Source organism: Gossypium raimondii, chromosome 11 (genome assembly GCF_025698545.1).
Source record: "Gossypium raimondii isolate GPD5lz chromosome 11, ASM2569854v1, whole genome shotgun sequence".
Taxonomy (NCBI): Eukaryota; Viridiplantae; Streptophyta; class Magnoliopsida; order Malvales; family Malvaceae; genus Gossypium; species Gossypium raimondii.
Genome location: NC_068575.1, coordinates 46986205 through 47057903, shown reverse-complemented (window position 1 = coordinate 47057903; position 71699 = coordinate 46986205). Strand labels below are relative to the sequence as shown.

General features: G+C 33.8%; 8 protein-coding genes across 16 annotated transcripts in view; 4 read left to right on the top strand and 4 right to left on the bottom strand.

The window, feature by feature from the left end:
• LOC105803543 (disease resistance protein RPV1) overlaps positions 1-6053 on the bottom strand; it is a 7820-nt gene extending 1767 nt beyond the window's left edge. The window contains exons 1-6 of one of the 6 annotated variants that reach the window (XM_052624579.1): positions 5445-6053; positions 4117-5221; positions 3690-3995; positions 1383-3553; positions 1189-1247; positions 818-990 (exon numbers count right to left, since the gene is read on the bottom strand). In XM_052624579.1, the coding sequence (XP_052480539.1) occupies positions 1421-3553; positions 3690-3995; positions 4117-5221; positions 5445-5917 (4017 nt within the window). In that variant the 5' untranslated portion in view covers positions 5918-6053 and the 3' untranslated portion in view covers positions 818-990; positions 1189-1247; positions 1383-1420. Of the gene's footprint in view, positions 1-817; positions 1248-1382; positions 3554-3689; positions 3996-4116; positions 5222-5444 lie in introns of all 6 variants that reach the window. The other 5 variants (XM_052624578.1, XM_052624581.1, XM_052624582.1 and 2 more) reach the window with 5 other exon arrangements.
• An 8401-nt stretch (positions 6054-14454) lies between these two features.
• Positions 14455-25016, top strand: LOC105803542 (DNA-directed RNA polymerase 2B, chloroplastic/mitochondrial). Its single transcript, XM_012635774.2, has 19 exons — positions 14455-15636; positions 16645-16860; positions 16953-17086; positions 17187-17253; positions 17536-17594; positions 18288-18405; positions 18561-18674; positions 18858-18989; positions 19076-19492; positions 20062-20112; positions 20200-20270; positions 20904-20988; positions 21186-21338; positions 21456-21530; positions 21647-21736; positions 22450-22497; positions 23314-23428; positions 23516-23619; positions 24383-25016. Exons 1-19 carry the CDS (start codon positions 14710-14712, stop codon positions 24491-24493), a joined length of 3087 nt encoding a protein of 1028 aa, XP_012491228.1. The 5' UTR covers positions 14455-14709; the 3' UTR covers positions 24494-25016.
• Positions 25017-25322: 306 nt separating this feature from the next.
• On the bottom strand, positions 25323-28494 carry LOC105803545 (amino acid transporter AVT6A). Of its 2 annotated transcripts, none has more exons than XM_012635786.2 (6): positions 28039-28494; positions 27427-27954; positions 27119-27271; positions 26736-26939; positions 26167-26632; positions 25323-25779 (listed from the first exon to the last, which is right to left on the bottom strand). In XM_012635786.2, the coding sequence occupies exons 2-6, from the start codon at positions 27851-27853 to the stop codon at positions 25635-25637; spliced, it is 1395 nt and encodes a 464-aa protein (XP_012491240.1). In that variant the 5' UTR covers positions 27854-27954; positions 28039-28494; the 3' UTR covers positions 25323-25634. The 2 variants fall into 2 exon arrangements, with proteins under 2 accessions (XP_012491240.1, XP_012491238.1); XM_012635784.2 differs by having other exon boundaries at positions 27427-27950.
• Positions 28495-38030: 9536 nt separating this feature from the next.
• LOC105803552 (polcalcin Ole e 3) lies at positions 38031-38557 on the bottom strand. The gene has a single exon (XM_012635796.2). It carries the CDS (start codon positions 38498-38500, stop codon positions 38252-38254), a length of 249 nt encoding a protein of 82 aa, XP_012491250.1. The 5' UTR covers positions 38501-38557; the 3' UTR covers positions 38031-38251.
• A 10241-nt stretch (positions 38558-48798) lies between these two features.
• On the top strand, positions 48799-49429 carry LOC105803550 (probable calcium-binding protein CML23). The gene has a single exon (XM_012635793.2). The coding sequence runs from the start codon at positions 48803-48805 to the stop codon at positions 49259-49261; it is 459 nt and encodes a 152-aa protein (XP_012491247.1). The 5' UTR covers positions 48799-48802; the 3' UTR covers positions 49262-49429.
• A 9579-nt stretch (positions 49430-59008) lies between these two features.
• LOC105803539 (protein CROWDED NUCLEI 1) lies at positions 59009-66455 on the top strand. 2 transcript variants are annotated; one of them, XM_012635773.2, is made up of 8 exons: positions 59011-59491; positions 60758-60967; positions 61287-61540; positions 61994-62264; positions 62520-62603; positions 62833-64919; positions 65362-65509; positions 65866-66455. In XM_012635773.2, the coding sequence occupies exons 1-8, from the start codon at positions 59276-59278 to the stop codon at positions 66127-66129; spliced, it is 3534 nt and encodes a 1177-aa protein (XP_012491227.1). In that variant the 5' UTR covers positions 59011-59275; the 3' UTR covers positions 66130-66455. The 2 variants fall into 2 exon arrangements, with proteins under 2 accessions (XP_052479282.1, XP_012491227.1); XM_052623322.1 differs by lacking the exon at positions 65866-66455 and having other exon boundaries at positions 59009-59491; positions 65373-65513.
• A 619-nt stretch (positions 66456-67074) lies between these two features.
• Positions 67075-70657, top strand: LOC105803544 (DNA ligase 6-like). Its single transcript, XM_052623924.1, has 2 exons — positions 67075-69902; positions 70007-70657. Exon 1 carries the CDS (start codon positions 67263-67265, stop codon positions 69156-69158), a length of 1896 nt encoding a protein of 631 aa, XP_052479884.1. The 5' UTR covers positions 67075-67262; the 3' UTR covers positions 69159-69902; positions 70007-70657.
• A 722-nt stretch (positions 70658-71379) lies between these two features.
• LOC105803548 (hypothetical protein) overlaps positions 71380-71699 on the bottom strand; it is a 2701-nt gene continuing 2381 nt past the window's right edge. For both annotated transcript variants that reach the window (XM_012635788.2, XM_012635791.2), the window contains exon 7: positions 71380-71667. In XM_012635788.2, coding sequence (XP_012491242.1) covers positions 71602-71667 — 66 coding nt within the window. In that variant the 3' untranslated portion in view covers positions 71380-71601. The remainder of the gene's footprint in view (positions 71668-71699) is intronic.

Here is a 71699-nt window from a genome sequence, read left to right as displayed (position 1 = left end):
ATTCTCATCAAATTTAGTAAATTTTTAAATAAACTATTCTCATCAAATTACTAAAATAATACATAAAATGCTAATTAGTTTATACTTTTTAAATAGCTTTACTTTAGGTAAAATATATTTACTTTAATAATAAAATAAATGGCTTTTATGAGTAAAAATCATAGATTAAGAGCTTATTTAACTACAAAAATAGGTTGAGGGCTTGTTTATTAAACAAAAAAGTGAGTTGAAGGGAATAAAAAGTAAATAATAAATAAGGAGGGCTTAGAAGGCAATTAGCCACATTTCACTTTTAGTGCGCACAACAGGAGCAATTCACTTCCAAAATTTAAAATGGTAAATTTGCATGTCAGGTCCTTGAAACTACAAGTGGTCACATTTTAGTCCTTTGGCACATTGGTGCCACCAATGGCATTGGCACCTTTGGTGCCGCCAATGGCATTGGGGTGATCAGGCTGTGTCAGTTTTTTTTTTTGTTTTTTTTTTATATATTTTGGTAAATAAAAAAAAGTTTATATATTTTGATAAATAATAAAAAAAGTTGTAATATTTTGGTAAATAAAAAAAAAGTTGTAATATTTTGGTAAATTTTTATTTTTTTTATAATATTTTTGTAAAAAACCCGTTTAACCGAGGACCTCCTCTATCAGTGATGACATGTTCATACTTCATTATACATTTCATTCTTTCAACCATTCTTAGTGACTCCATATTTTCCATGGTTGAATGGAGAAACACATAATGGATATAAACAAGATCTTGGCACCCCAAGTAATATCCCCAATACTAAACAAGATATGGAAGCCAAACATCGTACCTTGAAGATCTGAAATTGCTGGGGAAAGCAGTCTGAAGTAGGGGATGTCAGTTCTCTACCTTGATAGTATCACAACAGATATTATGTCAGTCAATAGGCATTTGATGTGAGAAAACAAGTTGTATTGGTCACAATATAGACCAAGTCCATAAGAAATATTTGCTGAGTGCTTTCTGTTGATGACAAATAAAATAACAGAAACATCAATGATTTGCAAGCTCTACGGTATCAAATCAGGCTATTCTTTTGCATTCCTATGAGTTCTTTAGTGCTCCTTAGGTATCCACTAATTAGCACACAGATAAAGCAAAAACCAGTCTCACGCAAGTGATGTAAATAAACACTTTGGGGAGGGCCAATGGAAGGTTTACCTGGCTGGCATGAATTTAGTGTTCAAACTTCATTATTGTAATCAGAAATCAACTAGAACCTAGGACGGGAACAAGTTAGTTAGGAACATAAGACCAACAAAACCAGAATATTTACACACTTTATGTTACAATCATTTAAAATATAAAAATATAAATTAATTGATCAAGAGAAGTAACACCTCCTCAACACCAACCTTGGTCCTGTTCATTGGATGCTTAATCCGAAATTCAGTCAGAAGAAATGTAAATGCTTCAACATTTTTTGCTCTGGTTCATCCTCATCATTAAAGTTGAAACTTCTACATCTCCTGATAGTAGGTTTATCATGGCCATTGTTAAAATTGATATCTTCTCGGTCTGTTGATCCACCAAAATCTAGACTGTTAAAACTGCTTTTCAATGAGAGCCGATTCGGGTCAATTGGAGAGTTTGACTGGAACTGTATCATGTTAGGACTGCAACCATTCACATCATCCTGAGTGCATGGCAGATAAGCAGAAATTCCATAACTTGATTCCAAATGCTTAAGGGCTTGCTTCCCTTCCTCTTCATCAGAGCTGGAATTTTTTTTGGATTTGACATTGCCGTTAATAGAACATTTTGCATCAACATAGAATACATGTACACCACATTTCTCCACCTTCATATGATCTGCACACTTTCCATCCTCTCCAGCTGTAATGTAGAATTCAAATAAGGCCTCCTCATAATGCTCATCTTTTCGAAACATATTCTTACCAAACCAAATGATCATGTTATTGGACTCAAAGAATATGGGCTCATCATAATACAAAGGCAAAGTCCACCTACTTATGAAATTATGACAATCATTACATATGGTTTTTAACTGAATTTCACAGACAATTTTAACATCAATGTCTTTGGGATTGTTCTCGAAATTAACCACAACAGACGGAACAAAACACAAGAATCTATCACTCTTCCAATCAGGACATAGCTTGATTGTTATTGAAGAATCCCTGCACTGATACTCGAACCTTTCTGAAATTTCACTACAGGCAACAACTCTATCAAAAATATTTTCAGTTATCATTTCATAAAATCCCAATGACCTTTCTTTCACCCATTCCTTTACTATGCATTGAGATCTAAGCTGTGCGTTAGCCACAATATTGTCAACTACATCTTGATCCAAATTGAAGCAATTACTGAAAAGCATATGGACTAGGCTAGAATTCTCCCAAAACTGTCTTCCACTCAACACAAGCTCTAATGATGTGCAGTCATGTGCATTTAGGTTTCGTAGACTTGGGGGAAGCTCTGGCAAAAATATAAGGCTCTTGCAACACTTCAAGTAAAGAGAAATTAGATTAGGAAGTTGTCGGATGCTCATTGGAATTTTCACTATATTTGAACCACTCAGATCTAGAGTTGACAACGTGTGAAATTTAAGAAAGCTACTGCTAAGGATGACACTGAGAACATTCAAGTTTCTTCTGTGATGCACACAAGTTATGTGCTCATTCAAGATGGGTGAAGCTTTTATACTTAATCTCTTGAAAAAAGCGAGCTGAGATAGACATTGCATGGTCTCCAGGATTTCTGGGAAAATCTCTAAATTTGAACAACCTTGGAGACAAAGTTGTCGAAGAAATTTCAACTGGAAAATACTGCTCGGTAGGCTTTTAATCCTAGTACAGTCACTCATACTTAATTTCGAAAGGCCTCTAAGCAAAGCAATCGACAGGGGAATTTCTTCTATTGGAGTGTTGTCCAGTAATAAGATTTCTACAGTCTTGGATACATTTGGAAACTGGGTGATGTTCAGGCAATGACAAAGATGGATTGCTTTTAGTGAATCCAAATTGCCAATAGTGCTTGGAAGATTTCCAATCCTTGTGCCACTCATATCTAAAAGAGAAAGTTTACTGAGACACCCAATTGACAAGGGCACTTCTTCAATCTGAGTATATGCCAAATTTAAGTCTTCTATGTTCTCTGAAACATTTGGAAAATGAATGATGTTTGGACAGTGAGACAGGCAGATTATTTTAAGGGAATCCATCTTAACAACACTGTCAGGAAGATTGTGAATCCGTGTACAGCTCATATGTAAAGAAGCAAGTCGATTGAGACACTGGATTGATGAAGGCACTTCTTCTATTCGAGTCCCACTCAAGTTTAATGTTTTTAAGGTTCGTGGAATTTCGGGAAACTTTGTAACTGGACAGTCTTTAAGACACAGGTTTTCAAGAAATTTCAAATGAATCATACACGGAAGATCAGTCAAGTTTATGCACCCACTGAACTCCAACTCTTCAATGTTCAAGGCTCTTGACAGATCTGGGATCCTAGTTAAATTCTTGCAATTCCTGAGATCAATCACTCTTAAATTCGCAACATTCTGTAGAATGAGAAAAATGAATAACAAATTTAGTTTCACGTCTGTAACTAAATTAGAGATTTACTAAACAAAGAAACTTTTTTTTTGCCGGGGGGGGCCGGGGGGGGGGTTGAGCAAAATAGTACAGAATACATACCTGCTCTTTATCCCATAGTTGTTCGAAGTTACTGTCCGGTAATCTTAATTCCACAAGCTTCTCTGGAGTAAAATTTGGTGGCAAAGATTTCAATGGGCAATACTCCCAATGAAAATAACTAAGCTCACCTGGAAGAGACTTAAGATCCTGCTGTGAAAGCAGTGAGTTACCCTCCTTTCCAGAAAGCTGAGAATAATAAAATTTGATATACCGAAGATTATGCATTTTGTGGAAAACATCTTGATGTAATTGTATTCCATCAATCCCATGCATGTCCAGGAATATCCCTTCGATAGATTTAGTCCCCTGTCATGAACAACAAACAATTAAGTACAAATAAGAGAATTATCTTACACATGCATTCATCTTTTAGCAACTTAAAATTTAAGAATGAGGAAAAGAACAAGATAATGTAATCAACTTTTACCGCATCATGTTTTAAGACTCGAGCCACATCTTTGGGGATCCATAGCCTACTGCGTTCACCAGGATCCTTGGATTCTTGGCGGACAATGTTCCAACCCATTTCTTGTAGCAAATCATGCATCCAAAGAGTACTATCCAGTTCTGTAATGTTAATGAGACACTTATCAAACAGGTTGCTTATTCCAAAATGAGCGCCTTTATAACAACTATTTAATATTTTTGCAACAGCCTCTGCCTTTTCCCCTTTAAAGAAGCATGCAATATCAAGAAATATGCCCCTCTCTAGGTCATCCAATCCATCAAAACTCATCTTCAGCAGATTATGAATTTTTGGGTTGGGATGTTCCTTTAACTTATCCAATGCACTTTCCCATTGTTCTTCAGTCTTCTTATAAAGTGTAGAACCCAAAACTTTAAGAGCTATTGGAACCCCTTTAGCATATTCTAAAAATCGATTTGATAGATCCACAAAATCATCAAGAGGATGGCTTTTCTTGAAGGCATATAGAGAAAAAAGATGAAGTGAGTTCAGGTAGTTCAACCCCTCAACCTTGTATATTTTATCAACTGATCCATTCTTAAGTACTTGTTGATCTCTAGACGTTATTATAACTCTACTTCCAAAACCCAAGTGGCGTAGATCATCTACTAATATTTCTAACTGGTCCAAATCACTAACATCATCAAGGACAACAAGTACCCTTTTTCGATGGAGTCTATCATTGAGGAATTTGGATCCTGTTCTGGGAGTTCCTGTACCAAGGGTTTCTTCTTCTAATATCACAGAAAGAAGCTTATCTCGGAGTGAAGCAATTCCATCACGTCTTTCGGACTCCTCTGTAACATTTGCTAGGAAGCAGCAACTATCAAATTCACCACAGACTTCATCAAAAACAGCTTGAGCAAGAGTTGTCTTGCCTATACCACCCATACCCCAAATTCCTAGTCCTATCATTGGGATGTCTTTCACATTAATGCATAACAATTCTTTAATCTGCTGTTTGTGATGATCTATTCCAACCAATCCTTTAATATCGTTAGGAGACATAAGATCCATCTTCTTCATAATATCTTCAACAATTTTCATCATGTATTCAGGTTCTGATCTGAAAAATCATAAAATGAATAGACTAAATCTATATATATATATATATATATATTTTAAATAAGACAAACAGGAAACAAATAAACTTATTGAACCCATATAATGTCATATCATATCCGATGAATATTGAATTGTAAGTTTCAATCGGGAAAAAAACAAAAACCATAAAGTACAAAATTCTAAATAGAATATAATTAATTCAAAAGGATGAGAAATTTGGTCACCTGTCAGACTTATCTCCCACTATGTGCCATCCTTTTATATACCCAGCTTCAGAAAAAGCATCTTTCCACCCTTGCAATTTGTGTGCCCAATTTTGCTGATGGTTAGCAAAAGCTTCTTCAAAACTCCCCGTACATTTTCGCACATCGGGGGGGTTAACATGATAGAAGATAGGCACTACTTCTAGTTTATTGAGCCGCTTCAACTCCATGATCTTGAAAAGTTCTTGTAAGCACCATGAAGAAGAAGCATAATTTTTAGAGAAAATGATTACCGAGATCCTTGATTCTTCGATAGCTCTCAACAGTGATGAGGACAGATTCTGCCCTGTTTTCAGTTGGTTTTCATCCATGTAAGCTCCGATCCCTTTACGCTTCAAAGCTCGATATAAATAGCTGGTGAAGTTGTTGCGAGTATCTTCGCCGCTGAAGCTGAGAAAAACGTCATGCTTTCTGTGACGAAAGGAGGAAGCCATGGAAGTTAGACAGTGGGGATTTTGAGATGGATGTGAATATGAGTTGCAATTATTTCAACAGTAACAACCTAGAATACATTTCAAACTGCCTACTTATCTCTCTCTCAATGAAACTGGCTGCTTACATAAATACGAAAATGAATAATCGAAATTTTATAATGATACGTACCATTAGGAGATACGACATGAAAATAAGTATTCACTTAAAGTACAAAAATATAAACATTAAAATTTTTGTATGCACTTTTAGTTGGAAGCATGGGTATTGAAAATTAAATTCAACACTAATAAAAATATGAGAAATTTAAAATTGAATAATCAAAATTTTAGTTGATTTTATTTTTTTCTTCAATCAAGTTTTTAGTTTTTATTTATTTATTTATGGCTTCGATCAAGCATGGAAATCTTTTTAATTTTTCTGAGTTTTGTAAACTAGGTAAGAAAGTCTTGTAAAAAAAGGGTAAAATATAAAAAAAACCCTATTTTTTTAAAATTTATCGAAATAGGCCTGGTATTTTATTATTTACCGGAATGGGCCATTTTCCCCAAAATCGTGTCCACGTCAGTGCGATGTCAAGGGACGTGTCAGAAAATCGCGTCCACGTCAGCATGCTTTGCTTACGTGGACACAAATCGTGTAAATAATAAAATACCGGCCCTTATCTCCCTGAGAAGAAGTGGAGTAGGTTGAAGATAGCAGATCAGATTTTGTCTTCCTGTACTGGCAGCAAAGTAGATCGAAGATACTAGCCTTATCTCTCTGAGAAGCAGTGGAGTAGGTTGAAGATAGCAGATCTTGTCTTCCTGTACTGGCAGAGAAGTAGATCGAACACCCTAGCCTTATCTCTCTGAGAAGCAGTGGAGTAGGTTGAAGATAGCAGATATTGTCTTCCTGTACTGGCAGAGAAGTAGATCGAAGACCCTAGCCTTATCTCTCTGAGAAGCAGTGGAGTAGGTTGAAGAAAACAGATCTTGTCTTCCTGTACTGGCAGAGAAGTAAATCGAAGACCCTAGCCTTATCTCTCTAAGAAGCAGTAGAGTAGGTTGAAGATAGCAGATCTTGTCTTCCTGTACTAGTAGCGAAGTAGATCGAAGATACTAGCCTTATCTCTCTGAGAAGCAGTGGAGTAGATTGAAGATAGCAGATCTTGTCTTCCTATACTGGCAGTGAAGTAGATCGAAAACCCTAACCTTATCTCTCTGAGTAGCAGTGAAGTAGGTTGAAGATAGCAGATCTTGTCTTCCTGTATTGGCAGCGAAGTAGGTCGAAGACTCCAGCCTTATCTCCTTGAGAAGTAATGGAGTAGGTTGAAGATAGCAGATCTTGTCTTTCTGTACTGGCAGCGAAGCAGATCGAAGACACCAGTCTTACCGCCTTGGCAGAGCAGATTAAAGCTGAGGGCAATGAATCTTATCTCCTTGTCGTTAGGACTTGGATTAGCTGAAGTAGAGCGGTTTAAAGCTGTGGGCAGCAAATCCTATCTCTTTGGCATTACGGTTAAATAGATTGAAGCTACAGTAGCAAATCTTACTTCCCTGGCGGTGCAATGGAACAGATTGAAGCTACGACGATGAATCTTGTTACCCAGGCATTGTAGTTAAACAGACTGAATATGGTGAATCTTATCTCCCTAAAGTTGCAGTGGAGCAGATTAAAGCCAATAATCCTATCTCCCTGAAGTTGCAGTGGAGCGGATTAAAACAACCAGATCTTATCTCTCTAAAGTTATAGTATAGCAAATCGCATCAAGTCTTATCTCCCTGAAAGTGCAGTGGAGCAGATAGAAGAAACGAATTCTATCTCCCTGATGTTGCAGCGGAGTGGATCGAAGAGCTAGTTCCTATACTTCTAAAGATGCAGTAGGAAGGAATGAGGCTATTTAACGAAGAAGAAGAGCACCAAGGTCCAGCATGACCGGGCAAAACTGGTTATTTTTAGAGTCTTTGCTATGTTTCCATTACATGACAACGAGCAAAAAGGGGCAGCTGTAATACCCAATTATTACCCGGGGCCCAAAACCATTTACACAGCCCAAATGAATTAAATACATTCGGCCCAATAAGGCACAAATTGCTAACCCAAGCCATTAGCCTAATAATACCAACCCAAATTAGCCAAACACAGAAACCTTAGTAGCTGCCTCTGTCGCAGCGGCCTCACCCCACGCACAGCAACTCCACAAACGTCGCAGCACGTCGCCTCGCACCACGTACGTTGTTCCTGCTAACAAAACCACGAACCGCAGCACAACAATAAGATATAGGATTTTTTTTTGTTTGATTATTATGATTTTTCGGTATAAAAGCCGATGGTAAACCATTGTTTTGGGGGGGTTTTTTGGAGGATTAAGATAAAAAAGAAGAAATCGAGAGAATGGGGGGTTACGTTTTTGTATCAGAAAACTATTGAAAAGAAATAAAAAACAAAGAATCAAAGAGGATTTTGGAAGGTGATTAACTTTTTTTTGTTTTTTTCGGCTGCATCTTACTACTTTCCTTGTTTTTTTTCTCTTCTTTCTTTCTTTCACACGAAAGAAAAGGAAGAACCATACCTAGAAGGAGCTTGTGAAGCCTTTCTCTGTTCTGTGCCGAGTGCAGAATGAAGGAGTAGAGGGGTTTTGGAAGAAGCGGCGCATGCAGGAGGGGAATAACCTAGGGTTTTTTTTATTAAAAGGTTTTAAATGGCTTTTTATGCAGCATACAAAAACAGTGCCGTTTAATGGCCATGGACTTGCGCATTTTGACCTCTGGTGGGCTATTTACGCGTTGGGTCCTTTGTTTTTTTGAAGTGTGTTTAATCATTGTTTTATTTCTTTTAAATTTCGCTACATGTTTTATTACCGTTTCATTTCGGTTCATGTTGCTGTGCAGTGTTTGAGAGGTTTGGGTAAATTTTCCTTTGGGTCCTCCTCCTGTTGCGCGCATTTTGATCTGGTCCCTTTTCGTGTTTTCTATCTTTGAATTCGGCCCTTAAACTCTGTTTCTTTTCATTTTAATCCTTAATCTGTTGTTTTAGTTTTTTTTTAGTTTTTTTATATATTATTAATTCTGTTATACTAATTATTACTATTATATTATTTGTTATTATTATTATTATTATACCTATACATATATACGCGCATATGTATTTTATAATATATATGTATATTTCAAATGTTTTTAATACATATACATATTTTATATATTTTTATTATTTTATTTTCCGCATTTTTATATACATATATATACATATTTTCATAATTTATTAATATATTATACTTATACATTTTTTTGTAAATGCATGTACATATTTTATATATTTTATTATTGTTTTATTTTCATGACTTTTGTGTGCACATATATATATATATATATATATATATATATGCATTAACATTTTATAATACATATACATCTTTTATATTTCATAATCCAAGCACATTTACATGCATTTTCAATAATATGTATTTATGTACCCTTTCTAGAATTATTATAACGCTACGTTTGGTTCGCTGTATTGGATTAGAGGTGTATTGGATTAGATGTGTAATGGAATAGAGGTGTAATGGAAAAGCTGTGTAATAGCAAATCAACTGTTTGGTTGAATGTAATGGAATAGAGGCGTAATAGTAATCCTGTGTTTGGTTGAGTGTAATAGAGGTGTAATAGCATAATGAAAAAACTAAAATGATTAGAATACCCTTAGCAGAAATTTGTTTTGGTAAATGATTATTGTTATTGTTATTTAAATTTTAATAAGATTATTATTATCAATAATAAAAATTTAATCATATTTAAACATAATTATTATTAAATATATTTTAATTAAAATATATAATTTAATAAAATTCTTAATAATCAATATTCTTATATGAATTTACTCAAATCATAATATATGATACTATAAAATATAAATTAACATAATTATTATTAAATATATTATAATTAAAATATCATGAATTTAATAAAATTCTTAATAATTAATATTCTTATATGAATTTACTCAAATCATAATATATGATACTATAAAAGATAATTTGAAATAATTAATATTAAATATATTTTAATTAAAATATATGACTTAATAAAATTTAAAATAATTATAACTAATAAATTATCTTATATGAATTTGTATAATTTAAAATAATTATTATTACATATAATTTAATAATAATATATAATTTCATAAAATTCTTCATAATAAATTTTCTTATATGAATTTATACAATTTAAAATAATTAATATTAAATATAATTTAATAATGATATATAATTTCATAAAATTCTTAATAATAAAATATTCTTATATGAATTCATATAAGATAATTTATAATTGCTCTTTGAGGACACTTTTGTGGTTTAATCTTAGTTTTGCATGTTAATAGATGGAATAGCTTGAACTAATGGTGTTATATAAATCTGTTGGATATTTGCGCACCACAGGATAATGCCCAACCCTTGCAATCAATTGAAGGTGATGAAAAGCAAGAAGATACATCCGTAATGGTGGTAATGATGAGCGATGGCTTCAAGAAGAAGATGTTGAAAAGGTAAAGTCAAAATCGCCACAAGCGTGCAAAATGAGAAGTCAGATGCAGAGAAGGCATCTTGAACACAAAGATGAAAAGAGTGAGAATAAGAGAAGGAAAAAGCCAAAAATAAATTAACCTCATGGGATGAAGCTATGGATGATGATGATGATAATTATGACTTTGGTGTGGATTATGTTAAGGGAAATGAGCAAAACTAGTGGAGGAGTTCCAATGTCAGGTGTTGAAGTTGATGAGTGATGAGAACTAGACATACCTAGAAAATTTTATGCAGACATCGAAGGTGTTGGATCCATGCAGATCGAAATTTTGTTTAATCAATGTAATTCCTTTCAATGTCATCACTTGTTAAAATGTTATTTAATGAATGCTTACATACTTTTTAAGAACCCGAACGATAAACTGAAAGTTATTTTTTTGTTGAATATAAAGGAGCGAAATAGATTCAAACAAAAGGATAATGGGGATTAAACACCTCGGATATTATATTTATTTGGTATCATGATCGATGAAAAGTGTGAAATACAAATAGAGATACTTGGCACTATTCCTTTTAGTATCGTGCCCGTGGTCCGTATTAGCAGCAGCAGGTTGGGGGATTATAGGAGGATGGGGTTGTAGAAACTCCGTTATTGGCGCTTGAGGCTAAGCTTTAGTCTGCAATTTCCATTGTTTGCAAGTGGCACCACCGCCCATAGATGTACTTAGGGAAGTAGACTTTGGAATCACCTTTGTGCCTCCAATTCCTCGCGTGCGCTTGCTCTTTGGCTCTTTTACTCTTTCCAATACCTCTTCCTGTGTGCATGAATTAAAGGGATGTCATATTTTAATAAATCATCAAAATGGAGTAGTAAAATGCAAAAAATTTGCGATGAACGATTTCAATTCCAACAAAAGAAGAAAAGATCCGATGGCCAATTTGTTATTGCATTTACTCGAAAATAACGGTACATCCCTATGTAAACCGACAAAGGTCAGTTTCAAAAATGTCAGAGTAGATGTAAAGTTGAATTCTAGCTTGAGCCTCCAATAACTAACTAGAAATGGAATTCAGATAATACAACTTGCTAGAATTTAAGTTGGTGTGAAACTATGGCCATGCAATTCATGATGAGGTTAAGAGAGAGGTTGGTTCTTGGAAATGCCATTGATACAAGATATTTGAAAACACGAACGCCATAATTTTCCTCAAAAGAAAGAAAAGGGTCTCTTACATTAACTCTTCCTATTGTAAATGAAGCAAAAATAATACCAAAGATCAAAAGAAGGCATTTAAAACAAATGATGACTGCAATTTCGTAAGGCTCCCAAGAACATATGTCAAGAAAAGAAAAGAAAACCTTTAACTCCTCCCATTTAAATACCTTCAAATTATTGTTATTTTTCCAGTAAGGTTTGGTTTGTAAGCAATAGAACCAATCACTTTGGGCACCATAACATTAGGATTCAGAAACACACGTAATGGTCAAGCAGCACAGAAGTGTATTAGAGCCAAATTTCAAATTCATAAAACTCTCCACTGGTGGCGTTTGTGCATTACCAAATAAGCTATTCCAAGAGCTATGAAATAAACCCAGCAAAAGTGAACACCCCCCTCCCCCCCCAAAAGAAAGGGCTATGACATGAATCATGAATTTATCAAGGATTAGATTCAAGAACAAAATCTGTTACACGAAATCCTGACTTGCTTTTGTTGCTCAACCTGCAACCTTCCAAAACACTCAAAATTCCCCAACTGTGGACTTGATTCTCTCATTCAATGCTTCACCATGACCTTCCCTAAGAAAAAACATCCAAGACATTCCTCGCTTTCATTATCACCGCAATACTAAGTATCCCACCGGTTTCACATAGAAAGGAAGAAAAAAACACACAACTACAATGTATTATGGGGTTGGGTTCACTCATTCTTCTCAAGAAACACTCAATTTAACCTTATTCCCACAGGTGCACACAATTGTAACCATGTTTATACTATTAGGTCTTTCAATACTTATTTTCCAAAGAAGATAAAATCCACGGTTCATTACTCCAACTATAACCACTTAATGATGCTATCTTGATGAGCTCTTCTAGCATTTCGACTATCTTAATGAGCTCATTAATATTATCACGTTGTAAATAGAAAAAAATTAGGATTTATTCATGTATAAATACACCCTCTATTGTATATTTCCACTACAAACATACACAGAGAAATTCTCGATTAAAATCCAAGTTCATGAAGCAAACACAAAATAAACCCAGAATAGTTGGATTTTGAAACCCAGAAGCCACTTGGCAGTGATGGATTTGAACACCAAATAAAAAGAAAAGGAATTAACACCAAGAAACCGAAAAGGAACCAGACCGAAAAATGAACACCAAGATTCATACCTCACGCCGAGACCGAGAGAAAAATGAAGCGATGGCTTTCAAACGTCTTTAACAAATGAAAGGGAAAAATGATCGAGAGAGAGATCGGTAAAAGCGCACGAGGAGAAATGATGAGGACGAAAAAAGAGAGGGTCGGGTAGGGAGGGAGGGTAAAACAGAGACTTGGAAAGGGAAGCCGGACGTAATGGGTAATCCTCGATTTGGGAAGGGAATAGAAAAACAGAGAATTTGGGGATTAGGCTGGTATTGTAATACGCGCGTAATACCTATTACAGCGAACCAAACTCCGGAATAGGTCGGTAATGTAATAGGCGCGTAATCGGGGCGTAATGGATTACCTATTACACTGAACCAAACACATTGTAAGTGTTTTTGTGTATTTCACGTTTTCATATATGTATACTTATATATACATGTTTTAATATATGCATATACATATTTTCAAAATTTACTTATATATTATACTTATATATATACATACTTTGTACACACATATACATATATGATTTAAATTAAAATATTTGTTTCATGTTGTATATTAACATTTTATCATACTTTTTAAAGAAAATATGTTTGATTTCACTAAAGCATTAAAGCCATTTTTTCAAAGGCTTTCAAGATTGTAATATTCGATATTTGGGATTTTTGAGAAGATTGAGCCCTAACGTATTGGGTTCCAATTTTCCTAATTAACCTTAAATAATCGAGAATATCTTTTTCAAAACGCATAAATATAAAAATCATTTTCAGGAATTCAACATGTGATGTCCTAACGTATTGGGCATGACATCGTTTTCTTGAGATGAGAAATTTTCCTATAAAACAATAGCAATATTCAAAGTTTAGGGATTTTGAGAAATTGTACTCTAACGTATTGGGTCTCAATTTATTCGTTTGACTTAAATAATTGAATATTCTTTTAAATTTCATTATTTGAGTTTTTTTAAATCTTTTTAAACTTTTGACATCAAGAAATTAAAATAATCAATTTGGTACCGATTTTGGGCGTTACGAGGGTGCTAACCATTCATCGTGCGTAACTGACTCCCGAACCTGTTTTCTTAAAGTTCGCAGACCAGAATTATTTTTTAAGGTGAGCCGATCACACTTCAATAAAGGATCGGTGGCGACTCCAATTTTTGTTTTTTTAAAGACGACAACTAAATTTTTTTGTTTTATCAGAAAATGGTGTCCACAAGAGTTTTAAATTACATCATGTTTGTTTTATTTTTAGGTTTTTGTAAATTTTGAGAATTATTAGTGCAATTAGAAGTAATAATAAGCTCTTTTCATTTTTTTAATATATTTCATATCGGTTATATTGTTTATGTTCGGAATCTTATCTCCAAAACATAAATTTATCTTTTCTCCTTAAATGTACGTAACTTACCACTTGTTGATAGCTCAAAATAAGAAAATTGATAGTCAGAACGTAATAGCCAGCTTGCATCCATGGCAATCCTTGGGTATAAATTTTGTGATCCAAACTCAACATTATTTAGACCCAAGAGTAGTTGGTGTTGGGTTTTCTTGATTCCTTCAGGCTTCAATGCCAAAACTTGGGCTTCTTTAATTGTCTCCCTTTCTCGTTGAAAATCAAGGACCCCAGAAATCTTAAATTACAATTCTCTACCCTTCGTTTCACTGCCACAGCCCACAGGGCAACTGAGAGCAAAAACTAAGCTACAAAACACAACATTACAATCATACAAGGTTTTAAGCAGGGTTTAAGGCGGCGACTACTTCCCTTCCTCTATGAATTCATCCTCTTCTTCAAATATTCCTTTACCAAACTTATTTTCCTTTGTCCTAAAACCTGCCCAATCCCAATCCCAATCCCAAAATCCCACTTCATTTTCAGTTTCACCGTTCATTCTCCAATAATTTGATGTCCATCCCCGAAACCTCATTAATTTATTCTAATCTTTTATACAAATTCCATTACTCTAGTCCCTTTCATAATAATAAACCCACGACTCTTTACCAAAACCCTCCAAGGATTTCCAGAATTATGTGGAGAAACATAGCTAAACATGCCATTTCAAGAACCCGTTGTTCTCAATGGTTTCCTAGAACTTATAGCTTTCTGGGTGTTACTCAGGATTCAGTTTTTCCGGAGAAATTGAAGTTTGGGTCTTTTTGCTCTAGCTCAGGGTTTCTTGACATGGGTGGTAGAAAAATAGGTGAGGTTTTAGGTAATGAGGACTGTATGGGGAAACCAAATTTTGGGCTTTTGAGGAATGAGATTGGGTGCAGACTTAGAGGATTGTGCCCAAATGGATATGCTAGTGTGGCAGAGGTGGCTTCGTCGACTGATGTCGAAGATGACGTATCTGCTGTTGAAGAAATTAAGGAGTTGCTGAATGAAATGAAGAAAGAACATAGGAGAGAGAATATAAATAGGCGTAAAATTCTTCAAATACAGGAGACAGGAATGGGGGGAAACAAGTACCGAATGTTGAAAAGCAGGCAAGTGAAGATTGAAACTGAAGCATGGGAACAAGCTGCAAATGAGTATAGGGAACTTTTGAAGGATATGTGTGAGCAAAAATTGGCACCCAATTTGCCATATATGAAGTCTTTGTTTCTTGGTTGGTTCGAGCCTTTTCGTGATGCTATTATTAAGGAACAAGAGCTGTATAGGTCAGGGAAACTTAGGGCGGGTTATGCAGCTTACTTGGACCAGTTGCCAGCTGATATGGCGGCAGTCATCACAATGCATAAGTTGATGGGGCTGCTGATGACTGGAGGGGAACATGGATGTGCTCGGGTTGTCCAGGCTGCTTGCCTGATAGGTGATGCCATTGAGCAGGAGGTGGGTGAGATTGACTGCTACTTTTCTCTATATTTGTTTAATGTGTCATTGTATTTGGTTTTATTTGAGAACTACATAGTTGATGGAAAGCCTATTGTTTCATGTGTTAGATAATGCTTCACCAGATAATTCATGTCCTGTTGTTATAGTTATTTCAGGTTAGATCTTGGAAGTATTGGCATTAGAAAGTAAACTCATATAGACATAATAGACACTGAGAGGGAAAATAGAATCCGAACTTTTTCTCCTTTTTCCCAAATGAAGAATGAAGCATGAGTTGTTAGAATTACAAACCTAAAGCTGAAGAATGCTGACGACTTGAACAGTAGTTCAATTGAAGTTGCGAATGGACCTTAAATATTGTGGCATTGCAAGCAATAGATATTTAAGCTATTCTATTCCCAAATGGGAGAAGGGTGCTTATATTATGTTTGTTTAAACCTTTGGTTAAGATGAAGATATTTAAACCTGTATGTTTGGCATGGTTTTAGATGTTGGGTTATTTTGAATTTGAAGTCTACTGATTCTAAGAATGACCATTTTCTATCTAACAAATAACTATATGTGTATTTATTTTTATTTTTATTGTCCATTATCTTGATAAGAATATTAGGCATGTCAAACTAGGATCCTGCATTTTTTTCTTCAAAACTGGACATTCTGTGTTGTTACGTCATTCCTTTGCCCATGATGTTCAATTCATTGCACATTTTGTATTCCTTATCAGACATGATTCCGTTTCCTCTCTCTCTCTTATTTTTTTGAAATATTTTTTAATGTTACTTAAATTCATATAAATGCATCATTTCTTGGTCAATGCAAGTTATAGGTGACTTGGACTTCAATGCACCATTTTTCCATGGCACTTTCTTTCTTTTCTTTGTTTTATCTTCATTTGGGTGACATTTGATGGTGCTGCATTCCTTGGACCTGCTTCTCTTAATCCTGACCAACCCCATTTTTTCTTGAAATTTGGCATTAATTTGTAAGCATTTCTATCATTGTTAGGTTAGAATACGCAATTTCTTGGAGAATACAAGGAAAAAAAAGGTTGATAAAGAGGATGAAGATGAAGGAAGTGAATCCAATGCGGCAATTAAGGAGCAAGAGAGGTTAAGGAAAAAGGTGACCAATTTGATAAAGAAACAAAAGCTACCAGCAGTGAGGCAGATAGTGAAGGGACAGGACAACACAAAACCCTGGGGCCAGGATGCTAAGGCTAAGGTTCATCTAATTTCATGTAATTGCTGATGAAACATTACTTTTTCGTTAATCCTGTGATTTTTAAAATTGTGATCTCTGCTCTTTTCCCCTAGGTTGGATGCCATCTTATCGAGTTATTGATGCGAACTGCTTATATACAACCTCCAGCTGATCAGTTAGCTGATACACCACCAGATATTCGTCCTGCATTTCTGCATTCTTTCAAAACTGTAGTGAAAGAAAACAAGTGAGGACTAATTTCTATATTTTGATTGGTTCTCTTTCGTGTCAACTTCAGATTGATGTAGTCACTTCAAATTGCTGTTGTTGGGCATTTCCTTCTGCAGGAAAACTGGCAGAAGATATGGTGTTATTGAATGTGACCCACTAGTCCGCAAAGGGCTCGAGAGAACTGTAAGTAATTGGGTTATAATCCTTTTTATGAATGATTTATTACATTTTATTATTCTTTTGCTATTTAAGTTGTTAGATCAATATAAAATTCCTAGGCTGCCTTGTAAACTATCATCTAGAATATAAGACTTAATAACGATTAATAGTTTACCATCCTTCTTCCTTTTTTTTATTGTTGTCCGTGTTATGGACCAAGTAGAGCTGCTACCTTGATGCATTAGTTTGTTTTTCAAACATCTATTGGAAAGTGTAAAACTATTCTTTAATTCTTTCTTTCACCAGGCAAGGCACATGGTGATTCCTTATATGCCAATGTTGGTGCCCCCAGTCAAATGGACAGGGTATGTTGTTTTCTGTTTCATGTCAAGATTATAGTTTGATTTTTCCTTGGTTTAAGGTTTTTGATAATTTTAATAAAAGCTAGCTGTCAAGTTCCAAGAAAATGCACTTAGAAATCTAAAATATGGATTGGTTATGATATATAAGATTGCTTCTCATTTTTGGTGGTTATGCAATTGGAACTCATATAATATTCAAAATTTGAGGTATTTAATGAGAGGTCAAGTAAGATTGATGCTGCCTGTTAAAAAACTGCAGTAACCACTAACCTGGACACAGGCTTAGGATGCTGAACTAGGACAACAGATGTGGCAATTCCTGCTGATGGAGATTATCAGTTTAGGGTTTTTTTTTTCTCCATAGAGAATTTGGAAACATTTAGCAAATCAGATTATAAATCATTTGCATTCCAGTTGAAGTAAAATGTATGAAGAATAACTTATGAGCACTTTTAAATGAAAAAGTTAACAATTTTTCTATGACAGAATGATTCCGCGACATGTTTCACTAGATTACTGGGTGCAAATTTTGAAGAACTAGCAATTTCTTTTTTTGTATTAATTAGTTTGCTAAAATTTCTTTTTGCTGGTAATATGATTGATAAGCAGCGATGACCTATCTTTTCTCTATTAATATTACCATGTAGGTAACAATTATGTTTCTTCTTCTTCCTTTTCTTTTTCTTCCTTTTGTAGTTACGACAGAGGAGCATACTTGTTCTTACCTTCCTACATTATGCGCACACATGGAGCTAAACAACAACGAGAAGCTGTCAAGAGAACCCCTACGAACCAGCTAGAACAAGTCTTTGAGGTTGATTTTTTAATAATTCTTAACCTGATGGTATTCTGCTATGGGATGCTAGTACCTAACTACTGGCTCAATTGGTGGTGCTTATATATTTCATTTCATTTGCTTTGGGTTTTTTTTTTTTGCAAAGAACTTGATTTGTGTAATCAACATGGTAGGCTCTGGATACGCTTGGATATACCAAATGGAGGATAAATAAGCGGGTCCTTAATGTTGTAGATAGAATATGGACTAGTGGAGGCCGTCTTGCTGATATGGTGGACCGCAATGATGTGAGCTACTGTACCTCTTTTCTCTATTTTTTGCCTTTTTTCTAACACTTGGCACTTTTTGGCTTCTGATTGTGCTGTATATTTTATGGTCAATGAGGATGATGTTAAATTCACTGTGGTTTTGTTTTCATTTATTTTGATTCCCTGACATTAAGTGGAAATTGTAATCCTCAAACCTTGCAGGTTCCCTTCCCAGAAAAGCCAGATACTGAGGATGAAGCATTGCTTAGGAAATGGAAGTGGAAAGTCAGATCTGTGAAAAAGGAAAACAGAGAGAGGCATTCACAGCGTTGTGATATAGAGCTTAAGCTTGCTGTATGTTCCCTTCACCTTTCTATTCTACTAGTATATTTGTGTATTACAAAATCAGACTTATTCAAACTCTTTAAAACTGTGTGCAGGTGGCACGGAGAATGAAAGATGAAGAAGGTTTCTACTACCCACACAATCTAGATTTTCGAGGACGTGCATATCCCATGCACCCATATTTGAATCATCTTGGCTCGGATCTTTGTCGGGGTGTTTTGGAGTTTGCAGAGGGTCGCCCTCTTGGAAGATCTGGCTTAAACTGGCTGAAAATACATCTTGCGAATTTGTTTGCTGGCGGGGTGGACAAACTGTCTCTTGAAGGTCGATTGGCTTTCACTGAGAATCATCTGGATGATATATTCGACTCTGCAGACAGACCACTTGAAGGAAAGCGCTGGTGGTTAAAAGCAGAAGATCCATTTCAGTGCTTAGCTGTGTGCATTAATCTCACTGAAGCTTTAAGAAGCTCCTCCCCTGAGACATTTGTTTCCCATATACCTGTGCATCAGGTTCCTTCTTTTGCCACCCCCTCCCCCCTTCCCCGTAGTTTGTCTGCATAATTATTTGGATGAGATCATTCATTACGGGCACTACATGAATTGAATAGCTCAGCTGTTGGTGGTCAGTATATATATTTATATTTATGCAATTTAGACAGACATACTTTGTTGATAACCATACAAATATTGCACACAGAACTGAAAAAAAAGAAAAGAACAAAACTATAAAATTGAGCTACATGATGGAATATCAAACTGTTACATGCATTATAGAAGAGTGCCTGCGGTTTTCTTTAATTTTCAGGTTTCTACTGTCTAAACTGCATGCAACTTTTGTCCGTTCTTTTATACTGGGCTGTTTAGTGACTAGCTAAAAATGTTCCCTTCAGTCCATTAATATTATTCAAACAAATATTTAGAATGAGGAATATTTTGAGTTAATATTTTATTTTATGGATGATATATTGTACATCCTTTCTTATATGCAGTGACACTTCTTTCATCTTCTAATAGCCGTTTGCTGTTTTGGCCTATAAGCTGATCCCTTGCCTGTTGTGTTTTTTATTGCCTTCCCGTAGGATGGTTCCTGCAATGGTTTACAACACTATGCTGCACTTGGAAGAGACAAGGTATCCTTTTTCTAGTCAGAAGTTAGGATTGAAGTTATTATACCTTTTGTTTTTGCTTATAATTTTGGTTTGAAAATTAACTTACAGTTGGGAGCAGCTGCAGTCAATCTGGTTGCAGGTGAAAAACCAGCAGATGTTTACTCAGGAATAGCTGGCAGGTAAGCCATTTTTCTGTTGGTTCAAGAAAAACCTTTTAATACTCTAAGTGAGCTTTTTGATATATTCTCTTGTTGACTCGGTCCCCCCAAAAAAACGACTCTAACAAGTGATTGAAAAATAACCAAGTTGGCCAGCTGTGTAAATCAATTGAAATGATTGTTCATTCATGATTCTTTTGAAAACGGAAATAACAGTTATATTAAGTTTTGTTCAACTTTTCAGATTCTGTTACTGCATTTTAGCACTTAAAAAACGAAGAACTGATAACAAAAATGTTTAGCGAATATTGAATGGATCTCTTAGGGTGATTATGCTAGAGTTTCCATTTTATGGCTTATGCATAACTTTGTTTAGTTTAATACATTTGGACAATCATAGCAAGCAGGGATCCTAGTTATTGTTTTTGAAGGAAGCAGTTGAAATGCCATTGCCTAAACCTATGCCTGGTAATTAGTAATAGCTTTCACACGTCACATTCTATATAATAGTCATCACTTTATCTGGTTTTTGATCTTGTCTAAGAGCTTCTTGACTTATGTTTTATGATTTATATATTTCAGATGATAAAAATGTTTTCCATAGAAGTTTTATATAATAATATAATAACAAAAGAACTCATATTCTGAATGTAGAGTGCTTGATATCATGCGGATTGATGCACAGAAGGATCCTTCAGTTTTTCCAGATGCATTGCTTGCAAAAATATTGGTTAACCAGGTATTCCATGGGTTCCTTGTATGATATTTGCAAAAAAAATTATAGTTTTCCAAAAAATGTGCAACTATTGTTTCTTTCTTGCACTATAATCATTCATAAGGCAGGTATGGCATTGGGAACTTGCTGAATTTATATCCATCTTGACTGGAAGCTAGTTTACATGGTAGTTGATTCTGTTTGCTGCAAATATTAACTAGGTGGATAGGAAACTGGTGAAGCAGACTGTGATGACCTCAGTCTATGGTGTAACTTATATTGGGGCACGAGATCAAATCAAGAGGAGGTTGAAGGAACGTGGTGTAATTACTGATGAAAGAGAACTCTTTGTTGCTTCTTGTTATGCTGCTAAGGTAGGGAAGGAACGCTGGACTTCTAGTACTTTAACTCCAATTAGAGTCAATAAATGAAATTGTACTCTCACCTGCTCTCTCAATTTTATGATAAAATCTTATTTATTTGTCAAACAGACAACGTTAACTGCCTTAGGTGAGATGTTTCAAGCTGCACGAGCTATAATGATCTGGCTTGGTGAATGTGCAAAGGTGTGTCTCTTACCCTCTGTTACTTTCTCACTGCCTGTAGTTATCCATTTTTCTATTTTCTGTACACTTCAAATTTTATTGGATGCCTTTTAGCTTGAAACGTTGAACATGAACAGATTATTGCATCTGAAAATCAGCCAGTGAGCTGGACAACTCCACTTGGACTGCCTGTTGTACAACCATACCGAGCCTTAGGAAGGCATCTTGTGAGTATTTGAATTGAGTGTTTGATTTTTGTAGAAACTAAGAACCTGGTAATAGATTTATTTCCAAATAGAAATGAATCTGGTAATAACTATTGAATTTGAGAACTGATAGGGCAGTGGAAGAAGATCGTATTCAAGTTGTTTGACTCAAGAAAGATTCGGATCTGACCTAAAAGAAGAAACAAAATGAATTAGAAATAATGGAAATAAAGAGAAAAGCAAAACATAAAATCAAGAAAATAATAAATATTGGGGTGAGATGAAAAACAATTTTGAATGGAAGAAAATGAAAATAAGATGGATGATGGAAAGATTGTCTGGTAGCAGAAGATCGTATTCAAGTTGTTTGACTCGTGAAAGATTTTGATTTGACCTGAAAGAAAAAACAAAACAGATTAGAAGTAATAGAAATAAACAGAAAAGCAGAACATAAAATCAAAAAATAAATATTGGGGGTGAGATGAAAATAAAAATATTGATTGGAAGAAAACGAAAATAAGACGTATGATGGATCTTTGAACGCTATGAAGACATCTCAACCCAGAAATGCTTGGATCCCATCCAAAAACTTGTCGCAAGTCAACTGATTTTCCAAACTTGAAAATTTGCAGTTTCGGTGAATAGAATTTAATAAATTTCACTTCATCTGTGTATGTATCAAGAACACTAATACTATTTTGACTCATTTTAGTTTCTTTCCATGTAATTGGCAGATAAAAACTTCCCTTCAGGTTTTAACTCTGCAACGCGAAACTGAAAAGGTACATTAACCTTATCTCAATTTTATGGTTTATACATTTGTATATTTTAGATATTACCTTTGAAGACTGCATACCCTAGCATTGATAAATAACTGAACACAGCATGTCAACCGAAGATCATAAGACAACCTGGTTTGATGACTGAAAGGATTAGTAACAGTCACTGGATTTTTAGTGCAAAAGTAGCAGAAGTTATGCTACTATGTTAGATATAGCTCAGCGTTTTTCCGCTGGTCTTTTATCATATATGAACCAACGTTTCATATTGCAATGGGGCTAAATTTTATCAAGTTCTCATAATAGTGGCCACTGGCCAGAGAAATTTATGCTTAATAGGTAAACTGTTATGATACTGATTCTAAAATTGGGACTGGGTTTGCTGCTTGCTTATCCAATTATATTCCTATAAAATTTAGATTTAGATTTGGATCTATTATATTGTTGACTTTATAGCTTCATAATTTTTGTATTAAGTTGGATCTAGAATTCAAATTGCACGCTAATAAATTTAATATTTAGATTGCATTGTTTGAATTCCTTTAATCATGATTTCTGAAGTTGATTGGCCATGAGAATTGCTATGCCAATCTTCGGCTGTTTAAATTCCATAATGTTATTTAACATTTAAGTTTGAATTCCTTTAATCATGATTTCTGAAGTTGATAGGCCATGAGAATTGCTATGCCAATCTTCGGCTGTTTAAATTCCATAATGTTTAAATCACCCTAATTCGTTTAGCATTGTACATTCATGTAATGTTATTGAACATTTAAGTTTGCCCAAATGTTAAAGCGGGTGATTTATTTCTTGTAATAGATTATGGTCAAACGACAGAGGACAGCTTTCCCTCCAAATTTTGTTCACTCCCTGGATGGCTCTCATATGATGATGACTGCAATTGCCTGTAAAAAAGCAGGCTTAACCTTTGCAGGTACTGTAGTTCATTTCATGTTATTTTGGTATTTCATATTCTTGTTCTTATGGTCAATTTCAAGTTATGCTACATGTATACTTACAGGAGTTCATGATTCATACTGGACACATGCAAGTGATGTGGATAAAATGAACAAGATACTAAGAGAAAAATTTGTTGAACTCTACGAAAAACCAATATTGGAGAATGTAAGTGTCCTCACTTTCTAGTTACTGCTTTGTCTCGTGTGCATGTTAATTTGGCTTAAATTTGTTCACTTTATATTTCACTGTACAAATTTCTTAAGACCATCCTTGGACTGTGAGCTTTAGGCTTTTTTTGGCATGAAAGATGGAGAAGAGTGAGGATGGAGAATTTGCTAATTAAATGGTTAATATTCATAATCACTTTCCTACTTTAGAGCTTAACCAAGAGATTAACAAATTTTTCATCGTCACTGTTTTCGGTCCTTCATACCAAGCAGAGACTTAAACTTGTATTTTAATGGTTGGCATGAATAATAGTTTCTTAATGATTTTGAAAGAGAGATTGGTGGTGGCATTGGAAAGGGGATTGAGGTTATGTTTGTTTGTATGGTCACTGGTGTAGTGGGGTCAAAGCTCCTTCCATTATTTATCTATTACAGTCCTATACTAGTTCAATTTGTAAGTGGGTTCTATACATATGAACAGTACTAAGTCATGTATTGGAAAGTAATGGGCAAAAATGTAATGGACAGGGTGTTTAACCTGGCGCAGTGAGGGTGCTCTTTTCTCCTCACTGCACTGCTCCCTCACTCCCCTTTCTACTCTACTGGTCTGCAACATGCACCCAGATAGACACCAGTGAATATTATTTGAAAATTTTAAACTTCTTTTGCCCTTTTACATCGAATTTATGCTAAATAAGTTTCTGCAACATAGTGTTTTTGTCGCCTCATTATTTATTATTTTATTTTTGTAACTTTTTCAGTTGTTGGAAAGCTTTCAGCAGTCTTTCCCTGCATTGTCTTTTCCTCCTTTACCTGAAAGGGGAGATTTTGATCTAAGAGACGTGTTAGACTCACCCTATTTCTTCAACTAATCTCATATCTTGGCCTTTGATTTCATCTGAGCCTAGACCCTAAGAGCAACCCCATGCTTTGTGCTACCTCTGGTTCTCTGTGAATGTACAACCAGTCGAACAAGGTGAATTATCACGAGAAAATGATCCCGTAAGGAGTTGCTGCTTTACCCTTTGTATGGCATTGTGAAAGATGTTCATGGTATGTAATGTAAGGCCTCAATACCGGAGGAATTGGTTACAGTTTGTACAGTTAGCATGTAAATCAGAGCTAGTAGAGACAGATCTTAAATGGGGGCACTTGCCTGCCCTCACTGAAATCCTATTTTTTGTTATTAGGTAATAATACCATGTAATTATTACAAGTTCAAGATGATGTATACGAGAGGAAAGCATTCAGTTAAAAGAATTTGAAGAAAAACTTTAAGCAAAACCTTTTTAGAAGCTATCTCGAGGATGATTATTTCTCATTTAGTTGCAAATGATTTTTGTACGTGGTATTCTCAGGCTTTGTGCTTAAAGTAGTATATTTAAGATTTGACCACCCCTGCACCTATATTAGAATAAATGAGGAATGATTTTGATTTTGAATGATTGAATTTAGAAAATGGGAGAGTGATTTGATTGTGAAAGATTGAATTTAGAAAATGAAAGATTGAACGTGCAAGTATTTTTGGTTAGCTATTATCATTGGGGAAAAAAATTTGACAGCTTTAGCTCAGAATTCCGTATGCTATATTATTGATATTTTTCTCTATCATTCAACTTAACCGCCATATTTTAAATTTCATTCGTTTCTCTAGAAAATCAAGAAACGAAAAACAAAACTTTCCGGTTGATATCTCAAGCATAAAGAAACACGAAGATTTCATTTGCAATTTTACAAGATTTTAATGTCTACAACATGATTCGAATCAAGCATGAAAGAGTACAATAATGGAAACGATACAATGGGGCAATATATGAAACTTCATTCACTTGCACAACAATCCAACTTCTTACATTGGAAGCAAAGGTTCGTCTTCATCTTCAACTTCATCATCTTATTAAATAGCTTATCAAACCTCATTTGAAAACCCAGATTTTCGAGTCACACCTCCAATGATGCCATAAATCAGGTAATCTTCAAAGGACACATGACCACCTCTCTTTTCCAGAGAGATCATGCTGTGGGTTCTGTTACTGAATTCTTCTTAAACATAGCATAGGCATCGCTATACACAGCAACCACATTCGAGAATACAGCAAGCACAATCATGAAAATAGCTAAGATTTTGTCCTTCTTTGTTGCTATAGAGTGGCGATCCCTGAAAAGCCGATAAAAATGGTTTAATGTAAATCTATGTTTAGTATTGAACCAGAAACCAACCGATGATAGCCAGCTCATAAGCCTACTGAAAACATGCAACACAAGTAAGAACTTAAAAAACCAACAAAGATAAACCAAGATAGAGCCAGGAGAAACAAAATTTTAAATGCAAATCAAGTTCTGTATGCAGTTACCCTTATTTTCTCGTTACATTTCTGAGCAACTATGTTTGCAATGTTTCAATTTTAGCTTTTTATTACCATGTGTATGAGCCACTATGTCTACTGTAATATATCATATAAGAAAGATGGTCATCAATGTGAACGGAGGGAAGTAAAATGTAGTGGATAATATATCTAATCGGATTGAAGGTCCAAAAACTCACCTAAGAGTAACAGCAGCAGGAAAAATGAAACCAAGGCAGACCGCAGCAGTTGCTCCAGTGAATTGGAATGCATCCCAGATGCTGGGGATGAAATTTGCACCCAAGAAGATAAGTGTGATGAGTCCAACAGTAGTGAAAGCAAACCTCATATTAGACAGAGCTAGCGGCCTTGCAGATGGGAATAGGAGACCATCCATGTTGAGTCGCAACGGGTAGAAGACGATGGGAAATACAAGCATGAGGTGAGCAGCATAGCTAACACGTACAGCGTCATTAAGCAGGGTGCCATAGGGGATGCCAAGGTCAGTATCGAAGTTGGCTAGCACATCATCCAATGTCGAATCACCAAATAGAAGGAAGCCGAAAAAGCTTGTCATTATATAAACAGTTGAGCATAAAGCAAGTGCCGTACGCACAACTGGTTTTATCTGGGTAGAGTCTTCTAGTTCATTATCTATGCTGTGAACTGCAAATGTAAGCACACAAGAATATCGACGATTCTTATTACATACACCAATGTAGGAGATGAAAAACACATTGCTTAATCAAGAGTAGAATTGCTTGCATACCATTGTAGTGGCAGATATATGCCGTGACTAAAACAGGGACTACAGTGAAGAGTCTCCAGAATGAGGTCAAATCGGTGACATCAGGTAGCAATCTAGGCATCATTATAGTTCCACTTATTAACTTGATAATGGCTATTCCCACGGTAATAACAAGAAACACAACTGCCAGAGCAACTGATAAGGCAGATGTAAATCTTAAGGAATCTGCAAGCATGAGACACCATAACTGCTCATTATTCACGTTAAACTAGGCAATAAACATGCCATACAAACTATTCAACTTAGATTTATAACGGTAAAAATTGAAAGTACTAGGTTCTGAGAGCTCAAATGATATAATAAAGTGTATTGCTAGATTCTATAAGGACAACCGAGACACTAACCGATCCGTTTGAAACAAGCCAATGGAGAGAAGATGCCCAATGTAGTGACAATAAGGACAAAGGTACGCCCATTCCACCAGTGTTCTCCGAACCACCCTTCAAGGACACCAGCATGGTGAACTCCACTAGATGATGTTCCAGAAAGCACATCACCTTCAAGAACCAATAAACTATCATAAGCTCAAAAGCAAATTTGCACATTTCCATAAGATCAGGCAAGAGAAAACTATCTAGGAAATAAATGATTCAACAAGAAGGTGCAACCAGATATGTGTATGCAACTAAGTTGAATGAAATGGAAGTCATACCAATAATAATCATGTACACAATGAGAACACCAATGTTGTTAACTAAAACACAGATTTGCAGAAAGATTCTTCCATACTTTCCAAATGCATCCCCCATAAGACTTCCATAAGAAGTAGTTTTTCCAGCCCTACTAAACCTAAGCAAGAACTCAATCGAGGCATCAGTTAAGAATGCCATGAAGATGATCATAGCTATCCCAAGAATCAGTCCCAGAACTTTCATTGTAGCAGGCAAGGCCATGATCCCAGCACCAACAATTGTTGTTGATAAGTTAAACACCGCCCCAGTAAAAGAAGCTCCATTAAATTCATCATAACCAGCATCTTCATCTTGTCGTTTAGGTAACAAGGGAGCTGTATCATCAACAACATGTTTGCTCCTCCTTGACTTCCTCTCCTTCTTTGGTGTTATATCCCCAATTGTCATCTTTTAAATAACCCAAAATTCTCAAAGATTCAACTGTATACAGAAAATTTAAACCACCTTACAGGCTAAAACCTAGCTTGAGCACGCTTCAAGAGATCTGTCTAAGTAGAAAGTAAAAAATTTTACTTAATTCCTTCCTAACATAATCCAAAAAGAAAAAAGAAAAGAATTCTAACAGTACTAACCTGCAAAAATATACAAACTTTGCACTGTTTTGAAATCGATAAAAGAGAGAATCTTCCAAATCTTCTAGAACAAAAGGTAGATCTTTTCCAAAAACAACACCAAAATAATCAATGAATGAACTTAATAAACAGAGAGTTTTGCAAACAACAGAAACTCAAATGATCTACAAACTAAGAAAAAGGACAAGACTTTAATATCAAAAGCGAAGAGAAGAAAGCAACCCAAATTTCCAACCAACAGAACCTTAAAAACCAAAATTTTGTATGTCCTTGAATTGAATCTAATATAAGAACCAAAGCAGTAATTGAAGCCTAACCCAGAAATGAAAATTAAAATCTTGACCAAACCCAGAAGAGAGAATCAAAATATAAGAGCTTTGAAACAAAGAATTGAGGGTTATCCAACAACCAAAAAGCTAAGAAATAGTACTCGTATAACCCCCTCTCCCAATTCTTGGTGTGCCGTTACTTTTATAGACAAGGCAAAGAAGGGACAAACTAGGCGGTAGAATGATGTACGGAAGGAGATAGTTCGATAGCGGTAAAAAAAATTAATTTTAAAATATAAAATTCGGTATCTTTAAATAATATTATAATTCAATTTCGATTTATATAACACAAATAATGAAGAAATTTGTTTAATTATGTGTTAAAATGGGTGATAAGTGACATTTTTTTGAGCCAATAAGTAGTAATTTTGAATCACCACATTTTGATTTATTCTTTGCTTAATTTGCTAAATAAATATTATAGTTTAATTCAATTTTGGTTTTATTTTTAAATTTTGGGATCAAATAAGTTTTGATTAAATTTATAAATGAGTGAAATAGTCAGACAATAGATTGTTAATATTATATTTGTTAGTACTACTTTTCTTGTAAGAACGTATCTAAACTCAAATTTTTAAGCCAATTTTCTATACAAGTCATACACACTTATCTTAATTATATGAAGAAAAGTAATACATTTCTAATATCATTTTAAAAAATTATAAGGGTAAACTATTTAGTTGGTCGCTTAATTTTTAGAGCGCTTTCATTTGGTCATCTAAAATAAAATCTTTATAATTTTTTACTCAATTTTAGGATGCTTTCATTTTAGCCATTTAACTGTTAAATCTCTAATGGTGGTTAACTATTCAGGATACATCATATTCATACTTTTATTTTGGTCACTTAACTTTAGGTCACTTTCTTTTTATCACCAAAAAACTTTTTTTAAAATATTGATTGGGACAAAAAAAGATTAAAGTGAAAAACGATAAAAATTAAAATAATGTATAAAAAATGTCAAATTGTACTTGTTTATCATATTGTCGAAAATTCTATTATAGGATCGAAAATTAAAATTTCACCCATAAAAATGAAATACATCTCATAATCAATGAAAAATTCGGCCATCAAAATATTATTCATTAGAGGAAGCGTGACAACCAATAATATCTACGTCATTGCAGAAGGGAAAGTTTTTTAAAGGGAAATTAGAGTGGTTCTTTTAGATTTGGTAGGGCCAGAGAGATTTTTGTTTGCTATTTGCCAATATGGTATATTGGTTGGATATAAACAAATTTGGTAAATTACTTTGTATTACTTTATTGTGTTATATTTATGATTAGGGTAAATTATCCCATTAATCATTTTAAATATGAGTTATTTTTATTTTGGTCACTTTAATTTTCTTTTTGTTAATTTGATCACCGTCATTAAAAAGATTAATCAAACTAGTCACTCTACCATTAAATAGTAGCAAAATGCTGATAAGAAATTTACAAATGATTTTTTTTCATTTCCTCTTTATTTCCATTTTCTTTATTTTTTTCTTTTTCTAGACCCTTTTTATTGTCTCTTCTTCTCCCTTTCTCTTCTTTCTTCTTCTTTTCTTTTCCCCCCTACAAATCCTAGTAGCTGCACTTTCATTGTTGCTACTAGTGGATTTGGGTGGTCTAATTAGCCAACAAGCATTGTCGTTCATCCCTACTTTTCGCTCTCGCCTTTCTTTTCTTATTTCACTTTTGTTATTCCTTTTATTTTTTTAGAACCCCTTAGTCGCCACTCCTTTCTCAACCATTGTTGTCGTCAACCGTTTCATCTCCAACAATGAAACACATCAAAACACCTCTTCTGTCTCCTCTCTCTCTTCTCCAATATAGTTTCTTTTGAAATGAACACAAAACCCCTCAAAAATTTCATGAAACTGAAATCAAGAACTCTCCCAATTTACCATACCACTCACGATGACAAAAAAGTTAGGTGTAACATCCTAAAATTTTTAGTTAGACGCGTGACACTATTTCGATAATAGATATAGTGAATTTTCGAGAAAATAAAAAAAAATTGTCAGATAAAATAATTATTATGAAAATAAAGTGACTTTTGATAAGAGAATTAATGAAAAAATTAGAATTGAAAAAGTGACAAAAGGACTAAATCACAAAATTTGAAAGGTTTAAAGACTAAAGTGCAATTTGATAAAAATGAGAAATGCAAGTTATTATAGATTAATTAGCATAAGCATAAGTTGGAATATGGTGTGATGAAAATTACTTTTGGGACCAAACTAGAAAAGATTTGAAAGTATAGGGAATAAATTATAAATTTTTTTTTAAGGAGACGGTAAAAGTGAAATTTTCACCATTAATGGATTTACATTAAAGGTTATATGTGAATTTTGAGATTTGTATTGAATAAGTATATCTTGTTGTGAAGAAATTGCACTTAAAGGCATAAAATAGGCAAAAAGGCAATTTGACCCCACATTTGGTCTTTTCTCGATAATTTTATAATGAAAGTATTATTTGGACAACATATTCGATATATAAAATTTAATTGGACCATTTGGATTATGTGTTGGAATAGTGAGTAGCATTTTTTTAAAAAAAAATCTTGGACTTGCATGGGTGAATTTGGGCATTTGACACTTAGGTGTTTTTAAAAGAAGAAAAGGGAAGAGAGAAGCCTCTATCAATTCTCTCCATGCTTTTGCCCACTTGCTTCTCTCCCATGGAGGTTCTTCCCTTTCTTCTTCATTTTTTTGTCTTCTCTTAGGAGTTTTCCATAATTCAACCTCCAAATTTTGAGATTTTGTTAAAATCACTTGAGAAATCACCTCCTAAAATCATTACCATCATTAATCATTGAATTTTTAGCCTAGGTTTGATGGTTTTATAGAGGAGAGTTGAAGCTAGAGAGGAAAATCATCATAAATGTTAGTAATGGTGTTTTCCAACTTTCCTAACTTGAATTAATTTGTTATAAGTTGTTATGAGGCTTGGAAAGTTTAGATGTTAATATTTTGTTATGTTCTTGTGTATAAGAATATGAAGAAATGATGAGAAAGGGGTTTCCAAGCTATTTTGAGGATGGAAACAAGTACTTGGAAGCTTGGTTTTGAGTATTTAGGCATCCAAGAGGTAAGTACCCTTGGATACTTATGCTTCTCCAATGATAATATGTTTAAGAGATTGGTAAAATTGTGTGATAAGAATGTGAAATTGATTATATATATAAATGATTACAATATGATAATGCAGGAAATTTTATGGCTTAAAGATGTGGAAATAAGTGATTGGGTAAACTTTGACTATAAAGTCAACTATCAAATGTTAATGTACTCTATAAATTGGTTGTCGAGAACAATTAATGAACATATTTTATAATATGTGAATAAATATGAAAATGAGTGTGTAAAGGAATGTATTCAAGTTTCTATGTGTTAAAGTGTTGAAAATAAGTGATTAATTGTGAAATGTATAATTAACAAGGAAAATTTGTTAACATTTCACTTTGGTAAAAATTTAGATTAATATGCCATTATAGGCTTTTTTTTCTTTAATAAGAAAAATTGGTATGTGATAATATGTACATGTAAGTGAAGTTTTGGCTTTGAGAATATGTTTGAGGTCATAATGACCCTCTTAAGTTTGGTAAGAGTATGATGTTAATAAGCAAATGAACATATCATAATACCTAAATTCGAATATGGATTTGAACATGCATGTGGAAGCACTTAAAGTGCATTTATGAGAAATGTGAATATATAAGAGGCACTCAAAGTACTTGTATGTGTATTTAGGCTATGAGGTGTCTTAATGAACTTTGAAATTTTGAAATTGGATATTTCTCTGATTAATTATTAAATGTGCTAATGTGTAACACCCTTTACCCGACCTGATCATTGAGTTTGAGCAACAGGATGCCACATTTGTTGTCGGAGCAACTACAATCAATTATACAGTAACATGATCATTCAAACATATAAACATGTCATAAACACATTTACAATATGATACATAATCAAATTCGAGCTTATTTGAGCTTACGAAAGCTCATTTGTCGACCCGAGAATAAAATAAAACTAAATTGTAAAGTTTCAAAACTTTGAGTCAACATCGCGATGTCAAAGAGTTCCTCATTGTGACGTGACATACTGGCTTGGTGTCGTTGTGATGACGGTAGTTCTTCGTCATGTCATGGCTTGAAGTCTAGAGTCATCGTGACCACCATCGCCCAACATCGCGACGTGGACTATGTTTTTGGTACACTTTAGGTCATTTGGTACTTATTTTGAGCTTTCACTCAATCATACCTATTTTGCGCACAAGGCATAACTTTACCTGCACCAAACATCTCATCCACATGCTAGAACAATCCATATAACCAATCCAATTTCAACAATACAATATGACGTCAATTTGGCATCAAACACATCAATACAACTTATTTAATTTCAACCTATTCGACCATTCATAAACCATTCAAACCATAAACTAAACCATGTTAGTTCATACCCCAAATATGCCATTCAAGTGCCATACATATAGCTTAACATTTCATGCTCATATATCTTAACCAACACAAGAACAAGATCAAATCAACGTGTGTTCAAATATTTTCAATTTGCTAAAATGACATTCAAACCAATCAAATACCAACCTATCAATGTTATATTCATCACCAATTGTACCAATTCAATTGCCACAAAAGTAACTCAGTTATTTACTAAATCATACCAATTTAACAAAGCAATTAACATTTTCAAGGTCATGCTTCAATCTCAAATCTAATCGATCAATATCACTTTCATGCCTTAGCATTCCTTTATACTTACCTTGAATATGACATTCAATCATTTCCATTTCAACCAACTGCCAAACATTTCAAACTTTAAGCTACATGCCAAATTCTTATACAAATCAAGACACTTATATACATGTCGTCAAAATGGACGTATACGAAAAATTTGTTATTCATCTTCTATACTAAAATTTTAAAATAAATTAAAAATAATATATATATTGGTTGCTATTAAGATAATTTATACCATATTAAAACAAAAAAAAACTATGTATCAAACAAAATAATTTGCATGCCATACTAGAAATTATTATCACTATATAGTCACATAATTATACTTAATAGTACAATTAAATGAAATGACATAAAAAATTTACAAACTAACCTTATCAACTCAAACTTGATTTCTGAAGTTAAAATAAATTATTATTGATCTTCAATCTTGATTTCTAATAGCTGTAGGGACACAAGTTTGAAACTTTTGTAACTATTTAGAACTTAAAATTCGTCCCATTTAACTATAACGACTCAATTTTCTACTCTCTCAATTTGTTACCTAAGCAAGTGTGAAAGTGGCAGAAAGTGGTGTTGCCACCCTATACGATGAAACAAATAACTTTATACCAACAAATTCCGATGTCGCCATATAGGGTGGCAACATCAGTTAAATTTTTTTTTCAGCTGCAATTATGTATTGATCATTTGTGCACCTTTGAGGGTATACCGTCTGACAACATAACAACATTGAAAAATAATGATTAAAACAGTTCATTCTCATAAATAATTTAGAAGGCACTCTATTTTCATAACTAATTTTTATGTTATTAACGTAAAAAACCCTATATAATGTAAATAAACCCGTAATATTGTTCAAGATTATCGATACTGTTTAAAAATAAGTGTTTCCTATTAAAAGCAAAGAATGTTGTGGGGGCAAAGCTTAATTAATGCCATTTTGTCATGTGATGTTTTTCACTCCTACAAAATTCTTTCTTTGGTTTTTAGTTAATATGCTATTTGGTTTCTATATTCGATTTAAACGTTTAATTTGGTATTTAAATTTTCTTTTGTTTCAATTTGGTATCTGAGTTTGGCTTCAATATTCTATATTAGTACATGAGGTTTTTTCAAATTAATATTTGAGTTTTTTTGTATCATAGAAGTACCTAAGTTTAACTTTAATATTCAATTTGGTGCATACGTTTTCTTTTGCCCCAATTAAGTGCCTATGCTTTTTTAAAATAGAACACAAATGTCAAATATTTATTAGACCATATGATGTTGCTTAGTTTGAGCACCAAATTGTGTTAGAACTGTAAATAATATCTAATATAAAATTAGAACTGTAAACAAGATTTGTCATGTCAAATCATCAAGAACAAAACAAGAACAAAACTAGATGTGAAAGTTTACCTGAATTCATCGATTTCTTGAAATCTCCGGATCTTGGGGTTTTGATCTTCCAAATTAGCACACAAGTAATCTAGAGAAGATGACTCTTTTTTCTAAAAATGGGATATTAGAAAAATTATCTTGTGTGTAATTTAGGGACCATAACCCTAATATATATAACTTTGACATATTACCCCTAATTTCTAATTGGCCCTAATTTCTAATTAGGCCTTAATCAATTAGAAATTAGTTACTAGAGTATATACATATATTTGACCTATACTTTATTTAATAATTAAAACCCAATAAACCATAACCAAATTAGATCACTTTTAATTTGGGCTAACCTATTATGATAGTAAATAATAACATGTAATTACCCTTATTATATATGTGATGTGCATATTTTCCAACAATCTCCCACTTGGACCACATATATATACTAATTACTCTATAATTACATATCATTATATAACCTTATGAGCTCAAAATTTTATTATCATATACAAAAAGTATTCTGAACAATCTCGTCCATTAATTATGTTAAGATAGAACCAAGACGACTTTCGTTACATATATCATAACTAAATCCATCCTTGATCATGTACATTAACACAACCAAATGACATAGATCAAGTATGGATGTGTAGTATGGAAATTATATGCAATATGATCTAAACATGTCTATTTCTAATTGGTCCTCCTTAAACCTTAGTGAGATCAAACATTACCAAAACCAGAGTGTGAATAAACCAAATAAACTTTATTTCTGCAGAAAATAAACTTAATATTTGTAAACTGAAATAATTGAAAACGTCTCTATAACATAAAAACATTTAAAAGTACAAACTCCCACTAAAACCAAATATCCTTAAATGATATTACACTCATATGAGCAATGTGCTCATGAAAAACCTTGGGTGTAATCCCTTAGTAAGTGGATTCGCAATTATGGAGTTTGTCCCAATATGCTTTATAAACACCTAACACTCTGAACTTTTACTTTAACAACAAAGAACTTTAAATCTATGCGCTTTGACTTTAATGTGCTCCTGTTGTTATTGGAATAAATGACTACCAATTATTGTCACAATTTGCACTCTAGTGACAAAATTTTGCATCAATATTCCATCCAAATCGGAGTCTATATACTTGATGATCTCTAACTTATCAGACCTTCGATATGTGAGCATGTAATCTTTTATTCTTTGAAGATACCTCATAACCCTTTTGTCTGCTAACCAATGGTTGATACCAGGGTTGCTTAAATATCTGCCTAACATTCCAACAATGTACGCAATGTCCGAACGCATACATACTTAAGCATACATTAGACTCCCACTCTTAAGATGTATGGAATCTTATGCATTTCTTTAATCTTAAAATCATTCTTGGGGTATTGGTCGAGACTTAACTTATTATTGAAAAATAGTATGTCATTAGCATAAAAAACCAAATATAGAACCTTACTCTCACTGAACTTGTGGTATACAATTATCGACCAAATTCATCTCTAAACTGAATGAGATAATCATTTGGTAAAATTTGTAATACTATTAACGAATAGTCTGCTTAAGCCCATAGATGAAGTTCTTTAATTCACAAATCATTAACTTTGCATCATTAGACACAAAGTTTTCTAGTTGCACCATATAAATGTATGAACAATGTTACCATTGAGAAACCATTAACTTAATAATTCATCTGATACAACTTAAGGTCAAAATATTCCACTAAAGCTATTATAATCCTTTCTCTAGTGGACCTTTTTTTAATGACATTCGTTCTTGAGGTTGTTGAGTTTATTTTTCCGGAACAATTACCTCATTTTAAATAAGAAGTTGTTCAACATTGTCTTATTGAGGTTCTAGATTCACTTCTTGATCAATGATAGGTATGAGAACCTGAACATCGTCAAAATTATTTAAGTGTAAAATTTTGTACTAAAATAACTCATTTTTTATGGTGCATTTGGGTGCCGATCATCTCATCGTCAGCACCAACCCGTATCATCCCTCAATCATTGTCTAATCATTTGTCAGTATCTTAAAAAATTAATTTTTTTGGTGTCAGCATTGTAATCGGCGGCACTGGTATGTATTTTCCCTCATACATTTAAAAAAAAATCCGTCTTTCGAGATTTAGAAAAAGAAAAATTTTATTTTTTTAATGAACGCCATCATTGGTTCAAAATTTTAATTTTGTTGTGTTAGCCTTCCTGTTGCCGACATCGGTGCTCGAATATATTAAATAATATTTTTTCTTTGGTGCTGGTTTTCCCGAATCCAGCACCAGTTTTTTTATTGAAATTTTTTTTGGTGTCGGCTTTCTTGTTGCCAATAGTAGTGTTTTTAGTGTGAATTTTTTTTGTGTTGGTGTTCTCGTTGCCGGCACCACCAGGCTATATATGATTCAGTTTTGGTTGCTTTAACTATTTAAGGGAGAAAGGAAAAAAAGAAAGAAAGAAGGATCTGTGTTTAGATGAAGAAAAAACAAATTTTACTGAAGACGAATAACCAACTGTTGTTCGTATACATTCTTTTCGATGAATCAATTCTACAAAATACAGAAGAAAGATGTGCATTTCAAGCTCGCCCAAAAGTAGGGATGAGATTCAATAAGATTGTAATGCTAGAAGAAATGAAATGAAAGATTAGTGCAAAAATAGCTCGTCATTGTGGGAAGATGACATCGAAAATAGTTCTTCGGCACAAAAAAAAACCTAACATCGATGCTGACAACGAGAACACCAACACCTATTAAAAACTTTTTTTTAATCCCAAAATATGAGTATTTTTTAAAATGTATGAGAAAAATACATACCGGTGCTGACGATTCAGTGCCAATACTTAAAAATTAATATTTTAAGGAACCAATAAATGAATGGACAATGATTGGAGTTGGTGTCAATTGTGAGATGACCGATACTTAAATATATTATAAAAAATAAATCATTTTTGTATAAAATTTTACAGCTAAATTAATTTCATAAATAATCATTTTGTTTGAGTCAATTTTGAAGAAAAACGTGATTTGAAAGATTAGGACTTAAAAGATAAGGTGAAGTTGGAGTTCCAATCCCCTTCAAACCTCTCCCATGAATAACCACATCATCTAAACGGCTAAGCACTAATAATTAATTTTCTGTCAAAAAATATTATGGTGGGTTACAATGATTGACCCTTTTTTAAAGAAAAATAGAGTTTAAGGATTCAAAGTTTTTAATTGAAGATTTCAGAGTCAATTTTGATCAAACCCATATTTTATTATTGACCCAAAAATTATCAAAATACTTTTAAAAAATTAATTTTATTTATTTTAATTAGAAATTTTAACACTTTCATAAGAGTTTATAACCTTTTAACTATGCTTCTAGATATATTTACTTTTTATAAGATATGTTTTATTCAACTTCGTAAAAATTAATATAATATAAAAATAATTTATATATATACACGACTACATCCATAATCAACAAATGATGGGGTTTAGTTGTATTATCTTTTAAAAAGAAGAAGAAAAAAAGAATTTACGACACTGCAGCTCATTCATTAGATAAGCTTGCCCAAGTAAGCAAACACACCAAAAAAGGGAAAACAAAAGATCTTACACTTGAGAAGCAAGAACCAAGAGACCGAAAGCAATCAAATACATGAGGTTACAGTTTAACTACCCACAACTTCTCGAGTAAAAAAAATTGAAATTTCACTAATTAGTGAATCATTTGCAAATGATTTATAATAAAAAAATTAAAATATTTTAGCAACATCTTTCATTAGGCCACGGTTGGCAGATGCGAATGCAATGTACTCGTCATAGGAAATAAAGCCATCTCCGTCGGTGTCGATCTCGCTCATCATCCTCGAAACTTCTTCCGGCGTGACCGATCCGAGCGTCTTCAAGGCATCCCCAAGCTCCGCTGATGAGATCTTGCCGTCCCCATTGGCATCGAATCGCTTAAAAATGCGTTCTAGATCAGCTTTCTCTTGATCATCCATGTCTTTTTTTTACTGTTGTAATGTGTTCGGTGAAAGTTGCTTTTGTGATTGGTTGATGTTTCTGAATGAGATTGAGAGGGCAACTAAGTTGTGGATTTTAAGGACATATTGCAGTAAGAATTGAGGCTGTCCATTGAAACAGGGAGTTAGGCATTAAGAACGGATCACCTGTGAAATGTGTGCAACCTCCTAACTGTTTACCTGAAATTAAGGTTAAAAAAGAACACATGTCTAGATAGGCAAGTGTAATTACTTGAGAAATGACCCATTTTAACCAAGAGAAAAAGAAATTAAAAGAAATTTTTTTCCTATTATTAGATATTCGACACTATTCAATTCAATTTTTTTTTTTTAGATAATGTTACTTAGATTTAGTATTTGAGTAAATTCGGATAAAATTTTTCGGATATCATATGCTAAATTTTGATTTGATTTTGATTCAAATATCGCCACACATTCAAATAATGCTATTTGTAATGGTTTTAATTATGCAGATAATGATTATGATATTCCAATATGATATTTATTTGCATATTTATGTATGAGAGACAGGAGAGATCCACTTTCATTGGATTAGTTTTACATACTTTTGTACTATTAATATTTTAACAATTAAACTATTAAATTTATTAATATATTTGTACTTGTTGTGCATGTAATTTTTGAATCAGTCCAAAAATCATCTTTATTAATATATATTTAATGGTCGGAAGTTTTATATAAAACAAATAGGTAACATTTTAATTCATTAAAACTTGACATGCTTTAGGATAGATCTAGGATTCGATTCGAAGGGTGAAATGTAAATATAATTTAACAATAAAATTATATTAATACTTCTTAAATATCAATATGGTCTACTTACAATGAAATTATAAATTGAAACAACTTAAGATATAACGTTATTTGTCTTGTCTTGATTTGTATGGAGTTGTTCTTAAAACTCTTATCAAACACCAATTTAACACAGGTTTAAACATTATCACCCCATTCCTCACCCCCAATTGCTATAAAAAAAGATGTCCAGGCATTCTTCATGTTTTGCTTAGAATGTATATGATTTTTTTCTTTACATTATAGAAAAATATTAAATTTCAATTTAGTTTCTCTATTATGCTTAAATTTGAGATTTATATTCTTTGTACTTTAATTTCTATCATAATTTGGTCCATATATATTTTTATAATGTTATTAATTAGTCCAAATAGTTAATATCGTAAACTTTTAGATAAAATGTTATGTGGTTATATATAATTCAATGCTCTAAGGGTCTTACAAAGGACACATCTTTTGGATTTGCCTTACTTTTTTACATTATAAGATAATTATCAAATTTCAATTTTAGTCCATATACTATGCTAAAACATGAATTTAGTCTATGTACTTTAATTTTGACATAATTTATGTAACGACTTGATTTTTATCAGTGTCGAAAAACTCGGTTCAAGGTTGAATTCTTTAAACCAAGCTGCTCAGATTTTCAAATTTAAAAGTTAGTGAGTTGAATATGAAAGTAAGAGATGAACTAACTAATAATTAAATCGATTAAGTAGTTTTATAAAAGTACAAAGATTGAGTTAAAAACTATCAAATGATAGACTAAACGAGAAGAATTAATAAAGCTATAGCCTCAAAATAAATAATACCATAATTAGTTTAATGTTAGTGGCCAACAGTGACCTTGGCTATTAATTTCCATTGTCTTTAAGATGGAAGCATAATAACCATAGATTTATAATATTTTAATTTAGTTAATTAAGTAATACGTATGAATATGTGTAAGTGGGAATGAGAAGAAGCCACAAACTTTCTAGGGTTGTTTGGTAAGCATTTCACTTTAATTTTTGTTAGATTTTGAGTAAAGCATTTAGTTGAAGATTATTTAATTAATGAAATTTTGTTAAGGAAAACATTAAATAAGTTGATGAGAGAGAGAATGAGGGATTTGATGAAATTGTTGTGTTCATAGCTTGGGATCCCTACAATGTAAATACAAAGTTGGATCGTAATTCAATCGAATAGATAATAAAATACAAGCATTTCAGTTAATAGAGTTTATAGGATTAAATTTGAATAAATGCATAAAATGTTTAATTTAAAAGTATAATTAGTTAAATGTGTGATTTGAACTTGTATTTTAATTTATTTAACATAGCTAAAGATGAAGTTGAACCGTTGAAGGATAAATGCAAGGCGAAAACTGTCGATGATTAGCGATATTGGTTTGTACTAATATAATTTATGTTTTTCTTAAATTCAATTAAGTAACTAATCTTGTTGAATTGCTCGTGATACATGATTACAAGCTGTGTTAGAATGTATCGTGTTAAATGTTGGTTTAATTGGTAAGTTGACATGTATGTTTATGTATATAGAACTCGTAATAGTATTAAACGAATTATCTGCTTGATTATTATATTGAGTGGTATATGGTAATATATATCGATATTGTAAAGTATGAGATTTCCCTATTAAACGATGCTAGACATAATCAGGGTATAGTTGGTATGCCATATGATTTTTATATGTATTGGTGGGAGCATTCTGCACTACGGTGCAATTCATTCTGGCACTTCGCTGCATTACATTTTGTGGAGTGTTAGGGGGACTAGTGCATCTATGCTTGATCAGCACTTCGGTGCTTATTGTGAAGTGTTAGGACATAAATCTATGTACTCGTACTTGTGTCTGCATCTAGTTAATAGGGGCAAAAAGAAAATGTTTAATATGCCATTTTGTTTCTGAAAATGATATGATATTCTGAATTGTTGATAAAATGTCATTCTGATCTTGATAGTCGAATATTAAGTTGATTATGTCGAATATTAAGTTGATTATGCTTATGAAAGGTCATTCTGAGTTAGATAAGTGACGATAATCATGCTGAAATGATTATTAAACAATCTTGATACTGAAATTGATGTAATGAAATGATATTTTGAGATTATTAACTCTTGACTTCACATATTTGTTATACGATGCTAGCTTAATAGTTTTACTTTTGAATTCAAATTATGTTAGTATCACTGAGTATTCAATACTCAACGTACAAATTTGTTTACTTCTATACGAAAGCTTGACTTAGGTTCTTGGTGTTTTTATGATTTTGTCAACATCCAAGCAACTAATACTCAGATTAGTCATCAATTGTAATGTTTTCCTACACTTGGTTATCAGTGGCATATACCTAAGTCATTATGAAGTGTTTTGAAATCCTTATGTCATTTTGATTTGTAAATATGTGAAAATACATGCCTTGGTGATTGGTTGAATGATTTTGAATTCCACTTATTTCTTGATACACATAAATATTATGGAGCAACTTTGGTTGAATGGTTAATTGTGTACAAGTTAGTAGTTAGTTTAATTAGGCTAGTTCTGATGGAAGAAATGCTTTAATCTCTAAGTGTTGAATGCAATTATACAAATTAAGTATGTGTGCATTAGGTTTATTTATGTTAAAATAGTTGTTGAGGTGGTAATGGTTGAATTTTTACTCGGTTTAAGTTATATTTAGTTAGTTTAACTACCTATTAACTAATGTTGAAAGAGATATATGAAATGTCATGTCTTTAAGATATTATGTTTTTATATGTCATTTGGATGTGTTTTAGCTAAGCATAACTCTAGAATGGTTTAGAAAGATTTTTGACATCATTTGCTTGTAGGAAAGTTTGCACTTTTGATATTTTGATAGGATGGTCTCAAGACACTTTGGTCATGTCTCAAAACACTATGAACAAAAATGACATGTTTAATAGGTTTCAGGACATGTTTAATAGGTTTCTAGGTAAATGTCTCGAGACATGTTGAACAAATTTCAAGACAGTGATAGTTAGGTCCTGAGACATGCACCCCATGGTCTTGAGATGAGCAAATATCAAACCTAAGTTAAATTTGCCCTGTTCTAGGTTTTGAGACAAGGACCATTTGTCTTGAGACAACCTAACGTTGAAGTTAAAATAGCAAAACATGGGAGGCTTGTCTCGAGACTTGAGAAGCCATGTCTCGAGACATGGTTTCTCAAGTCTCGAGACATCATGCTGAAATTTGATTAATACAGTTTATATTCGAATCTTAACTCCATTTTTTATCAAACGGAAACTTGTAACCCTATTTATATAATTATATAACATTAAATCATCATGTTTATGCTGATAACTATGATTGTACGTGAGTATTATGAATTACTGTCAAATTGTTTGATTAAATTATTTAAAATAGTCCGAGTTGTTTTGACAATGTAATGTGACGCCATCCATTTGGATCCGGCAACCGAATCAGGTGTGGGGTGCCACAATTTGTTCCCCTACTTTTATATTGTCATTAGTTAGTCTAAGGGTGTGTTTACATTGAGGTTGAAAAGTAGCTTTGAACCAAATCATGATTTCAAATAAAAAAATTTGGTAAACAAGCAACTTTTCAAACCAAACCTTGATTTTAAAGTGGGATTTCAAGTCAAACCAAGCTTGAATGAACAAACCTCTATTCATGTTCGTTTGTTTATTTTCAAGATTGTTCGTGTTCAGTTTGTGGTCGTTAAGAATTTTAAATTTTTTTCATTTTCGTTTATTTAAAATTATGTGTGTTCATGTTCGTTTGTTTAATGTTCACGAACAATGTTAATAAATAATAAACAAAAACAATAAATAAATACATACATACATACATACATACATACATACATACATACATACATACATACATACATACATACATACATACATACATACATACATACATACATATATACATACATACATACATACATACATACATACATACATTGTAACACCCCTAACCTATATCCGTCGCCAGATTAGGGTTACAAGGCATTACCGACCAAAATATAACTTATGACAGTCTTCCATTTTTAATTATGTACAAAGTTATAATAACTCATTTACAATAAATTTCAATTCAAATAAAAATCATTAAATTAATCATATAAATCACATTCAGTCATATTAAACATATAATTAACAAAATAAAAAAAAACATAATTATTTAGTTATGTTCCACATATACAAATTATGTTCCAAAAAAATTTCAATCACATATTCAAATCAACTAGCCTGCCACAAGTCCTGTTACACATGCTTATTAATTCCACTATTAAACTATACATACGACTCACTCATGGCATTCAACTTATCAAATTATATGAAAGCTTATTACACTACAATTCCATGCACATAATAATATTACAGCATAACCGAACATACTTTGATGCTATCCTATTATGCACACTTCACCTTAAAAACAAAAGCCATACAATATAAGCCTTATAAATATATAACATGAATCATGCGCTCAACTCTTTAATAGTACTCATATACCTAATAAGATTAAACATTTTACTTCATAATTCTATACACGCACATATTAAACCAAATAAATTATTAACTTACCATATGGTAAATTATGCTTTTAATACCATCTGTATATATATACACATAGTCTCCATATCCATATGAAGCATTAAGAAATAGAACCTAAACAACTAACCATTCAAGCATATATATGTGCATATTTTATCATTCATTTTATCATCAAATCGAATAGTAAGATAATTTATAAATTTATAAACCCGTCTCATTACAGTAATATTTATCTATTAAACACCATTAACAAATCAAGCATACTTATCTCGCTTATAAATTATCGAGTTTAGACCTCATATGCCAACCATTCAAACATCACCTATTCGGTCATTAGCATAACATCTCAATAATTCATACTATTTCCATTTCTCAAACTTAAGCTTAATACACTATCTCATAATCTTATGTCAAAACAAAATGTCACTTATAACTAATTAAATGACCATTATAATTGTACCTAAAAATCAAATTTACCAAGAATCATATATATATACATAATTAGTTCATATAAACTTATCATGATCAAAATCACAACCATCACCACCTTAACATCACAAAATTCGAATCATAAACAAATACATCCCATATATATATATATCATGAAGCATATTTCTCAAAAAGAAGCTTATACCACAACTAAATATTCACAACTAATAGCAACCTAATCAAGCCATTTTCGCATGGCTGTATATACACAATTCAAAACCAAGCATATCAAGCTAGACTATACATGCCATATGACATAAATACAAGTTTTCTTTCAAGGTACCAAAATAGATATCGATAGTGTGATGATATTCCTCAACGATCCCGAGCTCAAGCTAGCTTTCAAAATCTATAAAACAACAAATAAGCATACAAAGTAAGCTTGAAAAGCTTAGTAGGCCATAAGCAAATAAATTAACACAAGAACATTCATAATTCATCTCGAAATAACCGAACCTAACTAATTCCGTACAAATCTACAATCCCATTTCTCATAAGGTTCACATAACCATTTTAATCATCATCACTTACCATTTCTTTCAAAGTTCATATAAACTTAATACATACCTTAATCGTTTAAATCGAACTCACATTCGGTCTTGCCATATCTTTGCCCATAGAACCATTCAGAATAAAAAAGGATACGCGGATAACTCAAAAAGCTCGTACGATGCCAACGTCACAGACGTGGTCTTACATGTAATGAAATATCGATGCCACTGTCCCAGACAGGATCTTTCAAGTAATCATATACAATGCCAATGTCCCAAACATGGTCTTACACGTAAATCACATATCGAAACCCTATGTCATTACATATGTATCCTAACTACTTCTATGGTTCGTACAGGGTTTTCGGATGTCATAATTCAATCGAATCAAGCTCATAAACAATTCTCCCATGTTTAAAACAATTGGACATTACACATATATACATTAAAATTTAATTCGACATTTATAAAACATATACATTCAAATTTAACGACATTTATTTACTTACGAACTTACCTCGGACGAAGACGAACAGATGAAATCGACTACTTGACCACTTTTGATTTCCCCCGATTTAGTTTCGTTTTCTTTTGTTCTTGATCTAAATAAATTCAAATATAGTTATTCAATAACACATTTTATTCAATTCAAACCATAAACACATAATTATGGAAATTTACACTTTAGCCCCTAAAATTTGCATTTTTGACAATTTAGTCCCTATTTCACAAAACACAAAATATTCAAAATTTAACAATTTCATAGCTTGGCTGAATATTCCCCTAGCTCATATAAGCCCACATATTTCATTTGTTTCACATTTTAGCCCCTTAATTTCTCATTTTCATAATTTAACCCAAAATACTCAAATTCATCAAAAATCCCAATACAAAATATATTTATTTAACATTAAGCTTTCATATTTCACATTTTAACATCACAAAGCTTACAAAATCAACAATGACATAACTAAAATTCATCATCAAATTCTGAAATTTAACCATGGGCTAGGCAATATACAAAACAACGATCTCAAAAACGTAAAAATTATCAAAAATCGAGCAAATAACATACCTTAATCTAGTTATACAAGTGCCAAACTTAATGAAGCTTCAAACATTTCTTTTCTTTTCTTTTTCGGAAATAACAAAGATGATAATGACCATTTTCATGTTTTTTATTTAATTCATAATAATACAACAAAACCATTCTAACCTTAGTCATATAACATTAAAATCCCACTAACTAATGTCCATACTTGTCCATGCATTAATTCAATGATCCAATTGCATCATAAAGACCTCATACTTAAAAAGCCATGTCAATTTAACATTTTAACAATTGGCATACAATTTTTGCATTTTGTGCAATTAAATCATTTTTCACAAATCAACAAACAAATGATAAAATTAATTCACGGCAAATTTCACACATATCAATTCACATATTATAAGCACGGAAAAATAATAGTAAAATATTTTTCTGACTCAAATTTGTGGACCCGAAACCATTGTCTGACTAGGGTCTAAACCAGGTTGTTACATATATTGTTTAGATATAAAATAGTCAAATATAAATATTAATAATTATATTATAAATGAAAGAAATAAAAACCAAGATAATTTTATTAATATATACTAATGGAATTTTTATAAGAAAATATCATTAATAAATAAATGAGTCAATAAACGAGCTTATAGACGAACTTTTAAATGAGTTTGTTCGTGAACATAAATGAACCGAACACACCTCTTTTCATGTTCTTTCGTTTATTAAACAAACATAAAATTTTTGTTCATACTTGTTTATTTAGGTTAATAAACGAACATAAACGAACGTTATACAAACGGTTCGCGAACAATTCATCGAATGTTCTGTTCATTTACACCCCTAAGCGGGATTGAGAAATTGACACATGTCCTTACATTGTATTTAAAAATTTTAAAATAAATAAATAGGACATGTGATAAATTCTTAATATCGATTGTGGAGTTAAAATTTTCCACCGCTTATGTACAAAATAATAACCTAATATTTTTTAGTATAAATTATAAATATATTAAAATTTATAAAAGTATAAAATATCTTAAATACAATAATATTATAATAAAATATACAAATACAACATAAATGCACAAATTAGTACTCATCCAACTCTAAAAAGCACCATTGAAGCTCCTATACTAGGAGTCTGATAGTATTTTGTCTCCTCTACTCAATAAAAGGACAAATTAATTCATGTACACTAAATCAAAGAGAAAATTAATCTTTCCATTAGAAATTACATCCATTTCTACCGCTGAGTGATGGCATGACTGATACAGCAAATTGATAGAGACACCCCACAGATACTTTATGGGAGAAACATTGACTCGATAGAATGAAATTCTACAAAAGCCCTTTCGGAAGTGTTAGTGGCGCAAGAGATCAATATGAAGCCTGCAGATTCGACTATGGAGCTGACACCTTTAGGAAAGGTGGGTTGTGCATCGAGCTTCGAGGGAAAAGGAGAGATGCAGAAATAGTCGGGACGAGTAAATGCAGCGAGTAAGGTACATTGCAAACACTTTGATAGTGTTTTAAATTTTGACTTGTTGGCTTGACAAGGTCGTAGGGGCCCTTTCAAAGTTCATAAGCAAGGAGGTCGAGAGACTGTGGGCAATACGAAGCCAATGTGTGAGAATCAAGGTGATTTAAAAGGGAACAAGTCAAAATTGGGGCAACTTAGAGTGGAGGCTTCTTGCCAACGAGATGTACCAACAAGTGTAACGGTTTAAGTTAAGAGGCGATGGAAGCCGAGGCAAAGGTTTCGAAAGAGGGGACAACCCGATTGCAAGACAAGTCGGGAGGAAACCAAGGCAACGAGAGAGCTTCAAGGTGAATCAAGTCAGTGCCATTCGGAAGTCGCAACGAGGGCGTTGCGAGAATGGGTGGGGGAGAATGTCATGGGCCAAAGTGCAAAGCTCATGACCATGGTACAAGATGCGCCCCATGGAGGTCTATCGATTAGATGGGAAACATTTAGCCCACGAAAACTAGCTTGATTCAAAGAACTGTTTGAAAAGCCTGTCAGAGTGAAGCCTGGTTGGCCCGATAATGAAGATATGACAACTTAGACTATTTTTAGTAAGTAGGAGAATCATATATTGTAGATTTGATATGATATGATGTAATCTTGTAAATCCCCAAAATTAAGGGATAGGCTAATCTCGTCCGTCAATGTAATTTAATTTTGACCTTCGGTTCTGGGGGAGCTCAACTATAAATAGAGAGCCTCCCTTCACTTGTAAATCATTCCATTGTACTTGAATTCTTAAGAGTAATATAATTCTTAGAGCATTTACTCAAACACCTTATGTATGTTCTTTTCTGTGACTTAGGCGAGTTTGGACGAACGGATCGCCTAAGGCCGCACGGATCGCGAGACGAAAGATCTAGCCCCGTGACACTAGACATGATATTTTGCCACATTAGCATGAGGTACCTGTGTTATTGTCTACTTACTCCATCAATTATGTCATCACTTAATGGTAAAAATGAATTAAAATTTTAATTAAATAATTAATTAATTTTTGAATTTAACATATAAATATTAATTTAGTAAATTTTTTGAACAAACGCTTGATAATACTTTTGCCCTCGTCTAGCATAAGAAGACAAGTTAGAAGATTTCCTTTCAACAAGTCCCACATTTATTCCACTTTTAGAAATATTTTTCTAATTTAATTATATACGTGTCATATTTCTGTTGGTTACTCAGCTGAAAACTACACTGTACCCGTCAATGCCTTACTTTTCCCCTTCCTAGGCCTACTTTCACGTGCGGAATACCGCGTTAATTTTCACACCCCCCTCCATAAAATTATAAGTACGCCTCCACAAATTAAGGAAAAGTAAAACCCTAATCTTTGTGTGTGTTTTAGTTTTTCAGTTATTTTCAATGGCGACTTTTTTAGGATCATTGGAAGATATGAGGGCAGTATTCAACAAATTCGACAAAAACGGCGACGGAAAGATCTGTCGCGATGAACTAAAATCGACCCTAAGTGCCTTAGGTTTCGCATTCTCTTCCGACGAAGTTGATCTTATAATGTTGGAGATGGACAAAGATGGTAATGGCTATATCGACGTAGAAGAATTTATTGCTTTCCATGGAATCTCCGGCATCGATGGAGACGAAAAGCAGTGTGATAACAAAGAATTGAAAGACGCGTTCGACATATACGATCTGAATAAGGACGGGTTGATTTCGGCTAACGAGTTGCATGCTGTGTTGAAAAGGTTGGGAGAGAAGTATTCGTTGAGTGATTGTCAAAGAATGATCAGTCAGGTCGATAAGGATGGCGACGGAAGCGTTGATTTTGAAGAGTTTAAGAAGATGATGATGAATAATTCTTGAAAAAGTCTGGAAAAAAAAGTATACCAGGTTAGGTCTTAGTGTTTTACTCGTAAGAAATAATACTACTTAGGAAGGATTGGTTCTTTAATTTAAGAACGTGTAGAATGGTTAATTCTGGATATTATTAATTCACACTATTCTATGTTTTCTTAATCCTAATGGAATCAAGGTTTTATAGCATTTTATTTGATGTACGAAATAGGGTTTCAGTTTATTTTAAGGAAAACATGTGAAGCTAGTGGAAACGTGAAAATGTTGATTTTTTATGATAAATTAATTTTAACAAGTTTTAAAATTTAATTTAAAAAAGAAGAGAAGAAAAAGTGAATAAGAAATTTGTTTATCCGATTCTAATTTTAGGAATTGAAAAAAAAGAGAGGCAATTTTGAAATAAGCAAAAGTTAAAGAAATTTGTCAACGAATCGTTAACCTCCGATTCTAATTTTAGGAATTGAAAAAAAAAAACAGGCAAGTTTGAAAGAAGCAAAGGAAGCATGAGAAATATGTGAAGTTTAAGGTGTAGAGACTGATGGCCATGAAGACGAAGTTGTTCATGAAATAGTTAAAATGGAGATGAGAAGGCTCATCGGTGATAATTGGTTTTTGATGTTGTGTGGATTGTGTGCTTCTGTTGAAGGGTTTGTTGGATTAAGGATGAGATGATGGAGTGTTTAATATTTAAAGGTGTTGGTTTAAAGGAAGGAATGCGAGAGAGTGTGAATGTGTTGGGGATTTCATGTCAGTAAGAAGCTTAGGCTTGAGAAAGTGGAGAGTTTCATTGGGTTTTCTCCTAATTTGTTGTCGTTGAGGACGGAAAATGGATGGGAAACTAGATCCCCTGAATAGGTGAGTCTTTTACAAGCATTTTCTGATTTTCTCTTTATTTGTACAGTTTACCCTAAAAGTAATGACAAGGAGGTTGGTGTGGGTTAAAGGATCGACATTACAGACATGCTCTTTTTGCTCATTTGTGCTAGATAGTGCCCATGCTATAATCTCCTTTTATTCTACTGCTTGTGTTTGTTGTTTCAAGGACCAGGGAACGATTAATCTCACTTTTTCTCTTACGAATTTGTGTGGAAGATTTGTCAAAACTGTTGCTGCATTTAGAACATCCAGATGGCTCTCCCCAATGACCATATTCTTTTCTTTAATGCTTGGATGTCTTCTTTTCCCTTCAAAAGATTCAATTTTTTGTGGAAAATGACTTTCTATGCAATTGCGTGGTCTGTATGGCTTTCCAAGAATGACGGTGTGTTTAATGGCAAGGGTGTCGATGTACTCAGCTTATTGATACTATCAAGCTGAGGTTAGGTTCATGGTGTCGTGCAAAATGGCCCTACTCTAGCACTACCCTTGAAAATTTTTGTTATGGGTTGAACCTAGAATAAGAAACAATTGACTTGATAGTGAAACAGAGCGTTTAGGAGTCGGGTTTTAATGAAACGATGCGTAGCATGGTTTAGTGAAATGGAGCATTTAAAAGCGTTGTCCATACCGTTAGTTTTACCGTTTGCTTTAACTAATTGTTAAATAGCAATTTCCTTTATTTTTCCTATATATGTAGATGTAATTGGGTAAGGGTGGTCATGAAAGGAAAAATTGTTATGCACACAATTTCTCAATCAATTTTCTTGATCTCCTCCTTCTCATTATTTCTACTTTCTTCTTTTAGTTTCGTTCTTATAAAGGGTATCGGAGTTTCAATGATTCTCTATGACTGGGATGGGGTTGCCATGCGATTGTAGAAGGATGTGAGTGTTCTGCAGTAAGAGATGGTGAAGATACAGTGTGAGTTGTCACAGTTGGATGCTAAGTGGGATACTAAATTGGAGACTCAGCTTCAGGGATTTAAGGATGAATTTTGACTGGAACTACCCTTCCGATTTGAGAAATATATGGGAAATCTTTTTTTTTTTGAGTATGTTGGCTGCTGCTACGGTCAAAGGGAAGGGGGTCTTGGAGGACCACCCCCGAGATTTCCACCCAAGGATCACTAGAGGTTCCTCAACCATCCTTAGGTCCTACCATTGCCAGTTTGCCTGAAGAAGGATTCCTCCAAGTACGTTCCAATAGGTTAGACTGTCCTCGTTTTGATGGTTTTGATTTCAGGGGTTGGTGGTTGAAGTTTGAACAATACTTTGCAGCAGAAGAGGTGCCTGAGTGTGACAAGATACGCATGGTGATGCCCCATCTGGAGAGGCAAGCCTTGGATTGGCATCACTTCTATTCCCAGAAGCATGAGGGTCTTCATTTGCTATATTGGGCATGTTATGCTCGTAGCCTGAAAGAACATTTTGGATCAAGCATTTTCAAAGATTCAATGGCTGAACTGGTGACATTGAAGCAGCAAGGCTCAGTGGAACACTACCTGTCTAACCGTGGTAGCAGATGAGGGTCATTGTAGCTAATGTGAGGCAACTCTTTTCCAGGGGCACATGCAAGGGCATGGAATGGGAGGTCCAAGGGTCATTTTTACTACTAATTTCATGGTTTTACCTCTTAAGGGGTGTGATGAAGTCCTAGGCATACAATGGCTTCCTAGGATTAATAAACTGGAACTTTGGGTCTATGACCATGTAATTATCTTTTAAAGGAGTTCCCTACACTATCCAAGGAATTCTACCATGCAACATTGAAGTGACGAAGCATGGATAGTCAGCCAAATGTTTGTTAATGATTGGTAGAGAGATAGATCCTTGTACCTTGTTCATGACCCTAGCTGACCAAGTGACTTTATCAGCAGTCTCCTCTTGAGCCACACCTGAGGAATTACAGTTACTCATTGATGAATTTGGAGATATCTTCCAAGTTATTATTGGCTTACCTCCTGCCAGGCTCCAAGACCACAAAATCTCTCTTAAGGATAAAATGGCAGTTGTAAGAGTCAGATCCTATAGGTACCCCATGATTCAAAAGACTTGATTGGAAAAACTAATTAGAGAGATGCTTCAAGCTAGCATAATCAGGGATAGTTGTAGCCCCTTTGTCTCTCTAGTGGTGATGGTGAAGAAAAAAAATGGCAGCTGAAGGCTCTATGTAGACTATATACAACTCAACTAGCTGACAATCAAAGATCGATCTCCAATTCCAATTATTGAGGAGCTTCTTGATGAATTGGGATAGGCTAGGGTGTTTTCCAAATTGGATTTAAGATCTAGTTATCACCAGATTAGAATGTATGAAGTTGACATTCCAAAAACGACCTTCAAAACTCATGAATGTCATTATGAGTTTTGGGTGATGCCTTTTGGGCTCACTAATGCCCATTCTACCTTTCAAGGGCTAATGAACACCATTTTTAAACCACTGTTCAAGAGGACAATTTTGGTTTTCTTTGATGATATACTAGTGTACTCTACCACCTGGTTTGAGCACTTAGCATATCTCAAGGAGGTCTTCATGCTCCTTAAGCACACGTAGGAGTCATTGTAGCAGTTAAAAGATGCATTTCCTCATCTTGATCATTGAGGACAAGGATCCATTTGATAAGGAGGTATTTGTTATGGGTCAAAACTAGTATAAGAAACAATTGGCCTAATAGTGAAATGGAGCATTTAGGGGTTTGATTTTAATGAAATGATGCGTAGCATAGTTTAGTGAAACAGAGTGTTTAAAGGCATTATCCGTACCATTAGTTTTACCATTCGCTTTAACTAACTTTTGAGCAACAATTTCTTTATTTTTCTTATATATCTGGATGTAATTGGGTAGGGGTGGTTATAAAAGGAAAAAACTATTATGCACACAATTTCTCAATCAATTTTCTTCTCTTCTTCTCGCTGTTTTTGCTTTCTTCTTCCTACCTCTAGTTTCGTTCTTATCAATTTTCTTATAGATTCAAACAATTTTGTGCCCTTTGCGAAACGAATTGGGCTTAAGCAATTGATCCACTGAAAGCCTCCAGGTTATTGTTATGTTAAATTCAATGTCAATGGTGTCGTTTGTGAATATTCTTAGAGGCATTGGGGGAATTCTTTAAGACTATGCTAAGAATTCCTCGTAAGCATACCCAACACTAAATTTTAAAGGAGTTTACTCCGAGAGTGTAACACCTATAACCCATTTTCGTTGCCAGATTAGGGTTACAGAGTATTATTGGATGATTCAAAACAATCAATAACAGATAGCATCAAGTTATCGAATTAATTAACGAAATTTCATAAATAATTCAGATTGGAGTAGAACCTACACTTATGGGTCTTAAATCGAGCTTACGAGACCTTTAAAATAGTTTAGGATCAATCGGGGACCAATTCGAGACAAAACAGAAGATTTGGGGTAAAAGTGAAAATTTTCAAATCAGGGTCATACGACCATGTGTCCAGGCCGTGTGACAGAGCCCAGACTGTGTCGGTCCAGACAAGGCCATGTGGTTATCCCACACGTCCGTGTGCTTAGGCCATGTAAATCACTGGCTTGGGTCACACGGTCGTGACATAGGCCGTGTGCCAGCCCGTGTAAACCCTGCACCTAATACGTTCGGGGCACACGACCGTGTGACAGCCTGTGTGTACCCAAAAATGTCCCAAAACATGCTCATTTCACATCCAAATGCTTACGAACCCAATTATACACTTACACACATGTTCACAAGACTTTGGAATGCATTTTAAAGCTCTCAAATCAAAGTTAATCAACCATCCTATGTGTCTAACCAATGTGCCACCGTTGACACCACATTTCAATCACATAACAAATCATTATCAAGCTAAACTTTCAAGTTATTAATGCATACCACATCAAATAACAAAACTTACCAATTTATGCTTGCTAGCATCAACCACTCACCACTCATGCCTTCACAAATTAAGCATACGTGGCTCAAATAGCTACTTGACACAACAATAATACAAGTACATCAAGATACCACATATGTGCTTAAGACTACCACAAAACATCCACCATTAGCCTATTACATGCCATATAAGCCAAGGTTATACTCAAAGTCTACCAAAAGATTCTTGGATAGTGTGATTCTTCAATTTTATCCAATCTCTCGATTTCCACAAATACATAATCTACAAAGAAAAAGACAAAGACACAAGTAAGCTTACATAAAGCTTAGTAAGTTTTTCAATCAAACGATAAAGCTTACTAAATTAAAATAATAATTCAAATAACAAGGTTACTAACAGAGTTCCTGTCAATCACAGCTCACAACAAGTGAGTAATGCTCAACAATAGTACAAATCAATTTCTCACACTTCAATAACATTCAATGATCAATAAAACATTGCCCGATAAACGATATATGGATATGAGTACATGGTTAGCCATCCAGACCACACCAGGCATTCATACGAGCTAATCCAATTGATAACACACCTCGGCACCAAGTGCCTATCCCAAAGGCTAACGTCTGTCCTCGTAACACACCAAATTAACACTTTAATATAACTCGATAGTCCACAACAAATGCTCCCACCTCAATATATTTAGTAAACAGAGGATATACAGAAATCATCGTCACATCTCATACCAATCCAGTACTGTGCACAAATAACTTGTTGGCATGCCAATTGTAATCTATCCAACGTTCATCTGGCTCAGGGCATTTCATTAGTGATCAAGCGATAATAACACATTAATTCCATTTCCATGTACAAGCATTAATTCATTAATCAACATTCAATAAATAGGTCTATATAACAAGCATTTAAATTGTATTACAATTAAACCGAACGAACTTACCTGACCAAAACGAAGACGAAGTCGAGACAACGATCAATCCGTTACTTTAGTTTTTCTATGATTTGAGTCTGATCGATTTATTTCTTAATCTAAAATAATAATTCCATTCAATTATCAACTTCTAACATCAAAATTAACTCATTTTATGCAATTATGTCCTTTTACATTTTTACAAAATTACCCTACCATTTTACTTTTATACAATTTAGTCCCTAAGTAAAAAAACGCAATTTAACTATTTTCAATGAAAAGTAAGTTTAACCAATTGACCTAGGGCCTCACTACAACCCATAATTTTTGTTATTTCACAACAAGTCCTTGTAATTTTACTACTTTCACATTTTAGTCCTTAAATATTAAATTCACCAAAAATCATTTTATAAAATAGTCCTATTTAACAATCAAGCTTAATAATCTAACATAAAACTTCAAGAACAACTAAAACTCATAAATGGCATAATCCATAACATTTTACAGTTTTACAAATTAATTCTTGGGTTAGCTAAATCAAGCTAATACAGGCTCAAAAATATAAAAGTTACTAAATATAGACGAGGTTTACTCACCAAATTGAAGGACCAAAGTTGACCGAAGCTCTCTCTAGTTTCTTCAAGGTATTTTGGCTGTTTCTACATGAAGAAGAAAAGAAAATGTTTATATTATATTTTAATTTTCCTTAATTTAACTTACATTCTAACTTTTTACTAAATTACCCTTTAATATAACTTATAAAATTACTAAATCATGTCCATAAATGTCCATAATATAAGTATATGGTATAATTACCATCTAAGGAGGGTTTAATTACACAACTGGACCTTCAATTATTTTAAATTTTAACTAAACAAGCTTAATTCCAATTTAACCTAAAACTAATTAGGACTTAATAAGCAAATAGCCCAAAAGCTAGTGGATTAATCATATCGACCACCGCTTGGACTTTTTGACCATGGTTTAATTACCATTTTGGTCCCTTTACTATTTTAAATCTATAGCAATTAACTTTTACCTCTTTTACAATTTAATCCTTTTACCTTAATTAAGCAATTAATCGTCAAAATTATCGGGCCAAACTTCAATTCACCTATAATATGACTCAATAAATATTTAATAAAAATGTTAACGACCTTAAATTACGAAAATAATGTCCCAGTACCTCATTTCCAAAAACCACTTGACTTTTGGATTGAACCACTTATACTTATTTATTCGTTCAATTTATAAAATTATTAAACCAAAATTTAATATAATATTATAATTGACTCATAAATATTAAATAACAATACTAACTTACTCATTGGATTTGTGGTTCTGAAACCACTATTTTCGATACCACTGAAAAATGATTGTTATAAAGGGAATTCTTCAAAATGTCGTCTGTCGAGCAATGGACTATATACATGGATTATACATAGCTCAAGTGGTATCATGTTTGTAGGTGAGTTGCCTATATGCATTGGGTAAGTAGTTCAAGTCCCTCTACGCGTAGGCAAGTTTTATAATTATTATACATCCTATATTGACACCTCTCCTGAGTTTTACAAGTATTGTTGGGGACTAGAACTTTTTTTTTTTTACTTGAGGTTGTATGTTTGTTGTGTATTTTTATTTTGACTTTTAATTTGTTGTGTTTCAATTTTTGTTTGTTTGAGAGAAGATTTGATGCATTATATTGATGAATAATAATAAAATAGTTCATCATAAAATAAAATAAATATAGTAGATGACTTGTAAATAAATACTAATAATTTTATTTGAATATAATTAAATAATAATTTATTATAAATAAATATTAAAATCCTAAACCTTGAACTCAATATCCTAAACCTCGAGCTTAAAATCCTAGATTTGAGAGTTATTAATAAATTACTATTGAGTTTAGTTTATTTATTATAGTACTTAGTAGGTAAAGAAAATAAGAGAAAAAGATCATGGAAGAAAATGGAGAGTTTTAACATTTATAGTTTCGACAAAGAAAAAAAAAGGAATTGCATTAATAAATTTAATTATTAGTTTCTTATGGTTTCAATTAGAGGTGCTCATGGGCCGGGTCCATAAAAAATTTTGGCCCATGTCCTAGGCTTGGGTCCGGCCCGACCCGAAATATGGGCCTAAAATTTTGTCCAAGCCCGACTCGGGAAAAAATCCTAAGCTCGAGCCTGGCCTGGCCTGGCCCATTTTTTTAATAAACACCAAAAATTTATTTTAAAAATAAAAAAATAAAAAAAAGTATTTTAAAAATAAAAAATAAAAAAATAAATATTTATTATATATTCGGGCCGGGCCGGGTCTAGGCCAAAAAAGTGGTGCTCGAGGCCTGGCCCGTTTTTTAAACGGGCCTCATTTTTTTGTCCAAACCCATATTTCGGGCCTATATTTTTACCCGAACCTCCTATATTTTGGGTGGACCGTCGGGCCGGGCAGCCCATGAGCACCTCTAGTTTCAAGGCAGAAAATTTCTTTAATGCAGTTTTATAGTTTCAATAGGAAGAATAGCTATATATGGAAAGAAAAAGGTTTCCTCCCTCTCTCCATTATCATCTTTCTTAAAAGTGTATTAATTAATTTTTAATTCCCATATACAATTTTTTCCCTTAAAAAGTTAATTAATATTCTTTAAAGAATCTTATGTCAATGCAATGGTGGAGATTAGCATTAGGAATATTAATTTATATTTGATAAGGAATTTGACATAATTATGAAATGGAATTTTGCATCAATCATTATCATTCATTAATATGGAAACATAAACAGGAATTATTATTATTTTCTTTTCTTTTTATCATACAAGGATTACTATTAATTTTCATTTCTCAAATCACCTATTTGATGCGATTTAAGGTTGAATTGGTGCTAAATTTTCTGTGAGGTTTAATCCATTGTTTACGGTATAGCTAAAGGATTTTTCTTTTAATTAAAATTTTAAACATAACCATTTTTAATATTTATATTAAAGTATTATGTATTTAATTTTTATGAATATTTCACGCTGTATTTTTATTTTATTTTATTAGAGACTTTAAAAAGTTGACATGTGAATTTTTCTTTTAATATTCGTTTTTTAATAATTTATTATACTTTATAGAATATTGGTAAACTTTTAACTCTACTTGTGGAGTTTAAAAATTTTACTTGTAATGTACCAAATAATTGCTCTTTAATTTTTATATAATATAAATTATACAATGTATAAAATAACATGTTGTAAAATTAATCGATTGTGTCTTAACTCAGTGTAAAATAACTTAAATTTCATCACTTTTGAACATATTTTTTTTCAAATTAAGATTTTTTCTTAAGCTAATTTTTGACATAATATCTTTATTCAAACTTGAGGAGTTTTGGAAAAAAATACATTTTAACAATTATCTTTAATTTTTAATCAAAAGATATTTTTAAAGTTGAGGAAAAAAGGAGAGTACAATCTTATTTCTAAAATAAGATTGAACCAATCGATAACTAATTATGGTATCAATCTAAAATAAGAGTCAAATTACAAATTGATTGGATCAACAATTAAATCAAATTAAAAAAATTAAATTAGTAATTGAACTATTTTTAATATTTTTATTATAATTTTTAAATAATTTATTAAATAAAATAAATCAATTAATGATATGATGGATTCCATCACCGGTCCAGTTGAATGATTATGGATGGCCATGAATCCACATGGGACAACCGGTCAAAGAGATAATGCTAGTTTACTAATACCAACTTAACACAGCTCTCTTCCACACTTTTGACCAAAAGAAAAAAGAGCCAGCGCTCCCACAACGTGGCATTTCCGTGCCGAGTATTTTCTATATTCCATTCTTCAAAAATCCTTTTCTTTTTTTCCTAAAACACCCTCCCTTTACCTCCTTATTTATTCCTTCCCTACTTCTAAACGGACACCTACCTGTCATGGGCAATCCCGTCCTTGACGACATACATCTTCAGACACGCACGTTGAAAAATCTTCTAATTTCCCAAAATACCCTACCATGAAACATAAACATAAAGGGTAAAATGGTATGGACACCAAAGATCGTTAAGTGATGATAACAAAAGGTGGCTGAAAGTATAGAGAATAAAAAAAAGGAGACTATGCTGCTTCGAGACGTTATCGGATTTTAAACTCCACTCTTCGCCGTAATTTAGGGCTCTATTTCGAGTCCGGCGCTAGGTTTTCAAATTCTCGAGCATAGAGAAACAAACCAGAAACAGAGGATAAGATTGGGGCTCTAGTTTTCTCCAGAAAAAGTACTTCTGGAATTGGGTACTGGTATGTAGTTGAAATTTAAGATCATTTGAGGGGCAAATTGAGGAATTCGACAAATGTTTACGCCGCAGAGGAAGGTTTGGTCGGGTTGGTCGTTTACACCCGGGAAGAAAGCAGACGGGTCGGGTTCTGATCTGAACTCCAATGGGGTTTCTGTTGGCAAAGGGAAAGGAGCGGCTTTTGCTGAGCCCTTGACTCCTAATTGTAAAGACGTCGGGTCAGAGGACCAGGAGGAAGGGTTGCGCGAGAAAGTGCTAAGACTCGAAAATGAGGTTATCTGCTACAATATATTTCTTAAGTTGCTATTTTAGGAGCTTTAAATTCGTTATATATATATTTTTAGTATGCTTTTTTTCGGTACTTTTGTCCATATTGTTATAGATAAATATTTTTTTGATAGGTTTAGGTGAGGAATTGATATGATTAAAAAAGTTGCCTTTAAAATTAGTCGTTTTAAGTTAAAATGAGTGAGTGAGGAGGTGTTAGATGAAAGTAAACCCTTGATATGGTTTCTTAATTTTGTTACATTAAACTAAAATCCATTTTACTGCAAGAAGAAATTTTCCTGTTGTTTTTCGCATAATTTTTTTACTATGTCAAAGTTAAAGCGACTTACCCAATTGCACGGTTCGTTTTCGTTATTAGTTTTTGACCTTTCTTTAGTTAACACCATTCGCTTATTCAAACTATAGTTCAGACAAAGATAACTTATTTCACCTTTATTGGTGACATAGCATCTTGCTATTCTATTTTCTCCTATGAAGCTCAGAAGCTTCTGTCAGAGGAGTTTCCAAGTGTCAAACACATTTCTGACATGGAAAAATACATGTCAGACATGCAGCACATAAAAATAGATAAAATAAAATCGAACATGGTCGAGGCACGGTTGGACGCTTGATGATTTTTTTTTTGCATTTCTCCTAAATATGGAACCGACAATTAGTAATTTGATTCTAATGGGTTTTGAAGATTCAAAATTAATTTTAAAAAGTTGAAATGTTTGAAGATTAATATTTAATTGAAAAGAATCAAATTTACATTTTATTGTATATTATTATATAAAAGAATAATTTTATTGCTGTGCCTGACCATGCTTGTGTGTCGTTCGTAATTTTTAGAAATTCCCATCTCGCCAAGTCCATGTCATGTCATACCTGTATTATGAGTGTCCTTGCTTCCTAGCTTTTCTCATTTATGTCTAACTGAAAATTGGGCCCAAATTTGTCACCTTTTGTCAAGCATCATGTTGACTGGTATGAACTGCTGAAGGCTTTACTGGGAAAGTTGAATGTTTTAGGATTGCTGACTGGGCTGTGCTTATCTCTAGGATGGCTTTCTTGAGCATTCTTCATCTGTATCAAATTGAAAAGTTTGAAATTTAACATGGTTTTAGCTTTATAATGTGATAAACTTTTGCTGATGTACTCTAATGCTATCTACTCAATTTGGTTGGTCTATCCTATTTCATGGTAGAATGGTTTGTTCAATGTCCCACTGTCTCATCTGAACGATCCGTATTATTTCTGTTTCTTCTCCAGCTTTTTGAATACCAATACAATATGGGGCTTCTCTTGATTGAGAAAAAGGAATGGACATCTAAGTATGAAGAACTCAATGAGGCATTGATAGAAGCAAAGGATGCTCTCAAACAAGAACAAGCAGCAAATTTAATTGCAATAAATGATGTTGAGAAGCGGGAAGAGATTCTACGCAAGGCCCTTGGTGTTGAGAAGCAGTGTGTGCTTGATGTACGGATCTTATGTCCTGCTTTAATTTTTCCCCTAAAAAGTTGAAAGATATTGATATAATTTCCTTGCATTGGTTTGGTTTTATCCATGTAAAATTTGGCTTTTCCTTTGTATTTTTCTTATCAGCAAGTTGAGGAAAGATTATTTTGGGGTACTTTCTTCTGCAAATTTCTCAGTATAATTTTGAATAAATTAAAATGTACTTCTATAATTTGATACCTTGGAAATTAAAGCTTTCTTACTCCATAAATTCTTTTTGATATTATATATGATGTAATATATTCAAATGTTTGGATAATGGTTCTTTGGTTTTCTACAGCTAGAGAAAGCTTTACGAGACATACGCTCGGAAAATGCAGAAATCAAATTTACTGCTGATGCAAAGCTTTCTGAAGCAAATGCTGTGATTGCTAGTGTTGAAGAGAAATCTTTGGAGGTGGAGGCAAAATTGCGTGCAGATGATGCAAAGCTTGCCGAGATTAGTAGAAAGAATTCAGAGATTGAAAGGAAGTTACAAGAGTTAGAGTCTCGTGAAAATGCACTTCGAAGGGAGCGACAGTCTTTTATTTCAGAGTATGCTTCAACCTATTTTTCATTTATCTGCTAGTAGGCTAGTGGGACTTTTCTGTGTTTAGTTCTCATCCATGCTACCCAGACTAGGGTATGAGTGTTAAATATGGGTACGCTTAACTTCTTAGAAGTGTTTCCATGTATTTTGGAGGGTCCCTGGTGAGTCATATCCCAATACCCATGTCCAAATGTGTTGGTGATGGGTGTTGGAACACAAGCACGTCAAAAAATATGAAGTGACATGGCAACGTAGGTTTTTGGTTTTTGTGTTTGTTTGATAGTTGGTGGGTGGCGGTTCCTTTTTTTTTTTTTTTTTTTCTTTTGTGTGTGTGTGTGTGTGTTACCTTTCTCAATGAATATATACTCTTGTAGAATTCTTTGTTTATTTGTTAATCCAAGAGTTATAATTCTTTTTACATTTAAAGTTCATTGATATTTTGTTTTCCTTTCTTTCAGGCGAGAAGCACATGAGACTACTTTGTCCAAACAAAGGGAAGACCTGCGAGAATGGGAAAAGAAATTACAAGATGTGGAGGAGAGGCTAGCTAAAGGCCAAACATATGTCTACCAAAGGGAGGAGAGAGCAAATGAGAATGATAGCCTCTTCAAACAAAAAGAGCAACACCTTGAAGAGACACAAAAGATGATTGATGCAGCCCACAAAACTTTGAAGGAGAAAGAAGATGATATAAACAACAGGCTAACAAAATTAACTTTGAAAGAAAAGGTAGCCTAACTTTCATGTTGAGCAGTTGCATTTATATGAAATAATAGTATTTTACTTTGTTGCTCCAACTCTTCATTTTTGTTGAAGCACCTATGTCCGACGCATGATATAGCATTTGACCTCCTAGTATCCTCCAAAATACGCGGAAAAACTTAGAAATATCAACCATATCTGTGTCGGACACATACCATATCTGATACTCACATCCGTGTCTGAGTGGCATAGGTATTATTTACCATTTTCATCTGGATGCAGGAATGGAGTGTTGTTAGAGAGAAGTTGGAGATGAAAGAGAAGGAGTTGCTCATTATTGAAGAAAAGTTAAACGCCAGAGAGAAGGTAAGGTTTTGCTAGTGTTTCTGAGACACATTCATTCATCTGGAATTCTTATTTTTATGTAAAATGTTGGTAGATCTATTTTTTTAATTTATGTTCACAAAGGTTCCTTGTCTTTTCATTTACTTGATATTTTTCTCAAAGAGCTCTATTTAGTTCTCTTGGAGGGACAGATATTGTTAGAAGGCATCATTTAGGGTCATTTGTTTGATTTTTTTGTTTTTTTTGGCAGACGGAGATTCAGAAGCTCCTGGATGAACATAATGCCATTCTGGATGAGACAAAGCGTGCATTTGAGTTGGAAATTGATGGAAAGAGAAAATCCTTAGACCTTGAACTAAAAAGCAAGGTGATTGATGTGGAGAAGAAGGAAGTTGAAGTCAAGCACATGGAAGAGAAGATTTCTAAAAGAGAGCAGGCATTAGATAAGAAATTGGAAAAGTTCAAAGCAAAAGAGAAGGAATTTGAATTAAAAGTGAAAAGCCTCAAGGAAAGGGAGCAGGTCATCAGATCTGAGGAAAAGAATTTAGAGATCAAGAAGAAGCATATGGATGCTGACAAAGAAGAACTTTTGACCCTTAAGGCTGAAACTGAGAAGCTAAGGATTGCAAATGAAGAACAATTATCAAAGATGCATGAGGAGAAAGATAGGCTCAGAGTTAGCGAAGAAGAGAGGTCTGAGTATCTTCGCTTGCAATTGGAACTAAAGGAAGAAATAGAGAAATGCAGACTTCAAGAAGAATTGCTATTAAAGGAAGCTGAGGACTTGAAAAGGCAGAAAGAGAAATTTGAAAGAGAATGGGAAGAGTTAGATGGGAAAAAGTTAGAAGTTGAGAAAGAGTTGAAGAATATCAACCTACAGAAGGAGAAATTTGAAAAAGAAAAACTTGCTGAGGATGAAAGGTTAAAGAATGAGAAGCAAGTCGCCGAGGATTGTATAAAAAGAGAGTTGGAAGCTCTTGAAGTTGCTAAAGAAACATTTGCTGCCACCATGGAACATGAGCGGTCAGTGGTAGCTGAGAAAGCTGAAAGTGAGAGAAGCCAAAGGCTTTATGACCTTGAGTTGTTGAAAAGTAAACTTGAGAGTGATATGCAGGATAAATTTGAGGAGATGGAGAAGGAATTTGGAGAGAGAAAAAAGTCCTTTGAGGAAGAAAAAGAGAGAGAACTGGACAATATTAATTATTTAAGAGAGGTAGCTAGGAGAGAGATGGAAGAGCTGAAACAAGAAAGACTTAAGATAGAAAAAGAAAGGCAAGAAGTTAATGCTAGCAAGAGTCATCTTGAAGGACAGCAAATTGAAATACGAAAAGACATTGATGACCTTGTGGATCTCAGCAAGAAGTTGAAGGACCAACGAGAGCAATTGATCAAGGAGAGGAACCGCTTTATTTCATTTCTTGAGAAACAAAAGAGTTGCAAGAATTGTGGTGAGATTACCTCTGAGTTTCTACTCTCTGATCTAAAATACCTACAGGAAATAGAGAATGAGGGAGTCCCTCTGCTTCCAAGTTTGGCAGATAACTATACCAGCGGAAATATTTTTGGGAATTTTGTTGCATCTGAGAGGCAGATGATGTCTCCATCTGTTGCTTCAGGATCTCCAATTTCTGCTGGAACTATGTCATGGCTTCGTAAATGCACCTCAAAAATATTTAAATTCTCTCCTGCGAAAAACATTGAGCCTCATGCTTTAAAAAAATTGAACGTGGGGCCCTCACTCTCTAGTCAACAAGTTAATATGAAAGGCATGTCAACAACTGAAAATGAGCCAGAGCTCACTTCTGTTGCGGCAACTGAATCTTTGGAGATTGATAGGTTCCAATCAGACACCAGCACAAGAGATGTTGAGGCTGGTCAGGACTTGTCAGTTGATAATCAGAACAACATGGATTGTAAGGAACTGGAAGCGTTGGAAGATTCTCAGAATTGTGATCTGAATCATGGAAAGCAGGTTCACAGGAGAAGCAGGCCTAGAGCTAAAGTAAGACGCTCTGCGAAGGCAGTTGTCAATGATGCTGAGGCTATTCTTGGGAAAGCTTTAGAACCAAATGAACTTGAGCATCCAAATGGTAGTGTTGATTCTGTTCATGCCAATGCTTTAAGCAGGGGTGAATCTGGTCTTGCTGATGGAGGCACATCTAGAAATGAACGGAAGCGGAACCATGCTCAAACATCCCAAATATCAGACAGTAAGCAAGATGTTAGTGAAGGACATTCTGATAGTATTGCAGCAGGCCAGAGAAGAAAGAGGCATCAAAAAGTTGTCTCGGCTATACCTACTGGTCAGAAAAGATATAATCTCCGACGGCCCAAAAAGTAAGTTACCGTTGAGATGGTAGATTTTTCATCTCTTGCTTTATGTGTGTATGAATATTCATTGTGGTTATACAGCTTGATGGTTGATTTGTAATTAAGCTGAAGAACCACTACTTGTTGATTTGTCTTATCTGCTGTTAATCTAAGTTTAGCATAATTTCAATTAATCATTTATAGAATTGCCGGTCCACTTAATTAGAGATGGACTAGCACTTAGTGAAATCAATAATTCTGCAGTGACCGTAAAATAACTATATGGTAGGTTACTGAATCATTTTATTTCAAATGTATTGTTTGTAATAAGTTGGATTAGATTACAATTTAATTTACTATGTGAAACCTGTGGATGATGTTATTTTGTTGGACAAGGACAACCCAGTATAAAATATTTCAGCAGAAGCAATTTTGATGCAACTAACATGCGGAATATGCTTTGATGTAGTGGGGTCACAGTTGCTAAAACCACATCTGACATGAATAGAGAAACTGAAGGTGCTAAAGATGCAGTGGATCAAGTTAACTACTCTTCAATGCCTGCAAGTGAAACTGGAGATGCAAGTGAGAATAGTGGTGCACACTTTCTGCAGCAGGTAAGGGGCCTTGAAATTTTAATTTTTTTGTACTGTGGCATGTGCATGTTTGATGCAGATGGTTACGTGCATTTATATGATCTCTGCTACAAATTTACGTCAGTAGTCACTTGACAGAATGCTTTGACTCGTTAGTTGAGTAAATTATCTATGCATGGCATGGTCTTCGTTGGTTTTCTGTTTTCTGAAAAGTCGATGACATGATTTTATGATATCATCATAAATATTAATGAGCTACGAGGCTCATGTTCTAAAGCGGAACTTCACCATTTCTGATTTTGATGATTTATAAAACTCGTCTTAATGATTTTCACCATGTTTAAGTAATCTTGTTTTATATATCTTTTATGTTGCAGGGTGAGACAGGTCCAGACACCAAAGATGGTAATGCTGGTGCAACCAAAACATTTGATGCCAATATGGCATTAAGTGAGGAGGTGAATGGCACACCTCAAGGGGTTGGCGAGTACGGTGATGGAAATGACTACCATAGTGAATCACACAGCGAAGGGCATAAAGATGAGGATGAGGACGAGACTGATGAAGAGGAGGAGAATAATTTGGAGCACCCTAGTGAAGTATCAATAGGAAAGAAGCTGTGGAGTTTTCTGACCACATAATGATGCAAATCATATATTGTAATTTGCCAAAGTCCGGGCCCAGTTGTGCAGATTTCCTCGTAGGAACAGCTAGTGTGTATTAAAATATAAATGTAATTATTCGCCAGAAATTAATTCAGGTGGTGGTTTGGGGGGGGGGGGGTAGGGTTTTCCTTTTGATTCTTTTGCAAGACGGTCCTAGATTAGATAGATAGATACATGATTTATTTGTTGTAGAAATGAGTGGTGGACTGTACGGCTTCCACGACCAAATTGTTTGTATCGGATAGTACTTGTGTATTTCTAATCTTTTCTGGAATTATTGTTTGACTTTTGTCGTCCGTAAATGCCCAACCGTTTTACCCGTCCAGAAGAGTCAAACTGAAGCTCGAATTTTTTATTTTAATATTTGATTTCAAGTAAATTTCTCATAAGATGTTCTTCTTGATCATGTCGCCCTCAAGGCAAGGCTAGAACGTGCTTTTAACATCACTTCTGAAAAGTAAGATCACATTATTTATTTAATCTTGTTAGAGCACTAATTATTTTATTTATATTTTTATTTAAGCTTTTTATTTTATTTATATTTTTATTTAAGCTCTTGAGTTGGCATTGATTCGGGTACTAATTTAGATAGAAAAATTATAGAAATATTATTTTATAACTAAAATAAAGTATATTATTTAAAAATATTTTAATTTTTATTTAAAAAATTAATAAAAATATTTATGTAGTTGAATTTGAATTTTATGTATTTGAATTTTATTATATATAATTTATATGTTTTAATTTTTTAACATAAGGTTTAAAATTACTCATAATTTCAACAATGCGTTTCAATACAACCGACATCAATACTCGAGTCAACCGATAAAAGTAATATATGATTTTTAGTTTTATTAGTATACAAATGTCCTCTTTCAAGTTTATCTTATTTATTTCCTTCGATTCACTCTCAATAATTTGGAGGAAAAATAACAAAATGATAACAATAAAACAACTACCGCTTTGGCGCCAGTGAGCCTCCGCCACTTGCAAGTGGCAACCACAACACTCCCAAATCAGCTTCGCAAAAATTTTCCAGATCCATTTAAAAGAAAAATGCCCCCTTTTCTCCCATAATTGACCCGACACCATCCTACGAAACACCGCCGATGTCCGCTCAATCAGCAGCCACAGCCACCGCCAATGAGAGAGTCAAAACCTTGACCCTAGACTCCACCCAAATCTACCTCACTGCCCTAAACTCCACCACTTCCACGCTTTCTTTTCCCCCTATTCCCTCCTCTTTCCCTCCCTCCAATTTCATCCCCAACACTCGCTTCCTCATCGATTCCTTCCGCCACCCCTTTACAGCCTTCTCCGCCTCTTACTTCCTCTCCCACTTCCACCCCGATCAGTATTCCGGCCTCTCTCCTTCCTGGTCAAAAGGCATCATCTTTTGTTCCCACCTCACTTGCCTCCTCCTCATCGAAACCCTTAAAATCCCACCCCGTTTCGTCTTCGCTTTGCCTCTAAACGACCCCGTTTTAGTAGATGGCTGCGAGGTCATTCTCATCGACGCCAATCATTGCCCTGGTTCAGTACAGTTATTATTCAAAGTTCCCACTAAAAATGGGATCTTTGAAAGGTATGTTCACACAGGCGATTTTCGTTCCTGCAATCCGATGAAGTTGAATAGTTATTTGATTGGATTTGTTGGTTGTGATGCCATTTTTTTAGATACTACATACTGTGATCCGAAATGTATATTTCCTTCTCAAGAAGAATCGATTGATTATGTGGTTAGTGTGGTAGATAGGATAGGTAAGGAGTTTGGGAGAAGGAGGGTTTTGTTTCTTATTGCTACTTATGTTGCTGGGAAAGAGAAGATTTTGGTTGAGGTTGCACGGAGATGTAAGACCAAGATATGTGTTGATGGGAGGAAAATGGAGATTTTGCGTGTTCTGGGGTATGGGGATGGTGAAGTTTTTACTGAAGATGAGAGTGAGAGTGATGTTCACGTTGTTGGTTGGAGTGTATTAGGTGAAACTTGGCCGTACTTTAGGCCGAATTTTGTGATAATGGAAGAGATTATGGTGGAAAAAGGGTATGAGAAGGTTGTCGGATTTGTGCCGACTGGGTGGACTTTTGAAGTCAAGCGGAATAAATTTGCAGTGCAAACTAAGGATACATTTGAGATACATCTAGTCCCTTGTAGTGAGCATTCTAACTATGACGAGCTTAAAGAATATGTGAAGTTTTTGAAACCGAAGAAGGTTATTCCTACAGTTGGCATGGACTTTGAGAAGCTTGAAAGTAAACATGCTGATGAAATGAGAAAGCAATTTGATGGGCTGATTGATGAAATGGACAATAAGGACTTGCTGATGGGTTTTCATCGTGGCAACTGTGAAACTGTAGAAAAAGTTGAAAGGGATGCTAATGAGGAAAGGGTCATGGAGAGAAATAAAAATATGTTTGAAATAAAAACAGTTGAGAGTAATGACATGGATGTTTCTTCGAATGATGTATCTTACGTCCATAAACCTGATTCACAAGATTCAACTATACCAAGCGAGGAGGAAAGAGAGAGAATCATTGAGGAAACCAGGGATTCTTTGCCCAAATGGGTGACCAGAGACCAGATATTAGATCTGGTTAGCAGCTCAAGATGGAATATTGTTGAAGCAGTTTCTAACTTTTATGAGCATGAAATTGAATTCTACGAGCAAGTCTCTGTGTTTAGAACCTTTGAATCTGCATCCCATGCCAGTTCACCAAACAGCCCTATATCACTTTCAAAGTCAGGACCTTTTCGAAGTAGCACTGATGAAAGTGTAAATACTAATTTAAGTCAAGTCAGCAAGTCTCCTAGTCTGAAACTTACACGGTGGAGCAACATATCTCCTAGCAAGAGGAAGAAAAACACTGAGAAGAGGTCAAATAAGAAAGTAAAAAGTAATTCAAAACTGGAATCTAGCGGGTCAAAACAACCCACAATAACTAGCTTCTTCAGTAAACTTTTGCCTGATGACTCTAAAGGTGGCAAGACTGATCGAAAAAATTGAAGAATGCCCTAAAGGTGAAAACATCTTGCCTAGTAATTGGACTAAATCATACATAGAGAAAACAATCAGTTTATTCAGATAATAAATGCCAATGTATTGTCAAGAAACTATGTTGCGTCCTTGCTTGAGAAAACTCAAGGAGATATCGACTAGGCACTGGATATGTATTATAGTAATCCTGAGTTGAAACATGGTGAGAATACAGAGAATATGATGGTCTACAGCAAATTAGCTTAGGTCCAGAGCTGTACTAATGATTGCTTTGTTAGAAAGAGGAAACATGTACCAGAGGAATCAAGATTTATGGTGTTTTCATATTTGCCAGGACAATTATTCGAAACGTTGACAGTTGCATCCTGATAATGTAAACCTATAGAGCAAGCTTGGTATCTGGATGTCGTTTTTCCTATATGCTTAATATTGTCTTGAAATTCTTCTACTTCTAGAGTATTGTAGCATCTATTTAGAAGTTATTTTATCTTTTTGAAATACTTGGCATATTTCTTTGAGCTATACTAGTTTTACTGCATTTTTGGTGTTTCTTTCTTTTAGAGGCCTGTTCATAGAACTTCTCAGCTTCCTTTGTGATACTTTAGAACTTTTGCTGAGATGTCTGTGTAGCATGCTGGAGGCATGGTCAGCCTGTTCCATATGTTCATCTTGCATCGGCTTTTGACCTGGTTAGGGGCTCAAAAGGGCAAGACCAAAGCTGCTTCTATGCTTTGCAATATGTTTAGAAAGTTGGTACAGACTATATCCTTATTATTACATCTCTTGTTGGTGAAATCAAACTTTACACTTGTAACTGATTGCTAACCCTTTATCCCTTCATATTTTCTTTCAACCAGTTTGCTAGACTTGCCCCCCGAGGATGTGCTTCCTGTTGTGTATCTGTGCACCTACAAAGTTGCTCCTGACTATGAAAATATTATTACTCCACAAGTTCTAATTTCCTACAAAGTAATGGATTCGTACTCCACATTTCTGAAAGATAAGTTTTCACTCAGATTGTACTATTGTAGATCACTTACCAAAAAGGTGACAGATTCAAGAGATACAACTGCCAACACAAAAAACAAGGGGCACTCATGCTGTACTAATGATACAGGAATTAAGTAATGGTGGATGCTTGATTACGTCTGCACAAAAAGAAGCATGTGGGGGACGAACCGGTGAAAAGTAAGGGACCTGTCCAATGACATTGGCGATCCTGGTAAGAGCAATTAATTCCTCTCATGGTTTTCTGTTTTCTCCTCGTCCTTCCACAATTTTTTTTGGAGAGCCTTCTGAATACCATATTTTGGTCTAAGGTGTTGTTGCACAAATGTGACTACAAACCCAAACTTTAATTGCTCTTTCACCATACTATTATGAGGACTTATTTTCTGTACTCTGGAAGATAAAGTTGTGAACAACCCAGTATTGATCCTCTTGACAACAAATGATTATAAACTGAAACATTGATGACTGATTTGAATTATTTAGAAATAATTGGTTAATGCTCGGATTTGGTGGTGTAAAAATCAGGAGGAACTTGCTACAATATCGGTTTATTAATAAGAACTGATTTCTAGCTTAACAATTTAGAACCAGAATGTCATTACCACTCTGTTGATGATAAGCAAAGCGTTCTACCTCCAGTGATATCCTCTTGTATACCATGCTACGAAACAACACATTGTTCGAGTAATTATTCATGGGCACTTAAATGCTGGATGGATATGATTATACAAGACTTTGCCGGAGCCTCTATTTCCCTTTTTTTTAATAGAACGGATAAATTTAGACAAACTTTTTATGTATCGATACCCATTCGTAATTTGATACCATTTTAAAATCTAATTACGGTAGCTAAGCAACATGCTTTTGTCAATTTGTTTAGTATTATTTAATCTATGTTATGTGTACTCTATTTGTCTCATTTTTCTCATAAATTATTTATTAGTGTTTGCAAGAAATTCGAATATCTTGTGTTTTGTTAAATCACAAACATTGCCATTCTGTTTATGCAGACTATAGCCAGTATTATTGTTACCAGATTTGGCATTAAAGTGGGTTTCATTAGAGCTTCCAGCCTTGTGTTTGATTCAGCTCGATTACATCCCTGGTCATGATCACATGGTTACGTCCGAATTAGGTTTTTGAACTAAATACTGGGTGCATGCATTTGATGCATATTATCTGCCAGAAAATAAAAAATGCAAGTAGCAAACACACGTCATAACTATGAATGAATGAGCTCAACAAGGCTTTCAAACAATGAAATCAAAAGAGGACTCGGTAAGTTGCCAATGCGTTTAAAAGAAAACAAGAAAAAGCATATGGAAACCCCAAAATTACCATGGGAATATGGTTAGTTGGTTGCATTACATAACTCTCTTCTGCAAAACTAGAAGGAAACTATTTCTTACTTCGCTCTCCCCGTCTATTCTTTTAACAGCTTTCAGTTTTCGTCCTTACGCCCCCTTTTGGCTCCATCTTTTGTAGACTGCTTTTCATCTCTCATTCTCTGCAGTTTATATTACAAATTAGCCTAGGTTC

Coding starts and splice junctions, on each gene's coding strand:
- LOC105803542 (XM_012635774.2), top strand. CDS start 14,710: ATGTCCATCCCCGAAACCTCATTAATTTATTCTAATCTTTTATACAAA. Junction 18,675..18,857: donor ATATGGTGGACCGCAATGAT/GTGAGCTACTGT, acceptor CAAACCTTGCAG/GTTCCCTTCCCAGAAAAGCC. Junction 22,498..23,313: donor TGCAACGCGAAACTGAAAAG/GTACATTAACCT, acceptor TTCTTGTAATAG/ATTATGGTCAAACGACAGAG.
- LOC105803545 (XM_012635786.2), bottom strand. CDS start 27,853: ATGACAATTGGGGATATAACACCAAAGAAGGAGAGGAAGTCAAGGAGG. Junction 27,272..27,426: donor TGTGTACATGATTATTATTG/GTATGACTTCCA, acceptor TGGTTCTTGAAG/GTGATGTGCTTTCTGGAACA. Junction 26,633..26,735: donor ATATATCTGCCACTACAATG/GTATGCAAGCAA, acceptor TTACATTTGCAG/TTCACAGCATAGATAATGAA.
- LOC105803552 (XM_012635796.2), bottom strand. CDS start 38,500: ATGGATGATCAAGAGAAAGCTGATCTAGAACGCATTTTTAAGCGATTC.
- LOC105803550 (XM_012635793.2), top strand. CDS start 48,803: ATGGCGACTTTTTTAGGATCATTGGAAGATATGAGGGCAGTATTCAAC.
- LOC105803539 (XM_012635773.2), top strand. CDS start 59,276: ATGTTTACGCCGCAGAGGAAGGTTTGGTCGGGTTGGTCGTTTACACCC. Junction 61,541..61,993: donor CGACAGTCTTTTATTTCAGA/GTATGCTTCAAC, acceptor CCTTTCTTTCAG/GCGAGAAGCACATGAGACTA. Junction 62,265..62,519: donor AATTAACTTTGAAAGAAAAG/GTAGCCTAACTT, acceptor ATCTGGATGCAG/GAATGGAGTGTTGTTAGAGA.
- LOC105803544 (XM_052623924.1), top strand. CDS start 67,263: ATGTCCGCTCAATCAGCAGCCACAGCCACCGCCAATGAGAGAGTCAAA.